Source organism: Bos indicus, chromosome 21 (assembly GCF_029378745.1).
Source record: "Bos indicus isolate NIAB-ARS_2022 breed Sahiwal x Tharparkar chromosome 21, NIAB-ARS_B.indTharparkar_mat_pri_1.0, whole genome shotgun sequence".
NCBI classification, from domain to species: Eukaryota; Metazoa; Chordata; class Mammalia; order Artiodactyla; family Bovidae; genus Bos; species Bos indicus.
The window spans coordinates 69,032,787-69,104,643 of NC_091780.1; the positions used below are offsets into that span (position 1 = coordinate 69,032,787).

The 71,857-nt window shown below is 54.4% G+C and overlaps 2 long non-coding RNA genes across 2 annotated transcripts; both read right to left on the minus strand.

The window, feature by feature from the left end:
• Nucleotides 1-4,938: 4,938 nt before the first annotated feature.
• LOC139178363 (uncharacterized) lies at nt 4,939-12,965 on the minus strand. Its single transcript, XR_011562781.1, has 3 exons — nt 11,909-12,965; nt 5,980-6,081; nt 4,939-5,481 (listed from the first exon to the last, which is right to left on the minus strand). It is a non-coding gene; the product is annotated as an uncharacterized lncRNA (long non-coding RNA).
• Nucleotides 12,966-35,316: 22,351 nt separating this feature from the next.
• LOC139178364 (uncharacterized) lies at nt 35,317-43,703 on the minus strand. The gene is made up of 4 exons (XR_011562782.1): nt 43,097-43,703; nt 41,309-42,345; nt 36,568-36,667; nt 35,317-35,907 (listed from the first exon to the last, which is right to left on the minus strand). It is a non-coding gene; the product is annotated as an uncharacterized lncRNA (long non-coding RNA).
• Nucleotides 43,704-71,857: the final 28,154 nt, after the last annotated feature.

Consider the following 71,857-nt stretch of genomic DNA (forward strand, 5'->3'; position numbering starts at 1 on the left):
TTAAAAGTAAATACGAATCCATGGCATCAGGAGGGAAATTGTAGCCCACCCTCGTTTTCTCTAACACGCACAGATGGGTGACTCTTCACAACAGCTGGCTGAGCCACTGGCTTGTGGGAAGGATGTGGTCTGGGGGTGGGGCACTGCCTCTCGGAGGTGCCATGCGGAAAAGAGAGGCTCACAGGCCCGCATCCGGAAGCCCTGGGCCCACATCTCGCCTCTGCTCACCAGCCAGCCCATCCCCACTCGGACCCTCAGACTCTTCATCTGTGAAATGGAGGTGAGCCTCACACCCACCCCTCGTTGTCCATGGAGATGAGAGGACATGAGAATGTGGAAGCACACCTCTGCCAGGCCTTCCGGGGGCTCAGTGGTGAAGGAGCCACCTGCCAGTGCAGGATAGACAAGAGACTTGGGTTCAACCTCTGGGTCGGGAAGATCCCCTGGAGAAGGAAATGGCCACCCATTCGTTTTCTTGCCTGGGAAATTCTGTGGACAGAGGAGCTTGGCAGGCTATAGTCCATGGGGTTGCAAAGAGTCGGACGTGACTGAGCACGCACACATGCATGGTCATGTACCCCCGGGCTCCACGTCTTTTAGGGCAATGGAGACCTGCGAGGCCTTGAAAAGACCACCTCTCAGGCCACTCTCAGAGATCTTGCTCAGGAGGCTGATGAGGGGCTGGGGAGGCCGTATTGAAGGTGCATCCGGGCAGTGGAGCTCGAAGGCACCTCTGACCTGCCTGGGGAGGCCAGAGCCTGGCACTCCCAGACCAAGAGCCAGGCCAGAGCCCTCCCGGGCATGTGGGGGGGCTCCCTGCCCACCGCTCGCTGCCCCGGCTCCTGGTCCCCAGTCTGCTCCCAGACCTCTAGGCTGTGTTTAGGTCTGAGCCACTCAGCTTCCACTCCTCCGTCTACTGCCCCAACAGCCCAGCATTTGGGCCCAGTGACCCCTGAACCCAGGACTTCTGGTTCTGCATCCGGAACAAGGTGGGGGGGTGGGTGAGCACCGGCCACTCTCGGCCCAGGAAGGCCTCACTCCCACGAGGAGAGGTGGGCAGTGTCGCAGGGCCAGACCTGCAGGGACCCCCAGCCATGCAGAGGACAGGCTCCGCATCCAGAAAGGAGCCTTGGTGACGGGGAATCATGGTTCCTGGAATGAGGGCCTCTGGCAGCTTCTTGCGCACATATTCCTCGATTTGACCAGAAGTGTTCACTGTCTTGGAGGAGCCAGAGTATTGACACAAAAATACAGGGAAGGAGTTGATACTCTGCTTTCAATGTTCTGAAGGGGTTACAGGGAGGCAAGGCTCTTGAAAACTAAAACTGTACTTACTCACATCGGGCCCAGCAGCCTCAGATCACAGGCAGAGGTCCCTGGCACGGTGCACAGCTTGTACACTGCGCAACTTGGGAGAGTCTGCAGAGCAGCCTGTGGGCAGTCGTGACAGCTGGTCTTGGTGCTGGGCCCTGAGACACAGCCCAGGAGGGGGCAGCGAGGACACCATCAGGAGAGCATGTGCCAGAGTGAGGAAGTGGGAATCCCTCATGGTGAGGACACGGTCAGTGCCGGGGGACATGGTCACTGCAGCGGGGACACGGTCAGTGCCGGGGGATATGGTCAGTGCCGGGGGATATGGTCAGTGCCGGGGGATATGGTCAGTGCCAGGGGGACACGGTCAGTGCCAGGAGACTCAGGGAGGGGAGCCCCAGAAGCCCAGATGCAGCAGAGCAGGGGTCAGGGTGCTGAGGAAGGTTCGACCTCCCCTAGCCCCACTGCTCTCAGGTCCCATCTGTGCCCCAAGGCTCATGGGCACCCAGTGTACCCAGGCAGTACCAGCTGCTGACCAGCCACAGCCTGATGGCCGGGGTGGGGGGTGGGGTGCTGTCCTGCAGCAGAGGCCGCCCCAAGCAACTGCGGGCCCCCGAGATGGACTGGCACCCCCGCGATGAGAAGCTGGCTCCTCAGCTGCCCCAGGCCCCCCAGGGTGGGGTGGCTGGGAGGGGAGCTGGCAAGCAATGCCAGGTTCCCCGGGTTGGAAAGAGGGAGTGGGTGGGTTGGCGCAGCATGAGCCAGAGACGAGGGCCCTGGAGTGTCTGAGCCTCCCGCCCGTGACTCTGCTTCCTCATCTGTAAGTTGCCCAGCGACGCCTCGGTGGCCTGGGGGCCTGGGGAAGGCTCCCGACCACGGCCTGGTCCCAGTGGCGTCCTATGTCCCCTGGTTTACCTGAGCATGAACACGTCCCCAGGTGCAGAGGCTGACCCAGGCCCTCCCTGCGCAGGCCACCCTGACCTGCAAGGTCAGCTGGGAGCCGCTGAGCCGGCCAGGCCTTCTGGGTGCAGCTCAGTCCCGGCCTCTCCCTCGGTCTGTGGCCCAGAGCACACCTACCACCCGCACTCCCGCCAGACTGGCACCAGGATGACCCGCGGACCTCAGACGGCAGGGAGGCCCGGCGTGCTGCAACCCACAAGGCCAAAAAGAGTCAGACGCCGCTGAGTGACAGAACAACAACCGACTGCTGTCATGATTCCGAGACATTCTGTCCCATTTAATGAGCCACAAAATTAAATGGTGTTTATTCCTTGGAAGAAAAGCTATGACAAATCCAGAGAGCGTATTAAAAAGCAGAGACAGCATTTTGCTGATAAAGGTCCGTATAATCAAAGTTATGGTTTTTCCAGTAGTCATCTACGGATGTGAGAGCTGGACCATAAAGAAGGCTGAGTGCCGAAGAATTGATGTTTTCAAATTGTGGTGATCCCCTGGACAGCAGGGAGATCAAACCAGTCAATCCTAAAGGAAATCAATACTGAATATTCACTGGAAGGACCAATGCTGAAGCTGAAGCTCCAATATTTTGACCAGGCTGATGTGAAGAGCCGACTCAGTGGAAGAGACCCTGATGGTGGGAACAATTGAAGGCAGGAGGAGGAGGGGACAACAGAGGGTGGGAGGGTTGGGTGACATCACCGACTCGATGGACGTGAGTTTGAGCAAACTCCGGGAGACGGTGAAGGACAGGGAGGCCTGGCGTGCTGCAGTCCATGGGGTTGCAGAGTCGGACACGATTTAACGACTGAACAACAATAGGCTCATTTGTTAAACGTATGAGCGGGTGGGTCTCACCCGTGTGTCTCAGGAGCAGCCCTCGTCTGTGTCCCCTCCTTGTCACCTGCCCCTCCATGTGGCCTCACCCTGCCTCTGAGAGTCTGCCCTGCCAGGCCCATGGCACCCGCTGACCCCGTCCGCCTCCTGCCCACACTGGGGCAACCTCTGGTGTCTAACTGGCCACCACGTTTCTGCGGCCCCCAAATTGAAAGACCAACAAGCGCAGGGAGCCCCAGATGCGGCCGCCCAGCCACTCTGCTCATCCACAGGCAGGCAAAATGGCCAGCTGCCATTTCGAGTGGCCCTTTGAAGTGGAACAATCCTCCAAGGGGAAATTATGCTTGGGAAGAGTCGGGAAGGCTCCAGCTCTTTGGGGCAATAACGTGACCGTGCTGTCAAGACACTCGTCAGAACCCAGTGTGATCACTTAATGCCTCTGAGCCGGAGAGCGCGGGGTGACGGCGGGGTGGGGGGCCACTCCTGCGCCTGCCAAACGCCAGTGTCCTGGGCAGCCAGGCGGGGAGGAGGGGCCGCGCTTCCAGGAGCGTGGAGACCTGTCCTCTGAGATCCTCTCAAGGACTCTGGAACTCCGTAAAATTTTATTGAGGGAGCTGGCAGAGTTTGGCTGGAGCAAGGGGCAGCTAGGGTGGGGGGGCGGGGCGGGGACACCGTGGCCGTCTCCCTAGCGCCCAAGTTCCGATAGAAGGCGCCCGGGCAGACCTGCTGCTCTAGGACGAACTTCACCTTGGCCTTGTGCAGTGTGCGGTGAGGCGGCAGGGCCAGTGCAGCCTTGCTGGGTGTGCGTGGTGGGGGGGACCTGTGTGGGGACGGCCAGGCCCATCACCTCCTGCCTTTGTCACTGACCTGGGGACTCCGGCTGCCGAGCTCCACATGCAGCTCACTAGCAAAGCCGGGTCCACCCACCCCCCCAAACCCCGGATTCAGAGCGTCCATGGGTTGGCAGGCTCTGCCCTCAGAGCCAAGGGGCAGGCAGGTGTGTGGACCTAAGCGGGGTCAGCGCCTGCCCTGCTCTGAAGGGCAGGCTGGGAACCCCGAGCCCAGGGCCCACGCAGCCCCCAGGGGCTGGCCGCAGCACTGGCCACAGCGTCCTGCTCTGCCCTAGAGCTGCTGTAGGGAGAGCGCAGGGTGGCTCTGGACTGGCCAGACGTGCTGCCCATCCCCTCGTCGTCCTGGGGCCCGCAGCTCTGAGCTCCTCCCCCTGACCGTCCCCGGCCTCCGGTCCCCAGGGAAAAGCCACGGCACTGTGGGCCCCTCGCCCGAGGAGTCAGCGCATGGCCACCCTGCCGTGGATGCCACGTGACACGCACCCCGGAGGGTGATAAGCAAACCTCCCTCCTCGGAGCCCAGGCTCCTTCCCCCGCCTTGGTCCTCCCGTGACAGGCCTGGCAGGGCGGTCCAGACTTCAGCGTCTTTCCAAATGATGCTCATTGCGTCCGTTTATGAACGGCCTTAAAAGGAAGGCAGCAGTCCATGGAGGGCAGGGCCCGGGCATTTCACAGGGCACATCCGCTGGGATCAAAGCAGCAAGGCCTCGCCCCCCTCCCCCCGCCGTTTCCCCCTCCTCCTCCTCCCTCTCCCCCTCCTCCTCCTCCCTCTCCCCCTCCTCCTCCTCCCTCTCCCCCTCCTCCTCCTCCCTCTCCCCCTCCTCCCTCTCCCCCTCCTCCACCCCCCTCCTCCCTCCTGTTCCTCCCCCCTCCTCCTTCTCTGACCCCCAGGCTCCAGGCGAGGACGGGGCCTCCCTGTGTGAGGAAGCCTGCTCTGCCTGTCCCTGTCCCACCCCTGGCCTGCCCACCCAGGCCTCTCCCCTCACCTGCTGGGTCACAGCCCACCCTACACAGATGGCCTGCAGTCTCCAGCAGCTTCCCTGCCCAGGTCATTCTCTGACCCCTGTCCACTGAACCCACGGCCCCTCCTTGCCAGACCCGGCCTGCTGTTGCCTGACACCTGAGGACAGGCTCTGAACTCGCCTCTCAGGCTCCAACATGGAAATGGGGTTGAGGTGCACAGCCTGGACCCAGCACACCGGGGCCTGGGGGTGCGAGCGGGAGGCCACGAGCTCAGGAAGGCGCTCTCAGGGTGGGGGCTGGGGGAGGGGAGAGCTGAGCCCTGCCTTTCCTCACGCCCAGCCCCCACTCCCTCCTCCTCCAGGAAGCCTTCTCGGTTTTCCCAGGTCTCCCTTCCCAGATGCATCAAGGGAGCCCAGCCAGACAGACGACAAGGCCCACCCTGGGAGCTCAGGTCAGGTGTGTAGTGGGGACGCGGGTGCATACGGAGGGGGTCTCGGATGACCGTGGGAGGACCCCAGTGCTGACAGCCTTCCTGGAGTGACTCTCCTGGCCTCGGCTTCCTCACCTGTGAACGTGGGGAGTTGTAGGTTGTATCTGCCTTGGGGATTCGCAAAGCCAGAGATGGAGGTGGGAGCTGAGACGCCCGCCCTGCCCACTCTGACACCCGCTGGACCACAAGCAGCGCCTCCCGCCACCACAGGTGCCATGCTTCCCCCGTGCCCGCTGCACAGAGGAGGGGCCAGGCTGGGTGCCCCCCAACACACACAGCGCTCCAGAGATCTCCAGACACCTGCAGGAGAACAGGAATCACCTTTTACAAGCACCTCTGGGGAAATTCCAGAGAGACAGTGGAGTTGCCCAAGGCTTCCGGCCCAGGGGATGGGGAATGAAGCTTCCACAGCTCTGCCCGCCCTGAAATGGCAGACTGCCCTCCTGCTGCGCCCCAGGGCAGCCCTGGGCGGGGAGGAGTATTCTTGGTCAGAGGGGGCGGCCCACTCAGGCGGGGGTCCCAGACTCCTCCCGTCAGTTTTCTCCCCCCAGGAGGGGCCCAGAGGGGGCTCACCTAGGTCGGGGGGCACCGTGGATGCAGCAGCTCCCAGCACGGCTGCAGAGCTGGCCTCACGGTGCAGACAGTCTTGATGGGATCAGCTGTGGACAGGGCTCCCTGCCAAGACACCCTGGTGTCGCCAGAGGCCCCCTTGGGCCATCCTGGGGGAGGGCTCCGCCTAGGTGGGGGTCCCGCACATGCAGGCACAGAGACAGTCCCAGGACCGGCCCTGGCCTGAGGAGGGACAAGCTGGGCAACGGTGGGAGGTGTTTGGGCCACATGGTGTCGGAGCTGCAGCCAGGGACGGTGGGTCCCATGCCGCCTGGGACAAACATCTGTCCGCCCCATGATGCCGGGCTGGGCGGGCTTCGATGCCATGCGGGCTCCAGCCCTTTGGGGCACCGAGGAGGGGAGCAGGTTCTGCTTGGGGTCCCCCAGCAGCCAAGAGGCCAGAGACTGGCCGCGGGACAGAGCCAAGATTCCTTGGAGCCAAAGGGCACTGAAGGCCAGCCCCTCACCCACAGCTAGAGGCAGGCCCGGGGAGGGCTGGGTTTGCCCACGATGCTGAGACTGACACAGCTGCTCAGAAGCCCTGCCCTGGGGGGTAGGGGACTGGAGGGGGCCACAGGAGGGTCTCCCAGAGGCTGGCAGGCCTCCCGCCTGCCTGTCTGTTGGGCAACGTCACCCTGACCCGTCCCATCCCAAAGGGCCCCAGCCCCAGATGGCGCGCCCAGGCCCCGGGCAGCTCTGGGCACCCCTCCCTGCCATGTTTACAGCAGCTGCCTCTGCAGGGCGGCTCTGCACAGGCAGGCCCCACACGGCTCTTCCCACCGGGGCCTGGAGCCTGGCACCTACATCCTGCCTGCCCGGGGTCCCAGGCCCGGCCCAGCCCCGCCTGCCTGCCCACAGTGACGCCGACTCCCAGGAAGGCTGAGCTCAGCATCTGGCTTCCAGCAAAAAGCGCCGCTCTGATGACCCAGATTCGGGGCCTGTGGAAGGACGTCTGGGCCCAAACAAAAGAGAATCTCAGATTAGGACGCCGAGCATCTGCCCATCTGCTTGTGGAGGGAGGGACCCGGGGTCAGATGTCAGAAAACGACTTGCCCGGCCACAGAGCACCCCTGCCCCGATGTGGCCGCCCCTGCGGGTGGGCGGCCCCTGGGTCGTCAGCACAGTCCTGGCCCCACCATGTCCCTTTGCCTCTGACCTCAGTTCTCGCCCACCCCGACTCAGTCTGCCCTGAGCCTCCTAAGGGCGGTGACTGCAGGGGTCCCCTTGGGTGGGGCCTCCCTCTTGGGTGACAGCACTGAGACTTCTTTAGGGTGACATCCCAGCCCCCCGACACGCCTGGTGACTGTGCCACCTCCAGCGGCACCCACCGTGGAGCTGGGACCTCGGCAGGGGAGCAGTGACGTGGAAGCCCCCGGGGTGATGAGCCCCGCGGGCCCTGTGAGGGGACGGGGTGAGGGGCAGGGCAGGCCCATCCCAGGTGGGACTTCTCCAACCCAAACAGGCCTTGCTTCTTATAAAAACGCATCATTTCTCTTGTCCTGCCTGCCCTGTGCCCCCAAGAGGGCCTGGGTGAGTAGGTGGGGGGGTCGGGGGTGCCCAGCCAGGGGCCAGACTCCAGGTCCTGGAAAGCCAGGTGGTCAGGCTGACAGGGTAGGGCTGTGCCCTCGACGGTGCAAGCGCCTTTCACAGAGGATGGACAGACAGACAGCCCTTGTGTCCTTCTGTCCTTTCGAGGAAGCAGCCTATGGCCAGAGGAATAAGCAGGAGGCGCAGTGATCTCATCATGGGGCGCGGGGGGGCGAGGTGGGGGTGCTGGGTGGGCCTGGGCTGCAGAGGGCATGAGCCCCTGGGGTCCTGACGAGCCCCTGGGTCCTGATGAGCCCCTGGGTCCCGGCGGCCTGCACTGTGCCCCCGGACCCCTTGCTCAGCTGGGTTCTGTCCCCCCGGAGCCCCCTCCCAGCCCTGCCACCGCTGGAGGGAAGGAGGGAGGCCCTGAGCCAGCATGCCTGAGATGAGAAGAGGGGTACTTGGGACAGTGGCCGCTCCGGAGGGCGGTGCCGTGGTCCCTGAGGCTCTCGTGGGGTCTTACTGCCCCCAGGTAAGCCCTGAGATGAGGCTTCTCCTTTGGGCCACACCGTGGAGACTGGGGCTCGTGGGGCGGGGCGGAGCTGACCATCCGAGTTCCCTTTCCGCTCTCCACGCATCTGCCCACCTCCCCAGCTGGACACTTCGCTGTCCGAGGCTGCCTGATGTCCTCCCCGACCCACCCCAGGGCCGGGCCCGGGAGGCCCGGATACGCCTGAAAGCAGTGAGGACAGAGCCCAGTGGTCAGGCCGGGACGAGGCACGGCTCCCACCTTCCGCAGCCGCTCCCACAGCCGGGCGTCCGAGTGCCCAGGAAGGGGTCTCCCTGCCCACCTGTGCCAGAGGGGCCCGTGAGACTCTGAGTGGGGTTGAGGGGGTCCTTCCTTCCCGACACATGGACCTTGTCTGAGTGTGAGAGACCCCTGACGACACTGCCTGCCCGGCGGGGGCCGCCTCCGTCAGCCCGGCCCCTCCCTCCACGCACCACATGGTCCCGGGGCCGTGTCCCTCCACACGGGAGGCGGGGGCCCTGCCCAGCTTGCCAGGAGGTGCCAAGTGCCCGTGGCTGCCTGGGATGGACGGAGCGGGTTCAGGGGCCGAGCGACAAGGGCCAGTGGTTCCGGGTGTTGCAGGTTGAAATGAGACGCCTCCTAAAATTCAGACGTTCGAGGTCTAAGCCCAGCACCTCCAAATGTGAGCGTATTTGGGGAAGGGGCTCTTGCAGATGTAGTGTGTTAAGATGGGGGCAGACTGCAGTGAGGGCCTCCACATCCCCTCTGATGGGCCTTCTAAAACGGGAGCTTTGACGCAAGGACTCACTCAGGGACATTGAGGGTGGGGTCCTTCTACAAGCCCAGGAAGGACGAAGCCAAGAGAATGAAGCCACCCCACCCATCTGGACCTCGAACTTCCGGCCTCCGGGACTGTGCTACTGGTTGCACGGCCGGAGCACACTCACGCCCAGACCTGGGAAGTGGGCAGCCGGCCTTCAAGCAGCAAGTGGGAGGTTTGCAGCACTAACCCACCCGCCATCTGAATGCGCCAGCTTCGGGGACAGATGGGGAACGGAGGCGCTGGGCTGGGAACGGATCCGCCCACAAGGCCCGCAAGACCATGGTGGACCTGGGCCCGAATACCAGCCCGTGAGTCCCTGCCCGACCCCCAGCTTTCTTTCCAGCTGCATCGGGAGGGCCCGTCCCACCGTCCCACCGTCCAGCGGAGGGACACTGGGGGCCAGGGCAGAGGGAGAGGCAGCCGGACTTCTAGGGGGTCAGGGGGGACGCCCTAGACCCTGGGCCAGCGAGGCTCTGGGGCAGTGTGCAGACGCCTGGCGGACGGAGCGCCCAGGAGGGCTTCCTGGCAGAGGGCGAGCCACTTGGGCTGGAGGATGGGCAGGGCTGGCAGCATCTCTGAGCAAGTGGGCTGGGGCGGGCAGGCTAAGGTGGGGTGGGGGGAGTGGGCAGAACAGCCATGGGCCCGAGATGCTGGCCAAGGCCCTCCCCGTGCGTGACTGGCCCCACAGCTCCTGCCGCCCTGAGTGCCCGGGGCCCCTCAATCCACGTGTTTAATCACAGAACAGAGAGCGCGTTATGAACAACCTGTTTCACATGAAAAAGCGAGGCCATTTGCAGCCGCCCAGCCGGCCCCCCGGGACCCGGTCAGCCTCTCCCCGCCCCAGGCAGACGGAGCACCCCTGCGCCGGACGGAGGGGGTGTCCTCGAGGCGGAACTCCAACGTCCTGCTGCTCTCGGCCTTCCCTGAGAGCGGAGGCTTTATCGGACGCGAAGTGGATCCTGCGGACGCTCGCTGTCTGGCTGAGGCGGACAGCCGTGAGCCCCCTCCCCGCCTCCTCATCCCCCGCCCACCCGCACGGAAACCCAGGAGCGAGCCCTGTCTGCCAGCCCCATGTGCGGCCGCCCCACAAGGCCCTGGGGAGGCCGGACCCACGGCCCCTCCACGACCCTCCAGGCCAACTTCTCCAGCATCTCCAGGGACCCCCGGGGAGCCCAGCGCCCTGAGAGCTGCCACCCACCCCGGGAGTCCCCCTCCCCTACCCGGCACACGGGCCACGTGAGATGAGGTCAGGCCAGGCTGGGGAACGTCCTGGGAGCGGAGATGAGCACAGACCCCCGGCTTGGGGAGGGAGGCCCCCCGGGACCTCTGCTTCCTCCTCTGTAAGCCAGGCCTCAGAGGCCTGGGGGTCGGAATCAGCGCTGCTGGTGCTGCTCCGGAAGCGGAGGAGGAGGGCAAAGGCTGATGGATGAGGGCCTGCCCTGTCCCGCCCTACGGGGCTCCCTCCCGCCCCTCTAGGGAGGACAGGACAGCCAGGGGCCGGGAGGGGGGGGGGGTCTGGGAAAGGACCGGAAGGAGGGCCCTGCAGCCAGGGCCCGCGGAGCGCCTGGCACAGAGAAGCGACGGGAGCAGCAATGGGAGAAGTGATGATGGGAGCAGCGCTGATGGGCTGGGTGAGGGGTCGTGAGCGGCTCCAGGCGCCCCGTCCGCTGGGTCTGCACACGGCGCTTTGCAGCAGAGGATGTCAGCTGGGGCCCCGGGGCCAGCCTGACGCTGTCACCTGTCTGTCGCCCCCAGCAGGACCCCCGCCCCCACCCAGCACTGCCATTCTGCGGCCTTCAGAGCAGGGAAGCTGGGGGTGCCTCTCAGATGACGGGGGACCCTCCCACCCCAGCGTCAGCGCCCACTCTCAGGAGGGTCTGTGAGATGCCTGCTGGGACCCCCTGCTGAAAGCCGGGGGGTGCTGAGGCCTGGCCCCAGCGCCCCCCACCCCGCAGCATGTTAGAGGGGAGCCCAGGTGGGAACCTGCGTGTCCTGACCCCACTCTGGGACAGTCTCCAACCTATCCCCAAAGGGTCCTCAGGGGCAGAGCTCAGCCCCAGCCCCCACTCAGGACCTCCTGCCCTCGGATCCCTGGGAATCGCTTCCCCCAAGCAGGCCTGGCCCCTGTCCTCAGGGGTCTGGCCCCTTCCGGCTGCAGCAGCCAGGCTTGGGGTGTGGTTCGAGCTGAGAGCCCTTGAGCTCAGCTCACCCTTGCCTGATGGCCCCCAGCCTCTGCGGTCCTCTCGGGCTGAAACCCTTGCTCCCCAGCCCTGCGCCCCGTCTCCCCCACCCTGACTCCCCACCCCATTTGCTCTGTCCTTCCTGATTGGCTCAGAGCCCTCCAACCTCTCAGGTCTCAGGGCCTCCGCAAAGGCTGTCCCTCCCGCTCCAAGCCACCGCTCCACCTTCAAGCCCCTGCGTGAAGAGGCCTGGCTGCCCCAGGTGACAACCCTCTGGCTCGCCAGCCTGGCTCCCCTCTGCTGCGGCAACCCCCCTGGGTGTGGGGGGCACTTTGTTCTGACCCCAGCACTCCTGTGAGCTCTGGGAGGCTTGGTTCAGAGTGAGCTCACTGTTGCTAAAGGGATGTGTGAGAATGCCCACCCCAAGCATGGGGCGGGGGGGCTCCAGACGCCTTACTTCTAGGGTCTGGGGTACAAGGTTGGTCCCAGAGTTTCAGTGGGGCTGGGGGGTCCCAGCAGGTCAAGTGGCTGCAGGGGCAGGAGCCAGCTTGGCCCCGGTCTCCGTGGCGCCTGGGGAAGAACCAAGGGGTGGTGGTGGGTCAGGCACGTCCCAGAGAGGCTGGTAAAGGGCAGGCCAGCGATGGGCCAGCTCACCTGGACTTCTGGTCTTTGGTCTGGGTCTCTGCAGCCCATGAGCCCTGACCTCGGGTGTCCACACAGGACGAACCACGGGATCACTCGGACCACGCGCTGTTTTGGAGTTGAGAAAGCATTCCCTCCCTCCCTCCCTCATTCCTGCCACAGGTACTGCAGGTAGGCATGTGCCCCTCTCACCTGTAGAGCGCCAGCCAGGCTGGTCGATGGACAGAGAGGTGAGCAGGGACAGAGAAAGAATCACTCCAGCGCTAGAGGAGCCTGGTTCCTTCAGGGGGCTGGCGGCCTGCAGACCCCCTCTTCCCGCTGCAGAGAGCCAGGCCTGCGGCCCGGCCTCCCCCAACGGAGCCAGGAAATGTCTTCATAAAATATTGATTGGTTTGCACAAGCCTTGGGTTGACAGGAAGGGATGGGGCTGCTTTTGCATGTAAATGAGATTTGTTCAGGGTTTCCTTAACCCTTTCCTGCTTGGCACCTCAGACACCTCCTGGGGTTCTTCAGGGAGTGGGCAGGGGGCCTGGGTGGGCTCCGGACCGCCCAGGGGACCTGGGAGCCGGCGTGGCCAGCATCTCTTCTCGGGTACAGCCGTGAGGTCTTCCCGGGCTGTGCTCTGCCGCCCTGTTCACTGGGCCATCTGGTCTCTCTTCTGCTGGACCCAGAGATGAAGCCATGTCAGTCCCCTGCGGTCGTACAGGGCGAGGCTCCATCTCAGGGCGGACACAGACCCCAGCAGCTCTTCCGGGCCTGGCCTTGGCTCCACGTCACCTGGAAAGGAGCTTGGCTCAGGCTGGTGAGAGCTTCCGTCTTGACTCTTAAATGTCATAATCCCGCCTTGCTGATCACGCTGGATCAAAGGAGGCAGCGTTGGATCTCATCCCAGCAGCCAGGGCTCTGGGCACTGGGGAGGGGGCACGGAACGCAGAGGGTGGTGAGACGATGGGGAAACTGTCTTGCCCTTTAAGGCTCTGCTCAGGGTGAAGCAGCCTCGTGTGGCTAGCAGGATGCCCAGCAGGGACAGGGAACAGCCTCTCTCCTTACAGTGTTCGGACGGAGGGAGGAGGGAGTGAGCGAGCGGACCAGCATCCTGCAGGGCCTCAGATGGCCTGTGGGGTCTGACCTTGCTCCCTCAGAAGCCCTCGACCGCCACGAAGCCTGCGTCCACCGGCAGCCCTGGCTCATCCGGGCTGTCCTCAGCTGCTGGCTCGGCGGCCCTGCGGGCTCCGCCTCCTGTCCAGCCCCTGGGTCCCCTCCCTGCTCCTGGCCCTGCCTCTGCCCTGCTGCTCCTGCGGGTCTAAACCTCTCGCGAGTCACACACCTTTCTCAGGGACCCTCCCCCTCCCCACCACTCCCCAACCCCAGGTCCTCAGGAGGGTTCTGTCCCTCTGACCCCTCTGATACCCATTCCAATGTCAGGAGGGTTCCAGGCTGCTTCCAGGGATGGGGTCCCCCTCCCTGCTCAGTGGCCTAGAGACCAACAGTAACCCAGGAAGTAGGCAGTGCCCTGGCTTTAAAAGTCCAGACCCAGCCTGGCCTGCCGCCCCTGTGTGGCCACGGGGACCCCAAGTAGCCACAGCTGAGGAGTCCTCCAAGCTGTCTGTCCACCCACTCATCTGTCCACCTACACCCAACTGTCCGTCTTTCACCCACCCAGCCATCCAGCCAGCCAGCCAGCCATCCATCTAGCCATCCATCCATCCACCCACACAGCCATCCACCCACCCATCCACCCAGCCATCCACCCACCCAGCCATCCATCCACCCAGCCATCCATCCATCTAGCCATTCATCCATCCAGCCAGCCAGCCAGCCATCCATCCATCCACCCACCCAGCCATCCACCCACCCATCCACCTAGCCCTCACTCCTGTCTACTCAACAAACCCCAAAAGGAGTGCTTTGTGCCTCAATTCCCTCAGGTAACTTGGACTTAACTGACTTTGGAATCCTTTGGAGGACCTTTTTCACTTTTCTGGCCTTGATGCTGTAACTGGCTGGAATTTCCCATCATGCCGCAGGACCCGGGTTTACTCTACACATGAGCAAGGACGGGGCCCTGTTAGGACACAGTCACAGTCCAGGACAAGAGTGATGTCAGACCGCGCCCGCCCCGCCCATCATTAATCTCTCTGGCGGGTTAGTGTCCTTCCATCTGGAGTAAGGGCAAAGCTCTGGAGGCACTTTTGAATCTCTGGGGGGCTTTGCCACTCCTCTGTGTGTGACTTTGGCCAAGTTTTTGGCTCTGGGTTTCCAGATGGAAAACCAAAGAGTTGGACCCAACAGTGTCTCCCAGCCCTACAGGCCCAACGCCAAGACGCCGTGCTGGCTGGCTGGCCTGAGACTGCGGGGGACAGGGGAGGGACACCGGCACCGCAGGAAGCAGTCAGGCGAGCAAGCAAGAGATGCCGGGCAGCACAGGACAGCCTCGGGAGCGGCACGGGCAGGCCCCTGGTGATGAAGGGGGTCACTTCCTTTGTGTTCCCTGAAACCCACCTCTGTCCACCTGGCCCCCACTCTTTCACTCCCTCCATTCTACAGGTGCTGTGCTCCTGGAATAAAGGAGGTCAGCCCTACCCTAAGGGGTCAACCCCCAAATATGGAAGCTTCTTCCTAGGTAATTAATCGTTTTTTTAGTTCTCCAAGGAAGTGGTAAACAAGTAGCCCAGGAGTCTATTTCCTGATTTATTAATTTTGAACTGAAAAATATTATTTCCTCCTGTGTAGGATGAAAAACTAGAATGCCCTATGGCACTCCCCAGCAGGTCCCACGTCGGCTCAGGTCCCGGGATCTGCCACCTATACGCCCACATTTACATTGCTGAGGGTTTCGGTGTCCACTTCAGTATGAAATTATAAAGAAATCTTATGTACTTTGTCCTTTGCTGATTTTTAAAACTGAAAACCAATATATAGCATTTCAATACAAAGTAAATGTCACGCACATTTCTGTTCCAGCTATAATGCAGTTAACAAGGACTGAACTTACCCTCCCATTTTAAACAACTTAAGAAAAGATGAAATATCAAACAATAGTTTTGAGGCATTTGAAACACAGGCAGAGGAAGAGTATGGTTTCTGAGAGCTAGGAAGCAAAAGGAGAGGCTCCCAGCTCACTGCCGGGAGGCGCACCCAGGCCTCGCCCAGAGCCCGGGGCTCTCAGAGCTGAGGATTCAGGGGGGACGAGGTGACTGGAATTTGCTGAGCAGAGGATCTGAGGGGAGAGGAATGCTTGGTTAGGAGAGATGCGTGAGGGGACGGCGGGCTCCGGGCTCTGCACAGACTCCCCCAGAGCCTTCACAATGCAGTGATCAGGCTTGCGTGTGACGGGAGTACAGGAAATTAGTGAAGGCAAAGACGACTTGCACAAGGAGTGCTTCAGCCGTCCCGACTATGGGTGTTCACAGACCGCTTCACCCAACACTAGCAGAATGCACGACTTTCAGAGCGCACACAGAACATTTACCCAGGTTAACCGCAGTTCACATCGTAAAACAAGTGACAGTGCATGGGAAGGAATTCAGACGATGCGGGTCGTGTTAGGGGCCAAATAGAAGTAAATTAAAAATCAACAACCTAAAGATATCTGGAAAAGTCTCAAATATTTGACTGAACAGCACAAACTTCTAAATAACCAATGATTCAAAGAAGATGTCAAAATGGAAATTGGAAAGATTTTCGAACTGAGTGAAAATAAAAACCTGGCGTATCAACACCAGGGGAATGTAGCTAATGCAGAGGAAATTTCAGCACTAAGCCCCCACATTGTCACAAAAAGGAAGGATGGCAAGCCAATGACCAAAGCTTCCAACTTAAGAACTGGAAAAAAAAACAAAGTAACCCTAAGTAAGCACAAGAATGAAAATAAAGAGTAAAAATCAGTAAAAGAAAAGGGGGGAAATATAAAGAAAACCAATATAAGTAAAACTGATTGTTTTAAAAGATCAAAACTGATAAACCTCAATCCCAACTGAACAAGACAGGACTGGAAAAGGTCAGTTTTCATTCCAATCCCAAAGAAAGGCAATGCCAAAGAATGCTCAAACTACTGCACAATTGCACTCATCTCACGCTAGGACACGCTAGGACATAACTGAAGTGACTTAACAGCAGCAGCAGCAGCACACTAGTAAAGTAATGCTTAAAATACTCCAAGCCAGGCTTCAGCAATACGTGAACCATGAACTTTCAGATATTCAAGCTACTTTTAGAAAACACAGAGGAACAAGGGATCAAATTGCCAACATCCGCTGGATCATCGAAAAAGCAAGAGAGTTCCAGAAAAACATCTACTTCTGCTTTACTGACTATGCCAAAGCCATTGACTGTGTGGATCACAACAAACTGTGGAAAATTCTGAAAGAGATGGGAAAACCAGCCTCCTGAGAAAACTGTATGCAGGTCAGGAAGCAACAGTTAGAACTGGACATGGAACAACAGACTGGTTCCAAATCCGGTTCCAAATCTGGAAAGGAGTCCGTCAAGGCTATATATTGTCACCCTGCTTATTTAACTTATAGGCAGATTACATCATGCAAAATGCCAGGCTGATTGTAGCACAAGCTGGAATCAAGATTGCCGGGAGAAATATCAATAACCTCAGATATGCAAATGACACCACCCTTATGGCAGAAAGTGAAGAGGAACTCAAGAGCCTCTTGATGAAAGTGAAAGAGGAGAGTGAAAAAGTTGGCTTAAAGCTCAACATTCGGAAAACTAAGATCATGGCATCCAGTCCCATCACTTCATGGCAAATAGATGGGGAAACAGTGGAAACAGTGGCCGACTTTATTTTTCTGGGCTCCAAAGTCACTGCAGATGGTGATTGCAGCCATGAAATTAAAAGATGCTTACTCCTTGGAAGAAAGTTATGACAAACCTAGATAGCATATTCAAAAGCAGAGATGTTACTTTGCCAACAAAGGTTCGTCTAGTCAAGGCTATGATTTTTCCTGTGGTCATGTATGGATGTGAGAGTTGGACTGTGAAGAAGGCTGAGCACCGAAGAATTGATGCTTTTGAACTGTGGTGTTGGAGAAGACTCTTGAGAGTCCCTTGGACTGCAAGGAGATCCAACGAGTCCATCCTAAAGGAGATCAGTCCTGGGTGTTCATTGGAAGGACTGATGTTGAAGCTGAAACTTCAATACTTTGGCTACCTGATGCGAGGAGCTGACTCCTTTGAAAAGACCCTGATGCTGGGAAAGATTGAGGGCAGGAGGAGAAGGGGATGACAGAGGATGAAATGTCTGGATGGCATCACCGACTCGATGGACATGGGTTTGGGTGGACTCCGGGAGTTGGTGATGGACAGGGAGGCCTGGCGTGCTGCGGTTCATGGGGTTACAAAGAGTTGGACATGACTGAGCAACTGAACTGAACTGAAAGATGATCAATATCAGGAATGAGAGTGAACATCACCTAATATTCCAGTTATTATGAGGAAAAAATTGAACATTATGAAAAACTCTTCCCCAATAAATTTGACAATTTCTTTAAAGATATAAACTATCAAAATTAACTTAAGGAAAGATAGTGTGAACAGTTCTGTATCTGATAAATTGAGTTTGTAACTAAAGTCCTTAGAACAAGGAGTGCTACAGGTCCAAACAGTTTCAAGGGTGAAGTCTACCCGTATACAAAGAAGAAATAACACCAATTTTACTAACTCTTCCAGATAATAGAAGAGGTGGGGTCATCCCCATTATCATTCGATGAAGCCAGTCTTACTGTGATATTTAATCATAGGCATCGTAAAAAAAGATACCAACAAACAACATTTCTCACAAACAAGGATGCAGAAATTCCTACCAGAGTTTTGGTAGGAATATATACATACATTTATGATGTTATCAGAGAAGACAATAGCACCCCACTCCAGTATACTCTTGCCTGGAAAATCCCACGGACGGAGGAGCCTGGTAGGCTGCAGTCCATGGGGTCGCTAAGAGTTGGACACGACTGAACAACTTCACTTTCACTGTTCACTCTCATGCATTGGAGAAGGAAATGGCAACCCACTCCAGTGTTCTCGCCTGGAGAATCCCAGGGACGGGGGAGCCTGGTGGGCTGCCGTCTATGGGGTCACAGAGTCGGACACGACTGAAGTGACTTAGCAGCATGATGCTATATCGTGACAATTGAGGTTTATCCCAGCAAGGCAAAGTTGACTTCATGTCAAAAATCCATCAATAAATTTCACCATGTTAATGTACTAAAAAGGAAAAACATGTATGCTCACCTCGATGGACATGAATTTGAGCAAACTCCAGGACATAATGAAGGACAGGGAAGCCTGATGTGCTACAGTCCACGAGGTTGCCAAGAGTTAGTGATTGAATAACAATGATCATCTCAATAGAAGAAGCACTTAATGAAATGTAATATTAATTCATGGTAAAACTCAAAAAATAGGAATAAAATGAAATTTCTGCATCTGATAAAGGCCACCTACCCAAAACTTATATCTTCCTAAGATTGAGAACAAGATAAAGATACCTGTTCTCATCTTTGATTTTCTTATTGCTTTTTTTTTTTTAATTTTATTTTTAAACTTTACAATATAGTATTGGTTCTGCCATATATCGAAATGAATCCGCCACAGGCATACACGTGTTCCCCACCCTGAACCCTCCTCCCTCCTCCCTCCCCATCCCCTCCCTCTGGGTCGTCCCAGTGCACCAGCCTCAAGCATCCAGTATCGTGCATCGAACCTGGACTGGCAACTCGTTTCATATATGATATTATACATGTTTCAATGCCATTCTCCCAAATCATCCCACCCTCTCCGTCTCCCTCAGAGTCCAAAAGACTGTTCTATACATCAGTGTCTCTTTTGCTGTCTCATATACAGGGTTATCGTTACCATCTTTCTAAATTCCATATATATGCGTTAGTATACTGTATTGGTGTTTTTCTTTCTGGCTTACTTCACTCTGTATAATAGGCTCCAGTTTCATCCACCTCATTAGAACTGATTCAAATGTATTCTTTTTAATGGCTGAGTAATACTCCATTGTGTATATGTACCACAGCTTTCTTATCCATTCATCTGCTGATGGACATCTAGGTTGCTTCCATGTCCTGGCTATTATAAACAGTGCTGCGATGAACATTGGGGTACACGTGTCTCTTTCAATTCTGGTTTCCTCAGTGTGTATGCCCAGCAGTGGGATTGCTGGATCATAAGGCAGTTCTATTTCCAGTTTTTTAAGGAATCTCCACCCTGTTCTCCATAGTGGCTGTACTAGTTTGCATTCCCACCAACAGTGTAAGAGGGTTCCCTTTTCTCCACACCCTCTCCAGCATTTATTACTTGTAGCCTTTTGGTAACCCTAACCCTAACCCTGAAGTTCCTTTCCTTTTTTTAATAAAAAGTCGTTAATTAATTTATTTGCTGCATCAGGTCTTGGCTGAGGCACGTGGGGCCGTCCTCGAGGCACGCAGGGTCTTCCGCTGCAGTGTGTGGGCTCAGTAGTTGTGGTGGTGGGCTTAGCTGCCCTGCAGCGTGTGGGATCTTGGTTCCTCACCCAGGGCTTGAATCCATAGTCCTTGCTTTGGAAGGCAGACTCTTAACCGCTGGACCGCCAGGGAAGTCCCTGGAGTTCGTATCTAGTACAATAAGGCAAGAAAAAAAGACATGCAGATTAGAAAGAAATAAACTTTCTATAGAAACTATTCTGTGGGGTCCACAAAATAAAAGCTACTAGACTAATAAAGAGCTAGCAAAGTGGCAGGGTTCAAGGTCAACATACAGACCCAGCTGAATGTCTACATTGGCTTCCCTAGGGGCTCAGATGGTAAAGACTCTGCCTGCAATGCAGGACACCCGGGTTCAGTCCCTGGGTCCGAAAGACCCCCTGGAGAAGGACATGGCAACCCACGCCAGTATTCTTGCCCGGAGAATTCTGTGCACAGAGGAGCCTGCGGGGCCACAGTCCATGGGGTCACAGCAAGTCAGACACCACTGAGGGACTAACACTTTACAGTTACTTGCTGTGAGTGTATTTACACACTCACAGAAAATAATCAGAACTTGGCATTTTAAAAACTATAACCTGTAAAACACCACTAACAAATATGGAATACTTGGGCATAAATTTGACAAAAGATATGTGAGACTTCTACATCGAAAACCACAAACGTTGAAATTAAACAAGGTCAGACTAAATGGAGATGTATACCGTGTTCATGGATAAGAAAACTCAAAGTTATTAAATGTGAGTTCTCTTCATGTTGATCTATAGGTCAATGGAATCTCAATCAAAATTCCAGTAGGTTTTTCCTGTAGAAATTGACAAATGGAAACTAAAATTCACATGGAAATGAAAAGGGCCTAGAATAGTTGAAACAACTTGGGAAAAAAAATAAGGTTGGAGGACTTTATCTGATTTTAAAACTAATTTTAAAGTTACATTAATCGAACAGTGTGGTGCTGGTGTAAAGACAGAACACAAGGCCCTCCAAACAGCCAGATACACACAGTCAGTTGACTTTTGGCAAAACTGCAAAAACAATCCAATGCAGAAATAATGGTCTTTTCAATGTAACACTGGATTAAAAAAAAAAGACAAAACTTTGATCCCAAACTTACAACATATACAAAAAAATTTTTTAAATTAATCATAGACCTTAAATTAGAAAACTTCTAGAAGAAAATAGGAGATCTTTGTAACTTGGATTAGACAGAGGATTTTTTAGACATGACATCAGAGCACAATCCACAAAAGAACAAATTGATAGAAGGCACTGCATCAAAACCAGAACTTCCGTTCTGTGAAGTACATCCCTGAGAGAACGGAAGGGCAGCGGCAGACTGGGAGACCAGACTTTCAACCTGCGCATCTGTACAGGAAGTCTGTCCAGAATATACAAAAGCTCTCAAATCTCTACAAAAGGAAAACCAAGTACCCAGTGAAAAGTGTGACAAAAACCGGGACAGATGCTTCAGGAGAACTATGGGTGGCAAAGAAGATCATGAAAATGACACCATTAGTCATCAAAGAGACGCAAACGAAAGCCAGAAGGTACCACGATGTGCCTACAAGAACAACTGAAATGAAGAAGACCTACCTGCTAAGTGTCGGTGGGTGGCTGGAACCCGCCATGCACTCCAGTTGGGAAAGCGAAGTGTGCAGTCACAAGGAAAACAGTTTAACGGTTCACTGAAGAAACAAATACCCTACTGTATGAGTCAGCCGCTTCACTCCCAGAGAAACAAAGCTCATGTTTACATAAAGACTTGTGCACCAGTGTTCATGGACAGTTTGTTTGTAAGAGCTTCAAATGGGAGACAACCCAAATGTTCTCCAAGTGTAAGTGCACACAGGAACTGTGTACACGCATGCACACAGGAACTGTGTGCACGCATGCACACAGGAACTGTTCAGCCATGAAAAGAAGTGAAACTGTTGATGCTGGCAGCAGCGTGAGTGAGCCGTAAAACAATTTTGCTAAGAGGGAAAATGAGAATGCATTCTATGCTCTCCTTTATATAAAAAATCACAGAAAATGCAAACTAAACTGACCAATCCCTAAGAAAGGCAATGCCAAAGAATGTTCAAACTACCACACAATTGCACTCATCTCGCATACTAGCAAAGTAATGTTCAAAATTCCCCAAGCAAGGTTTCAACAGTACATAAACAGTGAACTTCTAGATGTTCAAGCTGGATTTAGAAAAGGCAGAGGAACCAGAGTTCAAATTGTCAACATCTGTTAGATCATCAAAAAAGCAAGAGAGTTCCAGAAAAACATCTACTTCTGATTTACTGACTACGCCAAAGCCATTGACTGTTTGGATCACGACAAACTGTGGAAAATTCTGAAAGAGATGGGAAAACCAGCCTCCTGAGAAAACTGTATGCAGGTCAGGAAGCAACAGTTAGAACTGGACATGGAACAACAGACTGGTTCCAAATATGGAAAGGAGTCCGTCAAGGCTGTATATTGTCACCTTGCTTATTTAACTTATATGCAGAGTACATCATGAGAAACGCTGGGCTGGAAGAAGCACAAGCTGGGATCAAGATTGCTGGGAGAAATATCAATGACCTCAGATATGCAGATGACACCACCCTTATGGCAGAAAGTGAAGAACTAAAGAGCTTCTTGAGGAAAGTGAAAGAGGAGAATGAAAAAGTTGGCTTAAAACTCAACATTCGGAAAACTAAGATCATAGCATCTGGTTCCATCACTTCATGGCAAATAGATGGGGAAACAATGGAAACAGTGATAGTCTTTATTTTCTTGGGCTTCAAAATCAGTGCAGATGGTGACTGCAGCTAAGAAATTGAAAGACACTTGCTTCTTGGAAGAAAAGCTATGACCAATGTAAACAGTATACTAAAAAGCAGAGACATGACTTTGCAGACAAAGGTTTGTCTAAGTCAAAGCTATGGTTTTTCCTGTAGTCATGTATAGATGTGAGAGTTGGACTATAAAGAAAGCTGAGCACTGAAGAATTGATGCTTTTGAACTGCGGTGTTGGAGAAGACTCTTGAGAGTCCCTTGGACTGCAAGGAGATCCAATCAGTCCATCCTAAAGGAAATCAGTCCTGAATTTTCATTGGAAGGACTGATTGCTGAAGCTGAAGCTCCGATAATCTGGCCACCTGATGTGAAGAACTGACTGATTGGAAAAGACCCTGATGCTGGTAAAGATTGAAGGCAGAAGGAGAAGGGGATGACAGAGGATGAGATGGTTGGATGGCATCACCGACTCAATGGACATGAGTTTGAGTAAGCTCCGTGAGCTGGTGATGGAGAGGGAAGCCTGGCGTGCTGCAGCCCATGGGGTCACAAACAGTTGGACACGATTGAGCGATTGAACTGAACTGAACAAATGGAGTATAACCTTTACAAATATGAATTATTATGTAGTACACATAAAATGTGGGCTTCCTATGTGGCTCAGTCAGTATAGAATCTGCCTGCAATGCAGAAGATGCAGGTTCGATCCCTGGGTCAGGAAGATCCCCCAGAGAAGGAAATGGCAACCCACTCCAGTATTCTTGCCAGGGAAATCCCATGGACAGAGGAGCCTGGTAGCCTATAGTTCATGGGGTTGCAATGGATTAAACATGACTTAGTGACTAAACCACCAGCAGCACACCTAAAATATATTAACATATAATATTACAAACCAACTATAACTCAATTTTTTTAAAGGAAAGAAAAAATACTGTTGAACCAAATATTAGAGAAGACACACTAATTCATGATTTGAGGGGGACAAAAACCTTCTAGTAATCTAAGAACTGGAGAGAACTTCCTTTAGTGTTAGAAATGATCAGATCCCATAGCACGTGTTATCCTGATGGTGGAATTCAGCACCACTGACCTTTCAGACAGAGAAGGCAAAGGCACCCCACTCCAGTACTCTTGCCTGGAAAATCCCATGGACGGAGGAGCCTGGTAGGCTGCAGTCCATGGGGTCGCTGAGGGTCGGACACGACTGAGCGACTTCGCTTTCAATTTTCACTTTCATGCATTGGAGAAGGAAATGGCAACCCACTCCAGTGTTCTTGCCTGGAGAATCCCAGGGACAGGGGAGCCTGGTGGGCTGCCGTCTATGGGGTCGCACAGAGTCAGACATGACTGATACAACTTAGCAGCAGCAGCAGCAACAGCCCTTTCAGAGCAGTTCCACTTTTCTGCCTCACAATGGTAGAGCGCTTAGAAGCACATTGTCCAAGAAAAAGCAATATCGAGTCTAGAAAGGGGGAAAAGCCAGAAACTGTCATTATTTGCAGGTTGTTTTTAAAGAAAAAATTCAAGGTGATCTGTAGACAACTATGGAAGTTAATAGGGAATTCAATGAATTGCAGAATATAAATTCAATTACATAAGAATTACTTGCAAAGATTCAGCCAGTCAGTTCAATTGCTCAGTCATGTCTGACTCTTTGCATCCCCATGGACTGCAGCACACCAGGCTTCCCTCTCTATCACCAAATCATGGAGCTGACTCAAACTCATGTCCATTGAGTCAGTGATGCCATCCAACCATCTCATCCTCTGTCATCCCCTTCTCCTCCCACCTTCAATCTTTCCCAGCATCAGGGTATTTTCCAATGACTCAGCTCTTTGCATCAGGTGGCCAGAGTACTGGAGCTTTAGCATCAGTCCTTCCAATGAATATCCAGGGTTGATTTCCTTAAGGATTGACTGGTTTGATCTCCTTGCTGTCCAAGGGACTCTCAAGAATCTTCAATGGCAGCACAGTTCCAGAGTGTCAGTTCTCAGCTTTCTTTATGGTCCAACTTTCACATCCATACATGACTACTGGAAAAACTACAGCTTTGACTAGATGGACCTTTGTCGGTAAAGTAATGTCTCTGCTTTTTAATATGCTGTCTAGGTTGGTCATAACTTTTCTTCCAAGGAGCAAGCGTCTTTTAATTTCATGGCTGCATTCACCATCTGCAGTGATTTTGGAGCCCAAGAAAATAAAGTCTGTCAGTGTTTCCATTGTTTCCCCATCCATTTGCCATGAAGTGATGGGACTGGATGCCACGGTCTTTGTTTTTTGTAGGTAAAGTAATATCATAAGACGCCATTAATAGTCCCCAAACAAAAGATTTCTAGGAGTATATGTGCAAAATAACGTGTGCAAGCTTTCTTGTAGGAACTTTGCTGATTGGACTTTACTGAAGTCATGAAAGACCTAAAAACGAGAGATGAACCGTATTCGTAAACAAGAAGATTCAAAGATGATGAAAATTCCCTGGATTTCCAATATATATCCAATAAGAGTTTCTCAAGTTGACTTACACAATCAACATATAAGAGCAAAGAGTAAAAATAGCCAAGACACACCTGAAGACACAGGTCAGAGGCTTTCCTCAGAGTAGACTCAGGTTGTAAAGCTACGTGCTTCAGGGATGGACACACCTGAAGACACAGGTCAGAGGCCTTCCTCAGACTAGACTCAGGTGGTAAAGCTACGTGCTTCAGGGATGGACGAGTGAAACAATGAAACTGGAGAAGCAGTTGGGACCAGGCCCACGGCGTGCGTGAACCTGGCCTGGGATAGCAGAGACTTCTTCCTCCACCGGGGAAGAGTGGGCCACAGCCACGCTCCCAGCACGACAGAAAAAAGGGGCTTCACGTCGGGTGGGTCGGAACCTGTGTGTAAAAACGCAAAACCGCCGTGGAAGTGCAGCTCTCTCACCAGTCTCACAAGGCATGAGGGGACGTTCGGTGAATCGGGCACATTAAAATTTAAAATTCTGTTCAGCAAAAGATACCATCAATAAGGCAAGAAATACAGGCCTCAGTCTGGGAGGATATATTTGCAACCAACACAACCAATAAAGTATCACTAGCCAGATACATAAATAATTCCTGAAAATCAATAAGAAAAAGGCAAACGACCCAATAGAAAAAGGAGCAGATGATAGGAAACTATAAATATCAGAGAAAACAAAGTGCAATAAATATGTGAAAAGACGCCCAACTTCACTGCTAACACTGAGAAACACAAATTAAAACAACGAGATGCCATTTTTCAACATTAGAGTGTAAAAAATTAGTAAGTCTGACACCACTGAGTGTTGCCACGAATTCGTGGAAACGGGAGCTCCAGCCATCGCTGGCGGGAGTGTAAATTGGTGTAGAAGCTTCGGACAGCAATTTGTCAATACTTGATAATGATGATGGTGGTTAGCACTTAGAGCGTGCCAGGCACAGTTAAAGTATCCCACGTAGGGCTTCACGGAAAGCCGAAGAGGCACACCCCACAAGTCTGAAATGCTAGCCCCAGCGGAGAGCCTCCGCTCGCAGGCCCCTGCAGATGCCCCTGGTGGGATGGCTGTCTGTGCGCGTGGAAAACCAGAAAGGCTCAGAGACTTCCTTAGTGGGGAGGGACCCGTCTGTCCAGTCTTATTCCCACCTACCGCAGTCAGAAGCAGCACAGGGCCTCCCGCACTAGGGTTACATCCATCGACATGAATGTGTTTCAGAAACTTGATGCGAGTGGAACAGGCAAGTTGCAAGAATTTCTCACTCTTTTCCTGTTGATGTAAACTTTAAAACACAGCAACGACTGTTGCGAGTGTGTGCATGCGATTAAAAAGTGTAACTGTGTAAGTGGGAATGATATGCCCCAACAGCCCAGTGCTCCTCCCTTGCATGCCTCCTGGAGCTGTCTGTCTGTCTGTCTGTCTGCAGGAGCTGAAGCCTCTGGAACACGCTCAGGAACCCAGGACTGGCTCCAGGGTTTGGAAACTGCAGGAAGTTCCTTCTGTCGCCTCCAGGACATTTAACATTTGAAATCTACGAATGTGACTCGTTGGAATTAAGGAAAGCAGAAGGAACACAGACAGAGTGTTTGTTAAGATCCCGCCTCCATTCAGGATGGGAATCCTTCTCGTGGTGGAAACAGGGGAGATCTCATGCTCGGTGAAGCAGCAAAGACTCCGGGTAAAATCTGGGGCAAGCTGAGGCTGTCAGCCTCGCACTTCTGCTCCACGGGCAGGCCCAACCGGAACAGCGTGCTTTCTGAGAGCCATGAGGTCCAGAAAGGAAGAGGCACAATCTGTGACTTGCTAACAGTGTCATCCGGGGAAGAAAAACAGCAACAGCAAATAATAATAATGAGAGTTTAGTAAGACAGAGGCAAGACCAACATCCGAAAAGCCATAGCTTCACTGCGTACAGCAGGAATAACCGCTTAAAAGAAGCATTCGTCCTCATTTGCCAACAGCCAGAAACACTGGAAAACATCTTGGGGGAAAAGAGCTAAGAGAAATGCAGACTAACCTATTCGAGGAAAAGATGAACTTGACCACACACACGACAGAAAATCTGAGCAAGTGGGGGAGAGCTCTTCTCACGGGAGAATCCTGACCCATGCTCGCACAGCGGGACCTCTGCTGCGCTTTGGTTCAGTTCAGTCGCTCAGTCGTGTCTGACTCCCGCGACCCCATGGACTGCAGCACGCCAGGCTCCCCTGTCACCACCAGCTCTCGGATGGAGTTTGTCCAAACTCATGTCCACCGAGTGGGTGATGCCTACCGTGCTGCACCTGCAGAAAAGAAAACACCCAGGCGGAGCAAAGCCAAACCCGAAAAAGCGCAGTGAGCACTGGACTCGCAGACGAGGCACAGAGTGTCCAGGACAGGCCCGTGCGCTGTCCAACGCGCATCCCACCTGGGGCAGGACGGGGGCCACGGATGTGTCTGGAACAGGCTGCCCGGGGGCACAAAGTACAAGTACATTCCTAAGTCATGAACACAGGTAAAGTCTGCAGATTAAAGACGTAGCTGTAAGGACACACGCAAAGATAAATAATGCTCGATTTCACTGGTAATCAGAGCCCAGAAGGAAATGAGATACTATTTTTTACCCATAAAATTGGGGGAAAGATAAAGGATTAATACTTTCTAACGACGACAAAACTGTAAGAAAAACAGCCCCTCTCCTGTGCATGATTTTTTTATAGTCTTTTCAGAAAGCAATTTAGAATATCCATCAAAAACATCCACGTGTCCCCTCTCCCCACAGTCAAGCTCGCCCTCTGAGATCTCTGCTCCCGGAGACAGGGACACACAGGACGGTGAAGAGTCATGGGCAGGGAGTGCTGGGGTAGAAGAAAATAATTAGAATAGAAGGAAAAAGAAGTCTTCAGTTCTTCATCAGCAGAGGCGAGTGTGTTGCACAGAACATCATCCGCAGGACTAAGAAGTCAAAATATAAACAGAAAATAAAACAAGGTCAGGCTGTGAGTGCCAGCTCGAAATCTCCCCAGGACGTTGTGTTAGATATAAAAAAGGAGTCGCAGACAAGCCATGAAATATGTATGATTCCATTTGTGCAACGGCGAGATCGCCAGACGCAAGTGTGTGTGTTATCTGGTATGTACACGTGCACGCGCCCGCAGACAGTGCGTCCAGGCGCCTCCCGGCCGCCCAGGCAGAGGGGAGGGAGCCGGCTTTGTGCTCAGGTCTCGGCCACGTGCACACACGGTCCCCAGACACGCGTCCCTGTGTGACTCATGCAATTCAAACAAACGCCTGTGACGATGAAAGGAAATTAGCACAGGCAGCTCCGCGCACGGGCCTGGAGCTGAAAAAAGAAAGACATGCGAGAAATAAAGGACACGTGAGAAAAAGGAGTGGGGCTTGAGGTGTCAGGGGACAGACACCCCTGGAGCCCTGGGCAGGGAGACGTCCGGGAAGCGGAGGGGATGGCCAGGATGATCTTGGGGCGTGAGCCGGCCAGGGGGAGCTGCTGGGTGACCCAGGAGGGACAGGCACTGTGGGGGTGGTCAGGAGAAGACCTGGGCCTCGAGAAGGGTGCGGCAGCTCAAGAGACGAGCCCCAGACTCAGCAGGAACCTTGGAGAAAGGGAGCCAGCAGGGTGGGTGCGGGGAGCTGGGGAGGGCCGGCTCGGTGGGCTGGGCTGGTTGACGTCTTCCTCTTTTTTTTTTTCTCTCATTATTTTGCTGTCTTCTGGCACCTAGTATTACTGATGATAGCTCTTGTGACAATATGCTTTTGGATTTTTGGCCACACTGCCTGGCGTGTGGACCTTAGTCCACCCACCAGGGATGGAGCCCCGCGTTAGGAGATGGGGTCGTAACCTCTGGGTCACCAGCGAAGTCCACGCCTGTGCCTTTGTGAAGACGGGAGCCGTGAGAACTCCCCGGGCCTGGGGCGGGGAGAGAAGGGGGTGTGGGGGGTCTCAGGGGCCTGTCCCCCATCTTTCTGGCATTGGAGGCAGGGCTCGGCGAGATTGGGGGTTGGGGACAGAAGGGAGGAGGCTTGGCGGATGGTGGGCCACACGCCCTTAACAGGTGGGATTGCTAAGCAGGGTCTGGGGTCCTTGGGGTCAGGCCCACATGACTCTGGAGACGCCACCAACCCAGCATGAACGTTCTTGGGGGCCTGGACGGTGGGGTCGTCCGTGGTGGGTCCTCCCCGTGGCTGTGAGCAAGGGTCAGGGGCCACAGGAAGGGGGGCGGTACAGGGCAGTGAAGGAACCCAGGGCTGGGGGGCTGGGGGCCAGAGAGGAATGGAGCCCTGGGGGTCGGGAAGGGTGTGGGGGTCTCGGGGGCCCCGACGGGGCCGGAGAGCCCGCTATCGGGCCCCCGGGCCAGGGCTGGAGGCACAGAGGCGGTGCCCCAGGGGGATGCAGGTCCACACTCGGTGCCCACCTGGATGCCTCCCGGGCCTCGAGCGGGGCCAGCACCTCACTGCCGCACGGATGTCAGCGCCCGTGTGCCCCGATCTGGACTGCGGAAGGTGGGACACCCGGGGGCGAGCCTGCAGGACAGAGGGGCTGTGACCACCCTGATCCTGTACCCGGACCCCTGAGCCCGGCGCTCAGAGGGCAGCGTCAAGAGACAGGACACCCGGCCACCTAGCCCCCGAGAAGCTCCGTGAACAGATCCCCCAGCAGCCCGCACGTGGGGTCAGAACCAGACCCATGGCTTCAGGCCTCCGGGACAGGGGTAGCACCAGCAGGGGCCGCCCACCCTGCCCGCAAGCGTGGTCCCCCAGGGAGGGTGAGCAGGGCAGGGCAGTCTGGGGCTCGGCGGGTATCCCCGTGGGTGTGAGAGTCGGGGAGCTGCTCGTGGTGATGGAGAAAGTGGACCCCATATCCTACCTCCTCAGCAATCTGCGTTCAGGAAGAACACTCCCGGGGCAAGACGTGAAGATTCAAGTCTGCTTTGGGGAGGAAAGTGGCTTTCGGGTTAATGATAAGCCAATGCTTTTTTCCACGCTTGGGTGTGTCTGTTGAGTTTGGGTTCAACCTGGTCATTCAGGGAATGGCTGGAAATGCTGGATTTCTGAAGCCTGGGGACCGCTTTGGGGGTGAGGGAGGGTCGTCTCCAGCAGCAAGGCCCCAGCCCGAGTTCCAGGAGGGAAGATGACGCCACGCAGCGTCCACCGACCCTGGGACGGGACTTTCCCTGCTTTTACACGCGCGCCGGTCCCATCAGGAAGGCACAGACAAAATCGTCCTAACTCATTCCTCACCAAGAAAAGTGATTATGATGCAAAGTCAGCTCCTTACAGTGCATATGACTTCAATATCAGTAAACTCCCCTTAAATATTAGATGCCGTGAGGAAATATTAGTTAAATTATCACAGACTAATATGATCAGTTTCCTCTAGGATAAAATGTGATAAATGGGTTTTAATAAACTAAGGAGAATTATACGCGTCATATTCGTGGTTCCTGTCAATTTTATTTAGAGTGAAATGCCATTGCGATAATTAGTTGGGTTTTACTGTGTTCATTAAAAGCTTTTCTAATGACCGCTTGGAGGAATAAGTGAAATTAATTTCCTTCTAGAACATCAGAGAAATTCATCAAACAAACAAAAAGCAAACCCTGGGGCATGTGTGAGGCAGGGTGGGGGCCCGTGGTCTGTGTGCCCGGCCCTGGGGGTGGTGCCTTCCTGTCCCGGGCATCGGGACCACCCAGGGGAAGGATGCAGGTCCCCGGTGGAGGCTCTCCCTCTCAGATGCCACTGAGCTGTGACTTACACGCCTCCTCCTCCAGGCAGGATTCCTTGACTCTTCCAACCTCAGGGCCCTCTCCTGGTCTGACTCCCAGACCACGGCTCCTGCAGCTCCAGAGGCTGAAAGCAGCTACCCGGGCCCAGCCCAGGGACACGTCTCCGAAGGGCTCAGGGGCCAGAAACCAGGATCTGCTGGCATCTGTCCCCTGGCCACCTCCTTCCAGCCCCGCTGGGAGCCCGCGTGGCCTCCAGGCAGCGGGTGTGGGCAGAGGGGCTGCCTGGGGAGCCTCATGGGGGGACCTCGTTGGTCACCTGATTGAGGCTGCTCGGCAGTGAACGGGGAGCTCAGACCAGGACGCCGTCCATCTGGTGCCGGACGCCATGATCCTTCCCACACACCCGTGCGCGGAGGGCGGGGGCCTCAGGTCAGGTGGCACGACCTGAGACGCTCACTGTGAGCCCCAGCACACAGGCTCACACCACACGCTCACACCACACACTCACACCACAAACAATCATACCACACACACACACAACACACACACTTACACCACACACATACTTATACCACAAACACACAGCACACACACTCACACCACACACACACCACACACACACCACACACACACACACCATACACACACCACACACTCACACACCACACACACTCATACACCACACACACACACACCACACACACTCACACACCACACACACACACCATACACACACCACACACTCACACACCACACACACTCATACACCACACACACACACCACACACATTCATACACCACACACACACCACACACTCACATCCCACACACTTATACCACACACACACACAACACACACACTCTCACCACACACACCACACACACACTCACACACCACACACACACACACACCACACACACACCACACACGCTCACACCACACACACACACACACACCACACACACACCACACACGCTCACACCACACACACACACACCACACACAATACACACCCTCACACTATACACACTCACACCATACACATACACTCACATCACACAACACACCACACACACACCACACACACTTACACTACACACATACTTACACCACAAACACACAGCACACACACTCACACCACACACACACCACACACTCACATACCACACACACTCATACACCACACACCACACACACCACACACACATACCACACACACACCACACAGACACCACACACACACACACCACACACACACACTCACACACCAACACACACCACACACCACACACACGACACACACACAACACACACTTATAAACCACACACACACACACACACACCACACACTCACACCACACATACTCATACCACACTCACACACCACACACACACACTCATACCACACACATACACACACCACACATACTCACATACCACCCACACTCACACACCACACACACACACAGCACACATGCTCACACACACACACACACCACACACACACACTCACACACCACACACACATACCTCACACACACTCATACACCACACATACATACACCACACACCACACACACTCACACACCACACACACCACACACACATTACACACCACACACACACCACACACACACACCACACACACTCACACACCATACACACTCACACACACTCACATACCACACACATTCACTCACCACACACACACCTCACACACACACACCACACACACACACACACCACACACACACCACACACGCTCACACCACACACACTCACACACCACACACACTCACATACCACACACATTCACTCACCACACACACCTCACACACACACCACACACACTCATACACCACACACACACACCATACACAGTCACACACCACACACTCACACACCACACACACTCACATACCACACGCATTCACTCACCACACACACACACCACACACACGCTCACACACACACACACACCACACACACACACACTCACACACCACACACACATACCACACACACACTCATACACCACACATACATACACCACACACCACACACACCACACACTCACACACCACACACACACACCATACACACTCACACACCACACACACTCACACACCAAACACACACCACACACACCACACACATTACACACCACACACACACACACACCACACACACACCACACACACACCACACACACACACACACCACACACTCACACACCACACACACACACACACACTATACACAGTCACACACCACACACAGTCACACACCACACACATTCACTCACCACACACACCTCACACACACACCACACACACTCATACACCACACACACACACCATACACACTCACACACCACACACACTCACATACCACACGCATTCACTCACCACACACACACACCACACACACGCTCACACACACACACACACACCACACACACACACTCACACACCACACACACATACCACACACACACTCATACACCACACATACATACACCACACACCACACACACTCACACACCAAACACACACCACACACACCACACACATTACACACCACACACACACACACCACACACACACCACACACACACCACACACACTCATACACCACACACACACACACACCACACACTCACACACCACACACACACACCATACACACTCACACACCACACACACTCACATACCACACACACACACACACCACACACTCACACACCACACACACACACCATACACACTCACACACCACACACGCTCACATACCACACACACACACACCACACACTCACACACCACACATACACCACACACACACACACACACCACACACTCACACACCACACACACACACCATACACACTCACACACCACACACACTCACACACACCACACACTCACATACCACACACATTCACTCACCACACACTCACACACCACACACACACACCATACACCACACACACACACACACCACACACTCACACACCACACACACACACCATACACACTCACACACCACACACACTCACATACCACACACACACACACCACACACTCACACACCACACACATACACCATACACACTCACACACCACACACTCACACACCACACACACACACCATACACACTCACACACCACACACACTCACATACCACACACACACACACACCACACACTCACACACCACACATACACCACACACACTCACACACCACACACTCACACACCACACACACACACCATACACACTCACACACCACACACACTCACACACACCACACACTCACATACCACACACATTCACTCACCACACACACACACCACACATATGCTCACACAGCACACTCATACCCACGTGCACTCACACGCCCCCCCCCCCCCCGCCGCCGCCTCCGCGGGGCCTGGGCGGCACGGCCCTCCACTCGTCACAGCAGCCCTCCTGGGGGTCCCTCCGGGCCCCGCCCGACTGTCCGGGCCCCACTGCTGCCTCTGCCTCGCCCTCCCTCGGGCACCTGAAAGCCGCCGCGGAGCCTCACTCCACTCGCTGCTGGCCTGAAGGAGAGAGGGTCCTCCTGCCGCTCGGGCGGAGGGGCACCGCACGGCCGCGAGGGGCGGCCTGGGCCTCAGCAGCGCCGGCCATCTGTGCAGGCTCGGGAAGCCGCACCGTGAATGCGGACGACGGGGGGCTTCTTTTCTGGGGTTGGACAGCCGCCGCCAGGCCGCCCCCTGGGCGCCTTCCCACTGGGGACGTGGGCCCTGCGTCGCTGCAGGTTTGGGGGCCTTTTCAGCCTGTGCTTCAGCCCCTCAGGGCCCTCAGGTGGGCTGGCAGGGGGCCCAGGGGCCACCCAGGCCTGGTCTCCGGCTCTCCAGGGCGTCCTCTCGGGGCCAGCAGGGAGGCTCTTCTCCACTGCCCGACCTGTGAGACCACCCAACTCCACCCTAGGCTCACCTACCCCCATCCAGCCGACACACACACGACTCACTCACGACCAGACCCCTCTCAAGGCTGCTCCCAGGCCTGGGGGGACAAGCCCAGCCCAGGCCAGCCAGCAGGGGCCAAACCCCCAGAAGTTTGGGGGGTCCCAGCCCCCCGACCCCCACAAGGGGGCCTCCCTTCATCCCCTGGGGCCTCCCTGGGAACTGCCCCGTCCAGCCTTGCGCTTTGCTTGTGGTGGGGAGGAGGGAGAAGCCTCTGCGGAAGCCCAGCCTGAGGCGGCTCACCCCACCGGCTGCCGCCCCGACCCTGCGAGGGGTGCTCATCACCTTCGCGGCCCCTGAGCTCTGCGGCAGCAACGCGCTCCCCACCTTGAGTCACTTCCTCAAAGCCACCCTCCCGACCAGCCTGCGTGACCGTGCAGGCCTTCCCGGGCGTCCTCGGCCGCTCCCCCCACCCCCGCAGCCCTTACCACGCCAGACAGGCCCTGCGGAGGCTCAGCCCCGAACCCCACCTTGATCCCGCCAGCCCCACGGCCCCGCCTCTGCCTGCTCTGCTCAGTGTCCGACGGCGCAACTGTTCAGAGAATCCTTGGTGAGCGAAGGTTCTGGCACACCTGCCTGATTCCCTCGCACCCACGTCCCGCTGTGTGCTGGGCCGTGTCTTGCACTTGCGATCACAACGGCGCAAAGTGGACTCTGCTAAAGAGCAGTGTTTTAGTGTGTGGGAGGGGGTCTATGCAATTTTTTTCTTTTACTTTAAAAGTAGTTTGGGGGACTTCCCTGCCGGTCCAGTGGTTAAGACTCCACACTTCCAATGCAGGGGACACAGCTTTGATCCCTGGTCAGGGAACCAAGACCCCACAAGCCTTAAGGCGTGACCCAAAGAAAAAAGGTAGTTTGGTGCTTGTTAGAAAAGTATAGCCTGTAATGGACTGAGTGTGCCCTCCCCCCAGATTCACATGTGCACGCCTAACCCCCAAGGTGATGGCATTTGAAGGCCGGTCTATGGGAGGTGACGAGGTCCTGAGAGTGGAGTTAGTGCCCTAATAAGAGACCCCCGAACTCCCCCACCAGTGAGGACACAGTGAGAAGACCTCGACACTCTCTATGAACCGGAAAACTGGTCCTCACTCAACGCTGAATGTGCTGGTGGTTTAATCTAGACTCGCCGCCGCCAGAACCGCGAGGAGTAAATGTCTTTTCATAAGCCGCCCCGTGTGCGGGGGCTCGGTCACAGCAGCCCAGACGGGCGGAGGCGAGCACGCACACGACCCCTGTCAGATGAATCTGCAGTCTTAGAAGGAGAGCTCCTAGCTGAACAGGGAGAGCTCTGACGGTGGGGTGTCTGCTGACGGATGGCCCCGCCGACTAGCACACAGCGGGGACTCGGACCGTAACAGGTTGGAGGCTCCTCTCAGCAACAATGTGGTACCAGACCAGGCGGAACCCTGGCTTCCCCCAGAGCCCGCCTTGGGAATGCATCTTGATTAGGGAAGCTTGGGGCTGGAAGGCAGGGAGATAGTTTTGCATTAGAAGTGTTTGCTGAGAGTGACTCTGCAGACGGGTGATTTAGCTGGTAATCATGCCAGCCGTGTTGTTTATTCCTCATTAGAAGCCGCACCTTGTGGCTGGTTAGAGCAGCGAGGGAGAGACACACTCAATTAAGCTGGGTGAGCAGCATGCACAGAGCCGGCCGGAGACCAGGTACAGCGTGAGAAGTCTCCACGCAGGCGAGTCAATCAGGGCGCCCTAATTGGAAAGTAGTCATAAAAAGTAATTGAGTTTAATACATAATTTAGATCATTACCTGTTAAGTTAATGCCTCCTGCTTAGGTGTGGGGAGAAAATTATTTATCTGGTAGACGGGAGGATTTCATTTGTTTTTATAATAGAATGTTCGCCAATTGACTTTAATAAGAGCAGTTTGTTCAATCAGATTCTGAATTGGCGCGTAGGCTGGAAGTTCATATGTTAATTTGGACACGCTCTCCCTGGCGCTTCCTCCCCCGAGCGCCTGGTGTGTTCCCGGGGGCTCTTCTGCCTTCCCAGCCCAGGTCCGCTCCACGGAAACTCGGTCCGTGTCTCTGATGTCTGAGTGGGAGGCCGTTCGGCTCCTGAGTTCGTCTTCCTCATTTTTAGATTTAGAAGAAGAGAGATTAAAGAGATTGCTGCTTTACTGGTGGGCCTTTTTCCTCTCAAAAGCAGTCCTCTGGCTGCAAACAAGCGCTTCTGTTAAATGCCGAGGAGGAGCTTAATAACCACCCCTCACTGGAGTCTCCCTGTCTGCAATTCATTGACTCATCTGTCTTTCTCAGCAATTGTGTGAAGTCAGGCGCCCTCACTAACCCCGTTCCCACAGGAGCAGGCAGAGGGGCCCGGGACAAGGGCTGGCTGTGAATGAGGGCTTACCCTACAACTGCTGGGTGGGGAAGAAGCTTGGATCCCAGCTCCTGGGTGTGCAGCCTCAGGCTGGTCGGGTCATCACCACTCCGGGCCTCAGTCTTCAGACCTGCAAAATGGGGATAAGAAGGTGAGGTGTTGTGAGGATGGAGGAGGCCATGCTGCTGACTGTCGGTCCTGGCCCGCCTACTTGAGCAAGCTTCCCTGCCCCACCCCCGGCTGTGCACAAAGCAAGAAGGCACTTGAGTGAGAGGCAGGAGACCCTCCCCTTACCCCCTGCAGCCCACGGGAAGGTGGGGTCCCTTCCTCTCTCAGCCTCGGTGTCCTGTCTACAAAGCAGATGATGACAACCCCTTCCCAGGGGCTGCAGCTGCTGTTGATCCCCCTCCCTGCCCCCATCATCACAAGTCTTGCTGACAGGCCACGGGGCTTTCCTGGGGTTCACCAAGGAGCAGCTGGCCTGAGGACCCCAAACCCCCATCACGGGGAGCTGGGCTGGGTCGCCAACCCCACACAGCTCCTTTGTCAGCCTTGAGGACAGGAGGCCCAGGGCGCACGGCCTCCACCCCAGTGAGCCTCCGGCCTCTCCAGCCCCGCGCTCTGTGTTTCCCTCTGGGTAGGGATACTGGAGCAGGCAGCCATTCCCTTCTCCAGGGGATCTTCCCCACCCAGGGATTAAACCTGTGTCTCCTGCATTGCAGGCAGATTCTTTATCAGCTGAGCCACCAGGGAAGTGCAAGAATACTGGAGTGGGTAGCCATTCCCTTCTCCAGGGGATCTTCCCCACCCAGGGATCAAACCTGGGTGTCCCGCATTGTGAGCAGATTCTTTACCAGCTTAGCCACCAGGGAAGCGCAAGAACACTGGAGTGAGTAGCCATTCCCTTCTCTAGGGGATCTTCCCCACCTAGGGATTGAACCCAGGTCTCTTGCATTGCAGGTGGATTCTTTACCAGCTAAGCCACCAGGGAAGCCCACGTTTCCCTGGCAGCACTTAGTAAAGGTGAGCCCCTTCTTCAGCCCACGTCACTGCCCACTTCCTGTGGGGACGGCTTCTGGAAGGCAGATATCACTGAGACCTGGGGTGTGGGGGGTCTCCACTCTGAGACACAGATGGCCCCATGCAGCCCCCGATGGAGCAGGCAGCTCGGGATCCACCCTGAAACCCACGGGAGGCGGAAGCTGGGGGTCCCGGGGAGTTACACCCACAGAATGTTGGAATCAACATGTTTAGCTGTGAAGCCCTGAGGTTATATAATATCACAAAAGAAAACAGTGGTGTAGAACAGGGTTTATAAAATCTGGGACTTTTTAAACAGGCCTGGGACTTCCCTGGTGGTCCAGTGGTTGAGACTCTGAGCTTCCAATGAAGGCATGTTCGAACATGTTCCATGTTCGATCCCTGGTCAGGGAGCTAAGATCCCACATGCCACATGGCACAGTGAAAGAAAAAAAAAATAGGCCTGAGCCCTGGAGACACCTGAGATGCAGTGAGGGGGAGGGGAGGGGGAGGGGAGGGGAGGGGGAGGGGAGGGGAGGGGCGGGGAGGGGGAGGGGAGGGGAGGGGAGGGGAGGGGGAGGGGAGGGGAGGGGGAGGGGGAGGGGAGGGGAGGGGCGGGGAGGGGGAGGGGAGGGGAGGGGAGGGGAGGGGGAGGGGCCTTTCCACTCTGGAGACTCTGCCACTGCAGAAGCTTCCAGAGGAGAAGGGGGAGGGGAGGGGAGGGGAGGGGGAGGGGAGGGGGAGGGGAGGGGGAGGGGAGGGGGAGGGGGAGGGGAGGGGGAGGGACCTTTTCACTCTGGAGACTCTGCCACTGCAGAAGCTTCCAGAATCCTTGCCTCCCGCAGCCCCTCATGGCTCCCAAAGCCCAGGTGTGTACGCCTTCTGCAAACTCCCCCCACTCCCGGTCTCCTGACACGGCCAGGCTCGGCTCTGGACTTAGGGACGAGCTGGGGTACGTCCAGAGGAGCCCCCAGCTCACCCCAGGCTGCGGCAGCGGGGAGGCCTGAGGGGACAGCCCTAGCACAGGGCCCATGGGGAGGGGAGGGGGTGACTCCAGTGTCCTCCCATCCCCCACCATCCCCCACCATCCCCCAGGTGGCAAACGGGTAGCAAACGTCCCTCACCAAGCCCTGTCTGTCCCTGAGTCCTGCTTGGTGCCGGGCCCGGGGGCAGCTGAACCACCCAAACGGTCACTCGGTGACTCAGAGACAGGGTGGGCAGGTGCCCAGTCTCGGGGTGCTGGGACCTCTGGGCCTTCCCGGCAGAACGTGGAGCCACGGAGAACAACGAAAGAGGGAAGGAGTCCCCGACGGCTGGAGAGCCGCGCCCTGCCCTCCGCCAGCACCAGCCTCAGAACATCCCCACCCGTACCGCCAGGCACAGCAGCCACCAGCCGTGCGGGCCACAGGGCACTGGGCTCAAGGCTCACCGGGACCAGCTCATCACCTTTCACGTCAGCAGGCTTGTAGGCTGGTGGCCCCGTAACTGGCGTCATACAAGGTCACAGCCGGTGTCCGCCCGGCGGACCGAGGAGGCACGGCCCTCCGCCACCGAGAGGCCCTCGGCCGTGGCCACCGCTCCGGAACAAAAGGAAGAGCTTGTTTACAAATTGTCCGCTGAAATTTAAGTTGCCAACATTGGCATCAGGCCTCGCCTGCCAGGCCACCCGGATTGGAGGGTAATTTATGAAGATTGCTTTACCTGCGGCCGCGCTGGTCTGTGCCGGCAAGTAATTCACACCAGGCTCATTTCGGATGCAGTCAGAGACCCCCGTATTTCACCATGACAATGTAATCACAGAGCCACATTAAAAAGTCATTATTGTTTAGAATCCAGCTTGGTTTGAAAAACACTTACTATAAAATTCAACAGCCTTTGTAAATTACCGAAAGGTTTACTCAAGAATGCTAGGTGCCATGATTTAGACGGGGAACTTACCACGTTATTGATTCTGTGGGATTTTGTCAGTTCCTGCATTTACGGGGGATGATTAGTGAGTAATCCGAGTAATAAACCCCTCCCTGTTGGTTCGTAAATAACGAAGAATTGAACTTGCATCCTCAAATTTCCCAGGCAACCTGCTCCTGCTCTGAAGAGTCTGAGACTCCACTTTGGGCGGTATTGTGGGGAGTCTGGAACTCCATCGTCTGGAGGGCAGAGGACGGTGAGACTTTGCTTCCCGGCCCCTGGGAAGGGCTGGATGCAGTGTCCCAGGAGAGCAGCCGCTGAGCCAGGACTCTGCCAGGTGGGGTTTGCGGCTTTATGAGCAAGAAGTCCCTCATGGGCCACTGCAGAGGCTGGGCTCGGGGACTCCGTCCTGGGGAATCCTGAGAGCTGGGAGCAGCCATAGGCTAGCCTGAAACACGATGACCATGTGGGGCCTGGAGAGGCTGGGGACCCCGGAGCTGGGCCGTCAGCACAACCTCTGCCCCAGCAGACAAAGATGGGGGCCCCCCCAACGAGACCCCCATCGGTCAGCTGCAGCTGAGAACCCAGCTGCCCTGACCCCGGCCCAGGATTCGCCCTCAGCAGCCCGGGTCGCCTGGAACTAGTGGATAGTTTCTAGAACACCCTCCACGTCAGTCCCGCCTTAGGAGCTCACGGCACACACAGCACGTTGGAGACCCTGCCTTGCGGAAGGTGCTTTCCTGAGTTCTGTCGTGTTTCCTGCCGGCTCTCACACGCCTGTGACCGCAGCACACCTGCCCACACTCGTGGGGCTGCCTGGGGAGCAGTCTGGGCCTGCCTCACACTCAGCTGGTACCCTGCACATGGACACAGGGCTCGTGGCCCCCACACACTGACAGCTGCTCCCGGGGCACCTCGGGGTGGGCTGAGGCCCCACGGCGCGTCTTCCCCACAGAACCCAGCTTTGGACTGGGGCACAGGAGCCGCTAAGCAAAGTAGACGCTGACCTTGGAGACAAACTGGGCTGAACCGACGTTGACGTCGACTGAACCGAAAGTGGACGGGAAAGGAACAGAAGCCACGTGCTAACTGAGCCAAATGGAGCCCAGCTGGGAATGGATGAAAACCAAACTCCACTGGAAAGTTAGCACCGGGCGGGCGGTGGGTACCGGCCGGCCCCCGCCCACCGAGCTGGAGGAGAGGGCACAGCCAGGGAGGCACTGACTCTGCCTAGCCCTGGGGAGTGCGCGGGTCAGCACTGCTACTGGGAACGGAAAATTAAAGAAAATGCCTGCCGCTGGGTGTCCCCTAACATGCCTGACGCGGTCCACGGAGGACGTCTCCAGAAAAGCAAAGACCCAGACCTCGGAGGCCCCGGCTCATGCACGCCAGGCCCCTGAGACGCGCCTGTACCCGGCGCCTTTGCAGGGCTCAGGGCGGGGGGCACGCGGTGCACGCTAAGAGCAGTCCACCGGGAGGGACGGCTCTGAGTCCCGGGGCCTGGCTCCCGACGGGTGTTCAATTATCATCTGTTGAAGATGAGCGTCCTTGAGACGCTCTCAGCCGCCTCCTCCAAGCGCATATCTGGGACAGTTCTTCTCCTCTTTCATTTCCACCCTGAGCTCTTTCCATTTCCACTCTCTCACTTTCCACCCTGTTATCCTATTCTGCCACCTTAGCAGCTCCTGTTTTCTCCTATTTCTTCTTCGTCCCTGCGCTCCTCCCCCACCCCACCCTGACTCCCCGGGGATCTCTGGTCTCTATCCCAGTGTTTTATCACAGGATAGTTGGAACATTCCAAACAAATTACACAGGACGGTTTGTACTCACCACCCGGACCTACCAGACGTTAGCGTCCGGCTGTTTGCTTCGGGTGATGTTTTCAGAAGTGCTGCGTTGAAACGGAGGGGGCCCCGGGCAGCACCCACCCATCTGATCTCCCTCTCTTCTCTCGGCAGCCTCACTGGTCACGTCTTGCTATCTTTACCACAATATAGCGTGTTGTTTTGTAAAGATACTTGTATTTTAAAGCTTTGCACAAACGATATCAGACCCTGTGTGTAATTGCGCATCTTTTTTGTTTGTTTCTCCTTGGCTGTGCTGGGTCTTAGTTGCTGCGTGTGGACTTGGTCTGGTTGTGGTGAGCAGGACTTACTCTGTGGTTACGGCGCTCGGGCTTCTCTTGTCACGACCGCGAGCTCCAGGCACGCGGCCTTCAGTAGCTGTAGCAGTAGTTCCGGCTTCCAGGCCCTAGGGCACAGTAGCTGTGGCGCGTGGGCTCAGCTGCCCCACGGCATGGGGGGTCTTCCCGAACCAGGGGTGGAGCCCGCGTTCCCTGCATCGGCAGCTGGACCACCAGGGAAGTCCTCTTGTCTCCTCCTTCACGCCGCATCAGGTCCAGGGTGGCCCGCGCCCGCGCATCCTCCATCTTAAGGACCGACCTGTCCCCGCCTGACGCCTTCCCCTGTTCCGATGGGCCATCCTAGAGGGGCCGCCCACTTCCGGTTCCTGTGCAAAATGCAACCATGTCCCCAGAAGGAGAGAGGGACTTGCTGGGAGAAGGGTCTACCCAGCTGCAGGAGTGGGCAAATCTCTCTTCAAAGGGTGTGGTCAGTGCACCTCCCTGGCTTTGCCCTGCAGCCTGCTCACCGTGGCCCCTCTGTTACCGCGACCCTTAACCTCTGTTACCCCGGTGACTGTAACGCCGCTGCTCTAGTTTGCATCTCCCAGTTTCCGGGGGAGAAGGCACTGGCCGTTCAGTCACCTCTCTTGTCAATCGTGTGGTCACATCTTTGCCCTGTTTTAATCGATTCTTTTTTCCTGGCTTTTCATTTTATGCTTCATTATTGGAGTATAATTATTTCACAGCGTTGCTAGTTTCTGCTGTACAATAAAGTGCATCAGCTATTTGTATTCACATATCCCCTCCCTCCTGAACCTCCCCTCCTCTTCCCGATTCATCAGCTATTTGTATACACATATCCCCTCCCTCCTGAACCTCCCCTCCTCTTCCCGATTCATCAGCTATTTGTATACACATATCCCCTCCCTCCTGAACCTCCCCTCCTCTTCCCGATTCTCTGCTCTTGTTGTCTCACTGATTACTGTGAGATCTTTATATATGCTGGATAATCATTGTTCGGCTGTGTTTATAGAAAATAATTCCTCTTGGTCTGTGGCTAATTTTTTTTAACTTCTAACTTTGTTAATGGTGCTTTTTGTTATCAGATAGTCAAACTGATCAACTGCAGTTTTATGATTTGTGCCTGCATGTCTTGCTTAACAAATTGTACTGTACCTGACATCATAAAGCCATTCTCCTACAGTTTTTTCCTAACTGTTCTAAAATTCAACATTTCAGATGTTAAGACTTTAACCCACATGAAGTTTATTCTCTGTACAGAATTAGTTCATGACCTGAACTATTTTGCTTTCCTGTTGGTGACAGGTGACTACCTGCTGATCTGTAGCTGCCTTTGAGGCACCCCAGTTTCAGGGGTGTGCAGGTCTGGCTGGGGCCCTGCTCTCATCCAATGGCTTGTCTGTTCATGCAGTCTATCATAGCCCTGGCCCGACCCTTGATATTCGCTGGGACAAACCCTTCAATGTTCCATGCAGAGCAGAAACTCACCTGAGCAGGTGCCGTGAGGGGTGCCATTAGAATTTCAAATGAAATTACATTCAGTTTACAGATTATTTTAAAAGAGAACCAAACACTTAAAGCTGAGTTTCTCTGCTCGCGCGCTGTCTCGCCCCCAGTTAAATCTCCCTCTCCATCCTGTGGTAAGATCTCACTGTCTCCTCCCTGGAGGTGGTGCATGTCTTTCTCTACTGCTGAGCAATACTTCAACTGCTATTGCAGGGGCGTGTTTTTTCTTTGCACTTTGCAGTTAGTGATGGCTGTTGCATAGAAATGCCTTGGGTTTTTATACCTCCTTATATCAAACCTGATTAATTCTAACTGCAAAATTTTTTGAAAATTTCTTTATGCAGAAAGGTACGTTGTCTACGTAAATGCTGCCTCGTGTCTGCGTTCCTGTCCTCATCCGCTTTTCTTCCTGTCCTGTATCGCTGGTTGGACCATCAGTGCTGTAGAGAGTAACAGCCATGAGAGACATCAGCTCTCCCAGTCCCAACCTCCACGGGCTGCATCTGAAGTTTTAACCGAAGCCGGCGGTCTGCTGTGTTGGTAGCCGTTGCCCTTCACCTGTTAAGGTCACCTTCCTATCTCTAATCATCTGAGAGTTTCCACCGAGAAGGGGTGGACTTAAACCCAGTCTGCATCCTCTAAGATGACAGTAAGCTTACCTCCGACCACCTACTGATGATGTGAATTACATGAGATTTCCTGGCACCATTCTACGCTTATGTTCCTGGGGCAAAATCTCCTCGGTCACAAGGCAAAATCTCCTCCTTCCTGCTTATGTGACCGGTCAGGACGGCCGTGAGCCCACCTTCTGGGGCCTGCTGGCAGCCCCCTCAAACCCTGTGACTCTGGTTATCCCTGCCCTGCCCGCACCCAGGACGCTTACTGGACAAACTCTCGGAGGAGAAGGGAGCCCTTATCCAAGGATTTATCACTGATGATGCTCCTATACTGAAAAAATAGTGCCTGGTCCAGTGAAGAGGCAGACTCATTCTTTCCGGAGCAAACAGTTGGTGGAAACATGTCTGTCCCACCAGAGGAGAAGCTGTGTTACTGCTGGGCTCAGAGCCCAGGGGTCCCAGGCCCTCTGGGTTCTCCGACTGCCCTCCTTCCGCCTGCCCCAGGGCCTCAGAGTGCCCCTCCTTAGCACTGCCAGCGTCCACCCATCTCTAGGAGGACGTGTCCACCCCACAGCCCCTGATGGGCTCATGTTCCCCAGACAACAGGACACAAAGGGCGTAGCATAGCAACAGGCTGGGGTGCGGCCAGGCTTCTGGGACCTCCCACCATGAAGCTCTTTGTGCTCAGGGCCTCCCCGCAAAGGGAGAGGTGAGGTCCAGGGTGGAGGATGTGAGCCGAAGGGGGCACAGTGGAGAGGTGGTCAGAGGCATCCACGGGCCCACAGCTCATGAGACAGACCTGGGAGCTGTGAGCACGAGGCCACGCAGGGACGTCTAACTGGCTTACAGGCCAAGGGTGAGCTGACGGAGGGAGGGAGGGAGGAGCCAGGCAATCAATCGGTTCTTTTCAGCCCTGACGGTGCTGTGATTAACAGGTGGTTCCCTGAGCCACCACACATCTCTTCCTGACACCATGGACTCGCCATCGAGGGTGCGGACCATGTTCCGGGACGCGGCTCCAAGTGCCCCTAGATTCCTCCTTGAGCCTTTCCCGTTGCTCTGCTCCAGTGGTCCCTGGCAGCTCACTGCAGTGGGAGAGAAACACCGTCCCTTTATGTCACTTTGTTGCAGAATTTGTGACTCGCAAACCATTAACTGGCTGATGTTTGGAACACGTCATCCTTGGGCTCGGAGACGTGCTTTCCCTCGGAAAGTTGCAGAGAAGTGGCTTTGGCCTTGGTCCTCGTGGGGACGACCTGGTCTCTTTATCTCTTTCAGGGGCATAGAGTTGGGGTGTCCAATGTGATTTTTCCAGGATAAACAGTGGGAAGAAGATTCTGGAGGCATAGGTTGGTCTGCTCTGCTCTCAGATCGATCTGGCCACCCCCCCTGAAATGGGTGCCGGCTCCCAGGTGGCCCTGGGATGGCTGGAGAGACAGAAAGTGGAATCGGCAGCTTAGGAGACACACGGGGCTGGCCACGCGCCTCTTTCTACATCATCAGCCTCAACAGAGTCCACCACCTGCCGAACCGCTACGTGCAGGGAACACAGTAACCGCTTCTGAGCCCCAGGGAGCCAAGAAAGAAAACACCCCAAACAGGGAGGGTGCGGAAGGGCAACCACCAGAGACAAAAGAGCAGGCGGAGCCAAAAGCATCCACGTTGCTGATGGAGGAGACGGGCAAGTGGAGTGAGTGAGGGCAGAAAGACGCAGAAGTGGCTTCAAGGACGGTGCAGGCTTGTCGCCGGAGTTAACAAGCAGCCTTTCAGGAGCCAGACTGAAGGATAGCTGGTCGTCGTTCAGACCCAAGTCAGTGGCCCGGAAGACAGGGCATAAAAATTATGAGCGGGGGTCAGGAAGAGTATGGACTCTGGAGTGTGAGCGTGCAACTCTTGGAATTAAACTCCATCTCGTTTTATTGGCATGAGAGGCCCCAGGAGGACACTTCCGGAGGCCTGACTGCCCAGGGCCAGTAACAAGTTTGGGCTCACCCTGGCTCCAGCCGGAGGACAGCGGAGGCTCTGGGAGGTCTGTGTGAGGATGGCCGGCTCTGAGGAGGCTCTGACCCAGCACAGTGATGGCAGCCTTCAGAGTGGCGCTGTCGGGCAGCCCTGTGCCCGGGTGTGGCGGGCACGGAGCACAGCCCACGGGTCATTGGCACTGCCCCCTCGAGGGGGCCACACTGTGCTGCCTTTGGGGGTTGAAGGCTGAAGTGTATGCGTACCTGTCCGCCGTCCGTGCCTGGCCTTCCGTCGGTGCCAGACACCGGGGGCCGGGGAGACCAGTGCACTAGGGAGCCGCAGCCCCCCACCGGCCATCTCACCAGCCACGCCGCCTCCCGACCCCTGTAGGAGGCAGTAGCTGCCTCGCCTGGGCATTCTGCTTCCTGGCAGACCAGCAGGATCTACAGTGGACCTTCCCTGGTCACAGGTTTGGTGCAGGGCCTCGGGCAGCGCCACGAGCCAGGAGGTGAGACCCCCAGTGAGACCGGGTAAGGGAGAGCAGTGAGGACCCCCTGATGGAATGGATGAGGGTCCGAGCTGTGAGACCCCCGGTGAGACCAGGAGAGGCCAGGTGAGGACCCCCTGATGGAACGGATGAGGGTCTGAGTGTGAGACCCCCGGTGAGACCCGGGAGAGGCCAGGTGAGGACCCCCTGACAGAACAGATGAGGGTCTGAGCTGTGAGACCTGGGAGAGGCCAAGTGAGGACCCCCTGATGGAATGGATGAGGGTCCGAGTGTGAGACCCCCGGTGAGACCAGGAGAGGTCAGGTGAGGACCCCCTGATGGAACGGATGAGGGTCTGAGCTCCTGAGGAGGGCTGGGGGCCCTGTGAGTCGCTGGCATGACTGAGTTGCTGGCGAGAACAGGAAACAGTCCCCACCCCCCTTCTTGAAGCAAACCTAGGGTGATTCTTCATTTATCAAGGGTCCCCGGCTCTCCTCCCAGGAACAGCACAGGATACCAGCTGCTCCAGTGATCCGAGGACCCTGGAGTATAAAACTGCTTCAAGAATGGTCATCATGGTGGTATCTAAACAGTATGTTGAAAACCCTCTAAATGCTTATCAAGGACAAGAAAAATTCATTATAAAAATTAATTAAATACTACACTTTCATTAACTAATCCAATTAAAGAACACTAGCATGGGAAAAGAATCAATTGCTAAGCAGAAATGAGATTCATGTTATTTAATAGTTTGTATTGCCATAGCAATATTATTAAAAACGAAAACAAACTAAAACTATATACATAAATAATGTCCAGAAAGTCATACACCCAAATGCTGATATTATTTAATAGTAAGATCAAAATCACTACAGATGGTGACTGCAGCCATGAAATTAAAAGACGCTTACTCCTTGGAAGGAAAGTTATGACCAACCTAGATAGCATATTCAAAAGCAGAGACATTACTTTGCCAACAAAGGTCCGTCTAGTCAAGGCTATGGTTTTTCCAATAGTCATGTATGGATGTGAGAATTGGACTGTGAAGAAAGCTGAGCCCCGAAGAATTGATGCTTTTGAACTGTGGTGTTGGAGAAGACTCTTGAGAGTCCCTTGGACTGCAAGGAGATCCAACCAGTCCATTCTAAAGGAGATCAGTCCTGGGTGTTCTTTGGAAGGAATGATGCTAAAGCTGAAACTCCAGTACTTTGGCCACCTCATGCGAAGAGTTGACTCATTGGAAAAGACTCTGATGCTGGGAGGGATTGGGGGCAGGAGGAGAAGGGGACAGAGGATAAGATGGCTGGATGGCATCACTGACTCGATGGACGTGAGTCTGAGTGAACTCCAGGAGTTGGTGATGGACAGGGAGGCCTGGCGTGCTGCGATTCGTGGGGTCGAAAAGAGTTGGACACGACTGAGCGACTGAACTGAACTGAAGATCAAACTAATAAATATGTGATTGTTTTTCTCATCATTAAAAAAAATGAGAAAAGAGCAAACATATAGGGAGAAAGAAATAATGGTAAAACTGATAAAGAACTTTGAAAATAAATTTAGGAGCCCAAACATGAGAAAAGTTAGAGGTATCTTAAAGAATGACCATCAGATGAAATTTGTCTGGTGTTTTTCTCATGATTAGACTGGGGCTCTGGGTTTGGGAAAGGCAGAGAGCCATCCTCATCACATCATACTAAGGGTACACGCTGCCAACATGATCTATCGTTCCTAATGCTGACCGGACATGGGACAAGTGTCAGGTTCAGCACCGGGAAAGGAGTTCAACACGGCTGTACATTGTCACCCTGCTCACTTAACTTCTATGCAGGGTACCTCGTGCAAAATGCCAGGCTGGATGAAGCACAAGCTGGAATCAATATTGCCAGGAGAAATGTCACAACCTCAGATACGCAGATGTTGCTACTCTTAAGGCAGAAAGTAAAGAGGAATCTGACTCAGTAAAGAATCTGCCTGCAGTGCAGGAGATCCAGGTCTGATCCCTGGGGTGGGAAGATCCCCTGGAGGAGGACATGGCAACCCACTCCAGTATTCTTGCCTGAGGATATCCCATGGACAGAGGAGCCTGGCGGGCAGCAGTCCAGGGGCCACAGAGACTCAGACACGACTGAGCACACAGCACGCATAGAGAGCCTGCTGATGGAGGTGCAGAGGAGAGAGGAGGGAACGGCTTAAAACGCAGCACTCGGGGGACTCGCCTGGTGAGCCAGTGGCTAAGACTCGGAGCTCCCAGTGCAGGCGCCCCGGGTTCAATCCCTGGTCAGGGAACTAGATCCCACCTGCAGCGTCTAACAGTTTACATGACTCAACTGAAGATCCCACAGGCAGCGACTAAGACCTGACTCCGCTAAATAAATAATTACTTAAAAAAAAATAACCTCAACACTCAAAAAACTAAGATCATGACATCTGGAGCCATCACTTCATGGGAAATAGATGGGGAAAAAGTAGAAACAGTGACAGATTTTATTTTCTTGGGCTCCAAAATCACTGTGGATGGTGACTGTAGCCATGACACGACGCTTGGTCCTTGGAAGAAAAGCTATGAAAAGCCTAGACAGCGTATTTAAAAGCGGAGACATCACTTTGCTAACAAAGGTCCATACAATCAAAACTATGGTTTTTCCAGTAGTCATGTATGGATGTGAGAGCTGGACCATAAAAGAGGCTAAATACCGAAGAATTGATGCTTTTGAACTGTGGTGTTGGAGCAGACTCTTGAGAGTCCCTTGGACTGCAAGGAGATCAAACCAGTCCATCCTAAAGGAGATCAACTCTGAATATTCTTTGGAAGGACTGATGCTGAAGCTGAAGCTCTAATACTTTGGCCACCTGATTCGAAAAGCTGACTTATTAAAAAAGACCCTGATGCTGGAGAAGACTGAGGGCAAGAGGAGAAGGGGGAGACAGAGGATGAGATGGTTAGATGGCATCACTGACTCAATGGACATGAATCTGAGCAAACTCCGGGAGATGGTGAAGGACAGGGAGGCCTGGTGTGCTGCAGTCCATGGTGTCACAAAAAGTTGGACACAACTAAGCAACTGAACAGCAACAGCAACTGACATAAAAACAGACACATGGATCAATGGAACAAAATAGAGAGCCCAGAAATAAACCCGCCTGCAATGCGGGAGACCTGGGTTCGATCCCTGGCTTGGGAAGATCCCCTGGAGAAGGGAATGGCTACCCACTCCAGTATTGTGGCCTGGAGAATTCCATGAACAGAGGAGACTGGCAGGCTACCGTCGCAAAGAGTCAGACGCAACTGACTGACTTGCACTATAAGAGCAATTAATCTACAACAAGGAAGGCAAGAATATGCAATAAGGAAAAGGCAGTATCTCAATAAATAGTGTTGGGAAAACTGGACCGCTACATGCAAAAGAGTCAAGCTGGACTACTCTCTCATGCCATACACAAAAATAAACTCAAAATGGATTAAAGGCAAATCCAAGTCCTAAATGCACACAGCACAATCAGGAAATGCCTTGGCTTGACTGACAAGCTCATGTAGGTCAAGGGCTTTGTTTCAGAGTAAAAGGAAGCAGCATTTCATAAATGGGGCCAGAGCAGCTCGCTACCTCCCGAAGATCATGAACGCACAGCCACTCTCACCTCTTAATCGAGAGAAAACTCTAAGCAGATTAAGGACTCAAATGTAAAATAAAGTGAGATGAAATAAAAGCACTGCAGGAAAATTGGGAGACTGTGCAATGCTGGAGTAAGGAGTCCTTACTAAACACTGAAAACTCTGAAGGAATTACATTATAAACGTGCGGCTGTACAACAGCGTAAAGCGCATCTACAGATTGACGCCCGAAACAAAGTCAACGGACAAACGATGAGTTTGGAGAAACAATAAGCTCTCTACAATGAGAATGACAATCTGAAGCTACTGTCTATGAGATGTGGAGTGCTTACAAATTGATAGGAGAAAAACAAACAATCCAATAAAAAAAAAATGGGCCAAGAGTGTGAATTCACTAAAGAGTAAATTCGAATGGGAAACGGCATATAAAAAGTGCTCAAAATCACTAGTAGTCAGGGAAATATAAATTAAAGTATCAGTGATCGATCACTTAAAACTCAGAACCCAAGCTACCCATTTGCTAAGCAGAGAGCGGGTCCTCTGGGGCCTCGGGAGGCAGCAGGACAGCTAAGAGCACGTGTGGAAAGTCCACTAGGGACGTTGTTAGGGGAACACACACTGAGACTGCCTGCCCTGGCCCCTCACATGAGTGGCTAGGATCAGGAGGCTCTTAGATCAGGAGGCTCTGGGAAGGACCTCGGAACTAGCAAGCCACCACCAACTGGAAGAACTTGGGAAAGGTCGAAAGGAGAGATGAGACGCCAGTGCACACGTTCTGCCTTACCTCCCAGAATCTCCCTCGCTGGATCCGTCGTGGCTGAGAGACATACTCCCCACCGGGAAGGGCCCTGAGTCAGAATGATTGGCCAGAGACGACCTGGAGACGAATCCCATCGCCCTAAAACCCGAGACTGTGAGCCACGTGGCAGAGCAGTTCTCCTGGGCTCCCTTACCCTCGCGCTCTCCGCCCAGCGCCCCTTCCCAATAAGGCCTCTTGCTTTGCCAGCACGTGTGTCTCCTTGGACACTTCATTTCTGAGTGTTAGACAGGAGCCCACTCTTGAGCCCTGAAAGCAGTCCCCATACCTGCAGCAGATCAGCGAAAAGAACCGTCGGCTGGTTCTCTTTTACCCCAAGTCTCAGTCACTACTGGTTTGCTGGGATGGCCATCACGAAGTGTCACAGGCGTCTGAGCAGCCGACGTTTATTGTCTCCCTGGACAAGAAGTCCAGTGTGGGTGTTGGTACGACTGGTCTCCCCTGAGGCCTCTCTCCTGGGCTTGCAGACCCCGTCCTCTCCCAGATCCTCCCACGGACGCCCTCCCGCACGTGCCTGTGTCCCAAGCCCCTGATAAAGACACCGGCTGTGTCGCATTAGGCCCACCTTAACGTCTGTCTGTTGTTACTGTTCAGTCACTAAGCCGTATCCGACTGCGACCCCATGAACTGCAGCGCAACAGGCTTCCGTGCTCTTCACCGTCTCCCAGAGCGTGCTCAAATTCATGTCCATTGAGTCAGTAATGCCATCCAACCTTCTGATACTCTGCCAACCCACTCTCCTCCTGCCTTCAATCTTGCACGGCATCAGAGTCTTTTCCAGTGAGTCAGCTCTTCACATCAAGTGGCAAAATACTGAAGCTTCAGCTTCCGCATCAGTCATTCTGGTGAATATTCACGGTTGATTTCCTTTAGGGATGACTGGTTTGTTCTTGCAGTCCAAGGGATTCTCAAGAGTCTTCTCCAGCACCACAGTCCAAAGCATCAATTCTTCAGCGCTCAGCTTTCTTTATGGTCCAGCTCACATCCATACATGACCACTGGAAAAACCATAGCTTTGAGTCTACAGACCTTTGTCTCCAGATGCAGTCCCGTTCTGCACTGTCCTGGGGGTTAGGACTCCAGCATATGAATGGGGGACAAGATTCAGCCCACAACACAGATACTTGTGTATTAAAATAGAAGAGCAAGGATGGTTCCACTCGTGACACTGTCCACAAAGGCAGCAAGAGTAACTCTGAAGCTGAAAACAAGGGGAGCCCACGGAGAGGCAGCCTCCCAAATGAGTAAGGTGAGGTGTACGCGGACCTCCGTTATTAAAGAGCCTGAGGGCCTGGCCAGGCCGCCTGGAGGGCTTCCCTTCCTTGCTTTTTCTCTCAGCTTGATTGACATACAACTGACATACAACATATGAAAATTTAAACTGTAGAATGGGTGATTTGATACACGTATGTGTGTTGCTAGGGCTTCCCAGATGGCGCTACTGGTGAGGAGCCTGTCTGCCAGTGCAGGAGATGTGAGACCCGCAGACGTGACCCCTGGGTTGGGAAGACCCCCTGGGGGAGGGCACGGCAACCCACTCCAGTACTCTTGCCTGGAGAATCCCACGGACACAGAAGCCTGGTGAGAAATAGTTTGTGGGGTCGCAAAGAGTTGGACAGGACTGAAGTGACTTAGAACACGAATATGTATTGCAAAATCTTTACCACAAGAAGATCAGTCAACACATCCATCATCTCACATAATTACCGTTTGAGGTTGTTGAGGAAAAAATTAGGGTTTCCCTTTCATAGCTACAAGTTTGTATAAAATACAATATTACCAGGCTTCGCTGGTGGTTCAGTGGTTAAGAACCTGCCTTGCAGTGCAGGGGACATAGGTCTGATCCCTGATCTGGGAAGATGCCACAGGGCAACTAAGCCCGTGGGCCACAGCTGCTGAGCCTGTGCGCTACCACAGCTGAAGCCCGAACGCCTAGAGCCTGGCTCCACAGCGAGAGAAGGCACCGCGACGAGAAGCCCACGCCCCACAACTGGAGAAAAGCCTGCTCGCAGGAACGAAGCCCCAGCACGGCCAAAAATTAAACACAGACTTTAAAAAAAATTCATCATTATTAACTAGAGTCACCTCGGTGCACATTCTATCCTCAGAATGCACCCATCTTATAGCTGAAAGTGAACCGATATGCCAGCATCGCCCCACTGCCCCACCCCCAGCCTCCGGCAACCACCAGCCGCTCTGCGTGAGTCAGGGTGTTTAGATTCCACACAGAGGTGAGATCATACAGCGTTCGTCTTTCTCTGACTTCTCTCACTTAGCATGATATACCCTCAAGATCCATCCCTGTTGTTGCAAACGGCAAGATTTCCTTCTTTTGTGGTTGAATAATATTCCACTGTAGGTACATCGCACATCTTCTTTACCATCATCAGTGGGCACGTAGGTTGCTTTCGTTACTGGCTGTTGTTAATGGTGCTGCTTCGAACATAGGGGTGCAGGCATCTCTTCCAAATTGTGACTTTATCTCCTTCAAATATACACTCGGGGGAAGGAGGTGGGAGGGGAGTTCAGGATGGGAAACACATATGCACCCGTGGCTGATTCATGTCAACGTATGGAAAAACCAGTACAATATTGTAAAGTAACTAGCCTCCAATTAAATGAATTAATTAAAAATAAACACACTTGGAAACTAGTTATAGTAAATTAAACCAAATTATGTCTTTTATAAAATATGTTGTCTTGACTGATGCTCTTGCATTACTTTGAAAAGTTATTAAACTTCAAGAGACTGTATTAAAAATATATATATACACTCGGAGGTGGGCTTGCTGGACGATCCAGTAACTATTTTTAGTTTTTTCAGTGAGCTCCATCCTGTTTTCCAGCAGTGGCTGCACCAACTTACATTCCCACAACAGTGCGCAGGGTCCCCTTTCCTCCACACCCCTCACCAACTCTCGTTCTCTCTTGTGTTTTGGTAACAGCCCTTCTAACAGGTGTGGGGTGAAGTGATGTCTCACTACGGTTTCATTTGCATTTCCCTGATGCTTAGTGATGTTGAGAACATTTTCATGCACCTGTTGCCCATTTGTAGGTCTTTCTTGAAAAAAAAAATGTCTGTTCAACTCCTCTGCCTGGATCGTTAACTGGATCGTTTGTGTTTTCTTGCTCTTGCATTGTAGGAGTTCCCTCTGTTTTGGATATGAACCTCTCAGCAGATGCATGGTTTGCAGACGTTTTCTCCCGTTTGATTGTGTGCCTTCCCTTCTGTTGATTGTCTCTTTTTGCAGCGCAGAGCCTTTCCTGACTCAGTCTCACTTGTTTATTTTACTTGTTGTTGTCTTATGCAGTGTCTTATCCGTAGCACGTGGGAGAGGCAGGGCAGGAGGCTTGGTGACCTTTTAGGGGTCACCAGGGGCCTCTGGCGGCCCACCTGGCCGGGTGCACTCACCCCTAGTGGGGATCCTGGTTCCCCCCAACTACCCGCTGGGCTGGGTGGGCTGCGCTGGTACGGGGAAACGTGCCCACAGGCAGCTCTGCCTCTCTGTACCCAGCGGGCTTGGCAGGAAAGAGGAGCTGGGGGTGGCTGAGTCGGGGGCCTAGCCCACCCCTCCCCATGAGTCTCCCAGTCGAGTCCCGCCCCCCAGCCTGGGTGGGCCTGGCTCTGCAGCAGCCTTCCCTGGGCCGGGCCTTCTCCGTCTGTGGCCCAGATGGGGAGACGCCCCAGGGGAAGCTTCCTCGAGCTCCTGCACCCCCACCGCCAGCTCTCCGGCTGACAGAGCACACTGGTTCCCAAAGATCCGAAACAAATCACCTGGTGGCTCAAACACAAATATGTTAGACGAATGATCTCATAGTTTCCTCGGGGTGGGAGCCCAGCTGTGGGTCAGCTGCTCATCTGCGCAGGAGCTGAGAGCCGCAGTCCCGGGGTCGGCCAGCTGCACCTCTTCCTGGAGCTCGGGCCGCCCTGCCAGCTCTCTGGGTGACGCTGGGGGATGGCGGTCTTCATCTTCCTTCTGCCCTTTGTCTGGGGACTGCACCCCACTCCCGGGGCGCCGGCCGGCAGCTCACACAGGGCTGCTGGTTTCATTTCTTCCCAGCTGCTTCTGCTTCCTCACCTTCCAGGAAGCTCCCTCTGAAGAGGTCACCCCCCTCCCCTCACCCCAGGAGGATCTGCCTGTAGACACAGGTGGCCACTCATGGCAGTGAGGTCTCCTCTCTCCCCAGGGCCCCCAGGATGTGCCCACCAGGCCATAGGGGCCTCCGAGAATCCTGCCAACCACAGGGGAAGGAGGGGTGCGGATGAAGGGAGAGAAAGAACAAAGACGGCCCCAAACAAAGAAAAGGGCAGTTAGGTGGCTCAGCCCGCAGCCCCTTCCAGCCTGAGAACCGTCTTCCTCAGCCCCGGAGGCCCCGCCGAAGGCTTTCCTGACGCACCATCCCCGGGGTGATGGGCAGCCTTGGAAGCCTGGGGCCTGGGGCCCACACCCCGCACACTGGACTCCAGCCCCTGAGAGAGGGGTTTGTCGGCAGGTCCGTGGACAAAGCCTCCGGCCAGCGGCTTGGTCCTGCTCACGCACGTGTGATGCTCACGCACGTGTGATGCTCACGCACGTGTGACGCAAGCTTTACACACACCACCCACATGCCTGCTATTTCCCCACCCTACCGCCCACAGCACTGCTTTCTGGGAAGTGCCAGCTGCCCAGCGGGAGTTCTTGCAGCCAGAGGTCACTCATCACATCCCCGTAGCCCCCAGAACATGAGTCCCATGCCTGGTCTCGGCAGCCTGGGGCAGGCCAAGGCAGGCCCCGGGACCAGCAGGATTCCACCCCCGCCAGCCACATTTCCATCCAGGCCAGCCGGCGGCCCAGGCTGTGCCTCTGCGGCCGGCCAGTGGCCATCTGAGCTGCCAGCTCCTGGGAACTGAGACCCTCACCGTCCTCTTCCAGTATAAAAGCAAGGAGGCAGGGAGGACACGTGAGTGAACCAGACCCAAGAACTGCGGAGGGTGGAAGTGTGGACACGCCTCCAGACAAGCATCTTGTTTTGTCTGGGGAGGGAGAAGGGGTCTTACAGTTCCTGGACCCCCTCACTCCCACTCTGGAGTGCTTCCTCCTGGGTCGGAGGTCAGCCCTCAGGCCAGGGCACAGGGCTCACAGCGCGGGCTCCAGTTCTGGACACCAGCTGTGTGACTGCAGGCAGGTTACTCAACCTCTCTGTGCCCTGGCTTCCTCCCGTGTGACGCCCGTCTAGCAGGACTGCAGGGTCACGCCTGGGCACAGTAGGGGCATGAGCGGCAGTCTCAGCTGAGTCAGGGGCTTTGGGCAAGAGGACTGTTGGTGCCAGAGGCTCCCTCCCTGACCGTGTGATGCTGGGTGGGTGTCTCCGCCCCCACTCTAGGGGACCCTAGGGCCTGGCGGCCTGGGCCCCCTGGTGAGGGCTCAGGGTTGGGCTTCCCCAGAGCAGCTTTGGCAGAAGAGGGGCTTGCCGAGAGTGGTCCTCACCCCCAGGGGTTTCTCAGGCCTTCACTTCCCTGGACCGCCTATACCCCGCCCTTCCCGGACACTTACCCGGCTCCAGAACCCCAGGAACACAGGCCATCTGCTCGCCTGGACCCAGGCCCCCAGGGCCGGACAAGGATCAGCTCTCCCCCCACAGCCCTGGGGACAGCACCCAGGGGAGATCCCCCGGCGCCCCACCTTGGCATCAGGCCCATGCCTCACGTTGCAAAAAGAGCTGCCGGCCATCAGGAACTGGTGGGCAATTTCCTGTTATTAGTGAAGCTGAACGAGAGGACCTGGAGGGCCTGGGCTGCCAGAAGGGCCCACACAGACACGTCCGGAAGCAATTTCCGTGAGAATCAGCCCATCGATCCCCCACCGGCTCCCCAGCACTGACGGTGTCTGCAGGTTGGTGCCGTCTGCCTCTGTGAGCGCCTGGGGTGGGGGCAGCTGTCAGATGAACGAGCAGCCGTGGGGCCACCCTGACATCCCAGCCCCACCTGTTCTGCGGAGAAAACAAACCTCGGAAGGCTGGAGAAGAGCTGGACACGGGGGACAGTGCAGGGAGCGGGGGCGGCACCTCCTCTCAGGCTGTCTCACAAACTCCTGGGCGACAGTCAACAGGGAAAAGAGAAGCGACCAACCAAACAGCGGCTGAAGGGCTAGAACAGACATTTCTCCAAGGAAGACGGTCAGATGGCCGGCAAGCCCATGGAAAGATGCTCCCCAGCATTAGTCACAGGGAAACACAAGTCAAAACCACAGTGAGACACAGCCTCACACCCACCAGGTTGGCCATTGTCAAAAAACCCAAAACCATAAAACAACCAGTGTTGGGGGGGCTGTGGCGAAATCAGAATCCTCACACACTGTGGGTGGGAACGTGGAAAGGAGTCTGGCCGTTTCTCAAAATTACACGAAGGGTGACCCATGACCCTGCAATTCCACTCCTGGGCATCGAAAACCTATGGAAACCCTGTGGAAAATGAAGCCACACGTTTGCACAAAAACTCAAACACGCGTGTTCACAGCAGCATCATTCGTAACAGCTGAAAGATGGAAACAGTCCAAATGTCCATCAGTGAGAACGGGTAAACAGAGCGTGACATGTCCTTACGACAGAAAGTCATTTGATAAAGGGAATGAAGTGCTGGTACGGCCTGGAACACGGATGGAAACGCAGTGCTTCGTGAAGGCAGCCAGTCGTCAGGGCCACGCGGTAATCCCTTTACGCGAAGCGTGGGGACGAGCAAATCTGCAGAGACAGAAGGGACATCAGCGGCCACTGGAAACGGGACGAGGTGATGCAGTGATTCCTAACGGTGTGAGGTTTCTTTAGAGGGCAGGCTGACGGAACTGCTCTAAGATTAGATTATGACCATGGCTTAATTACCATTAACTGGGGCTTCCCTGGTGGCTCAGACCGTAAAGAATCTGCCTGCAATGTGGGAGACTTGGGTTCAATCCCTGAATCAGGAAGGTCCCTTGGAGAAGGGAATGACTACCCCCTCCAGTATTCTTGTCTGGAGAATTCCATAGACAGAGGAGCCTGGTGGGCTACAATCCATGGAATCACAAAGAGCTGGACATGACTGAGTAACTAACAACAACAAAAATAATGGTTAATTGCACTACTCTATTAATACACTACTAAAAGCTATGAATGCTACAGTTGACAAAATACAACATTCTAGGCAGCATGGAATCATGGAATCCCCATTTTACAGACGAGGAAACTGAGGCTCAGTGAAGTTAAGTAAAAGCTGTCCTGCCCTCTATGTGAGCTGAGCCCCCATACCCAGGGTCCTGCACAAGGCCAGGAAGCACAGGGCACAGGCTCAGGGCATGTCGAGAGCTCAGCCAGAACCCTGCTTCCTGGGTGGGAGCGTTGTGCTGGGTGACACAGGCAGGGGCAAGCCTGGGCATCCTGGACCAACCCAGGGCATCACCACCTTGCCCCAGGGATTTTTCATCTGCTCTTTGTGAAAGTGCCCCCCTCCCCACTCCATCCAGAGAAGGCAATGGCACCCCACTCCAGTGCTCTTGCCTGGAAAATCCCATGGGCGGAGGAGCCTGGTAGGCTGCAGTCCACGGGGTTGCGAAGAGTCGAACACGACTGAGCAACTTCACTTTCACTTTTCACTTTCATGCATTGAAAGAGAAGGAAATGGCAGCCCACTCCAGAGTTCTTGCCTGGAGAATCCCAGGGACGGAGGAGCGTGGTGGGCTTCTGTCTCTGGGGTCGCACAGAGTCGGACGCGACTGAAGCGAGGCAGCAGCAGCCCCACTCCGTCGTGGGCTTCCCAGTGGCTCTAGCGGTAAAGAATCTGCCTGCTAATGAGGATGATGTAAGAGACACAGTTTTGATCCCTGGGTTGGGAAGATATCCTGGAGGAGAAAATGGCACCCCACTCCAGTATTCTTGCCAAGAGAATCCCATGGACAGAGGAGCCTAGTGGGCTACAGTCCATGGGGGTCACAAAGAGTCAGACTTAACTTGAGTACCTGAGCATGGAGCGCTGAGCACTGAACCATCTTACCATGAAATCAGAACCCTTTCCAGGCACTGGGGTGCTGCCCCATGAGAAGAATCCCCTAAAGTGAGCTGGAATCACTGCAGACACTTCCTGCTTAGGGGCTTGATTGTTTTCAGTTTTAGGCAAATTGGAAAAGATTTCACAGTGGTCCTGCATGAATCGCCAGGATGTCTAGGCGGGGTGGGGGGTGCTGTCCCCTGGAGGCGGGGGCTCACCTTGCCATGGCAGAAACTCAAGCCCAGCAGGGCAGAAGCTTAGCAGTTCTTGCCTCACTGAAGCCATGGGGATGAGATGCTGATTGCTCCCAGTTCAGGTAATTGAGCATCCTCCAAGTGGGACGTGCCAACGATACAATTTCTAGGATGATCAAATCTAGCCAGAGCCTGAGCAAAGCTACTGAGTCATGGGATTGGAAGGACTGAGTCCTGCGTGCGGGAAGATTGCTCCCCGAGAGGCCCCAGGGCGGGCTGTCTGCACGGGGAGAGAGACAGAACATCCCACTCCTGTTCCCCTGGAGACAGACGCAGGCAGCGCTTTCCTGCTATCGATCGGAATGTAGGTCCTGCGTCCGGCTCCCTTCCTGGACTCACCTGTAGGTGCAACGGGCCGGCTAGATGCTCCTCAGACTCTGAGTGTGTCCTCCACCTGCGGGTGTGGCACGCCGGCCCCGAGTCTGCATCAGAGCCCTGCCCTCTGCAGCTAAGTCAGCAGCGTGTGCTGGGCGTCATCACCCACGGGCGTCCATGCAGCACAGCCTGTCAGACCAGGGTTCCCGGGGAGACTTGCCCAAGCCCGGACATCCACCATTCCAGCCCCCAAAGGGATCAGAGAAACGAGGCCCTGTGCAGCCGGATGAATCTCACCTGAAAGGTCACGGCCAGCCGGACACATCCTGGGCCCCCAGGTGGGGGTTGGGAAGTAACTGGGGCTCTCCTGGGCCTTCCCGTCACCCCGTGTGGATTTTGAAGAGACCACAGCTCAAGAGAGGGAAGCCTGGGATGGGGAAGAATCTAGGGGCGGGAGCACAGATGTGGCAGGAGCGGCAGGGCCCGTGGCCAAGGCTGGCCTCATAGGCGGGGCAAAGGGGCTGCACTCGACCCTCTGGGCGCCAGCAACAAGCACGTCCAGGATTCTTCTCTCTAGGGCTCCGGGGCCTCTGTCTGCCTCCAAGGAGCTCTCAGCCCGGTTCATGAGTCCAGTTACAGGAGGGGCTTGCTGCTGGGGTAGACAGCCTCATGTAGGGTCCCTCTGCAGGGTCCCCAGGTGGAGTCTGTGTCTGCAGAAGAGGGGCACTGGAGAGGCTCCACGTGTGTGAGCCCACCTGTCTGCCTCTTCTTGCTTCTCTGCTGCCCAACCCACCCCCACCCCAGTCTCCCACCCCTGCCTCATCATCACCCAGTTAAGTCCTGGCTGCTCGGTCCTTTGGGGGCAGGAGCGGGGAGGCTCCTGGGTTCCCTTCCTGGGGGTGCCACTGAATTTCAGGGTGACCTTGGCAAGTTACCCCTCTCTGGTCGGAGATCCTGTTTCTGTGAACGCCTTCACAGGTAGACCAGAAGTCCCCAGGACTGTGCAGTTCTCCCTGAGTTCACAAGGATGTCTTGGGGTACAGACCTGAGATACAGAGAAGCCCTTCCCACCAGTTTGGAGGCCAGTGGGCCTGCCAGCCCTGTGGGAAATGGGCTGTGTGGGTCTGGCCACCTCAGGACCCCCACCTGGGGGCCCAGGATGTGTCCGGCTGGCCGTGACCTTTCAGGTGAGATTCATCCGGCTGCACAGAGACCCCCCAGCACCCCTACGCTGTCCTCTCTGATCCAGCAGCAGAATGCCCACCACTCCGCCCAGAAAGGAGGCAGCTCTCCAGTTTCTGCTCACACGGGCGCTCCTGGGACCAGGTTGCAGCGAGCTTATGTATCAGATGTAGTTAATGATCACTGGGTTCTGTAATTAGATATTAAAAATCTCACTGTGCCATCATAAAATAACACGGGACGAATAATAAAGAATCATAGTTATAAAGTCATCAAAAGGTAATAAAATGGTGTTATTACAAAGGCTTAAAATTTAACGATGGTTTTTTAGTGTCACTTATTATACAATTAAAGTTACAAAATAAGGTGAAGTAATTAAAGTGGAGACTTGAGTCTTTGCGGGGAGCCCCGACTCCACCCCGAGTGGGGCAGGGAGAAGCATCCCAGTGTGCTGGGGGCCCAGGTCTCAGTCAGGGGTCTGGCTGGGTCCGGCCCACCTCCTGCTGCACTGGAGGTGGGGGCAGAGGCGCAGCTTTCTCGAATGAAATGACCACCTGTTCCCTCTGCACTGAGATTAGCTGTCCTTTGCAGAGACGGACACCGAGCCCTGCCCACAGTTGGGAAGGCCCTGGTCTCAGACTGAACTCAGAGTCCTGGTCTAGACGGAGCCCCAGTGCCGGGTCCAGACTGAGTCTGAATCCCAGGCTCAGACAGAGCCCGACCCAGGCCTCAGACGGAACCCTCCTCCCGGTCTCAGACTGGCCACAGCATCTGCAGACCTGTCTCCCTTCCTGTTTTCTTGGCCACCTGCACTCCCTCCCGGAGGCTTCCCTGGTGGATGGAGCAGCCGCATCTGCTCTGAGCTCTAGGATGGACGAGGGCTCTGTGCCCATCTCCCAGCGCCCTCGGCCGTGTCCCCTCCTGGCCCCCCAAACCCCCCCACCCCATCATCGTGCTTTCAGGCAGCACTTCTGCGGGTGCAGCTGGTTTAGTAGAAGAGTGGCCGGAGCCCAGGTGACCTCAGGGATGGAGGTCCCTGCAGTGTAACTCAGTCCAGGGATGGCCCACCATCGCCTACCCACTGGGGGTGGGTAGCGGGGAGAGACCTATCCCCTGGGGCTCCCAGACCCTGTGTGAACCGCGTCTTGTATTTTCCGTGTTCTGATGCTTTGACGCCTGGGGCCTTGCTGACCATGTAGGGGCCACTCAGCTCCTAGAGACAATAAACAGTTCACGCCAGCCCCGCTCCTGTAAGGACACCTTCAAACACAGACCAGCCCGTCCAGTGCCCGCCCCCCGGCCCTGCCCTGGGGCACTCACACTCTGGGCCGCATCCCAGGCCCAGGTACCCGGGGGACAGGCCTGCTCCAGAGCCCAGTGAATTCACCTAAACCAGCCAGTCCTGACCTTGCTCCCAGCCTCACCCTCCTCCCCACGGAAGCCCTCTGCCTCCCAGCTGACCCGGGTGCTTCCACAAGGCCCTACATGGCGTGGCCCGACCCCTCCTCTTGGGGCCTGTGAGTAACAAGCTGTCCTTCAGTGGCCGTCATCTCCTGATGTATTAGCCTCACCATCCTTGAAGTGACGGGTGTAAAACAGACCCCACCCCTGCATTGCTGATTGTCACAAAATTCTTCTGCAGGGAAGCCCACACCTGCCTGGGTCGCCTCGGGCTCAGCCTCTGGGCCTGCCCAGTGCTGTCTGAGCTCCCACACAGGTAAGTTTGGAGGTGGAGGCTGAGTGCCCTCGGTCTTCCTGAGGTCCCACCAGCTGCCCCCAGACCAGGATCCTAGGCCTCCCCCTTGCACTTCACTCCTTGCTGTGGGTTCACCTCCAGTTCTCATCTCCTCATCTCCCTCTGGGGGCGGGATCCTCAGATGGTATCGAGCTGGGAGGGGAGGCCAGCCTGCAGACGGGGGTCCCAGGACAGCACCTGCGAAGGTGCCCTCTGGGGTCCTGAGAGCCAGCACTGGCCCCGCCTGCTTCAGTCCACAATGTGGGGCGAGTGCAGGCTCCCCAGGAAGAAGGGGCCTGTTGCCTCACTATAGATCATCCTTAAAAAAGAACCCAGAGACACCCCGGGTCCCTCCCTGCGGCCCCATAAATCTGCAGAGGAGGGAGCCGTGCTCAGGGAACACAGGCTTTTGAATTTTAAACTGCCAATTTGGTCAATGAATCAATTTCACTAGGCTGAGGCAGGCACATGGATGAAAGCAGTTTTAAGACCTATTTAAAGCAGTGAGAGCCTCTTTGTTCATGCTTTTTTCATACTGTCGCCCTCTAATATTTCATCTATATTCATTTTTATGGCTTTCCAAATTATAGATGTCAGCTAAAAAACCAAGTGAAGAGGGGGCAGGGGAGGAGGCGAGCACGCTATGTTGGGAAAAAGGCCGAGTTTCCCTGGTCGGGTGTTGGTGTGAGACTCCGCTGCCCACAGCCGGCCCTGCATCCGGCCAGGATGGGGCCTCGGGGCACAGACTGGGGGAGACAACCCTGCCTGTGAGGCTCACGTTCTGGTGGAAACAGAGAACCCCAAGAGCCGGTAGGTCACAGGCGCCGGTGCTCAGCGCCCAGGGTGAGGGCCAGGGCCCCAGAGGAGCTCTGGGAGGGGGAGCAGCCACTAGCCCCACAGGACTCTCCCCACTTCCCGCCTCCCCCAAAGTGTAACCCAGGTTACGTTCCCATCCTCGGAGTTCATGTTCTACTGATTGGGAACCCCTCTGAACCATTGGCTTAAAATTAACACGTGCATTGTTTTTGAGCAACAGAGGGTTTGCTCTACAATTTATGGTGTATGGAGACCACAAGGTAAATACTTGAAATTAGGGTCAGCCAACGTTTTCTGTAAAGGGCTGCATAGTATTTCAGCCACACGATTGCTGTCACAACCATGCAGGTCCGATGTAGCAGCTCGGAAGCAGTCGTGGACAACGCAAAGCAGACAAGTCTGATCATGTGTCTGCCAAATTGTGTTTACAAAAGCAGGCAAGCTGGCCACATTCCCCCAACTCCTGCTTTCAACGCTAACGTGAACCTGCTGGTTTTCCTGTGGTGTCTGATCCCACCCCATGAAATATTCACTTCAGGATTGTATTTCATCTTTATCATGATTTCCATTTGAAATGTTTGGATCTCATTTTTCTCCTCATTGTGTTCATGTTTTCCTTTAAGTCCTTAGGCAGACGAACATATTTATAGCAAGTGTTTTGACATCCTTGCCTGTCTGTTCCATCAGCTCTGTCATTTCCGGGTCTGTTTCCACGAACTGAGTCTTCTCCTGCTCCTGGGACACAGCTTCCTGGGCCTTTGCTTTTCCCATGGTCTTGGATTGGCTGTTGAACATTATTACACGGACGTTGCACAGTGCTGAGTATGGAATTCCATCACATCCCTTTGAAGTTTGGTCCTTTGTGGGCTGGTTTTGACGCTTCTGGAACATCCCTGGTTGCTCAAGCAGTGAAACATCTGCCTGCAATGCAGAGACCCAGGCTCAGTCCCTGTGTCGGGAAGATCCCCTGGAGAAGGAAATGGAAACCCACTCCAGTGCTCTTGCCTGGAGAATCCATGGGCAGAGGAGCCTGGTGGGCTACAGTCCGTATACTCCTTGGTGTTGCAAAGAGTCAGACACGACTGAGTGACTGACACTTTCACTTTCACTTTGACGCTTCTGGGGGCAGCTGTAGGCTCCGACTTTCTCCAGGATTATCATCCCACTGAGGAGGCGGGGCTCTCATGGGGTCCACACTATGAACATCCACGTGTTTAGTATTCAGCGAGTTCTCCCCCTCCGGCCGGGGGAGGGTCAGCGAGTTCTCCCCCTCCTGCTGGGAGACGGTCAGTGAGTTCTCTCCCCTGGCTGGGAGATGGTCAGCAAGTTCTCCCCCTCTGGCCGGGGAGGGTCAGACCGCCGGCTCAGACATCACTCCCTGGAGCCCTGGTCTGTGCTGCTTCTCCGCAGTTGCTCCGGGAGCCTCGCCCCACGGATGGGACTCTGGGCCTTCAGGCAGAGACCCCTGGGGGAATCTGGGTGTGGGATTCCACAGCTCTTTTTCTGCCTTCCTCCTCCCAGGGCTCCTGTCCTGCAGATCCTAGCCACCTGGGTCTCCCAGCACTCTGAGCCCCGCCCCCTCAGTCGTCAGGACCCCGGAGCCCTGTGTGGCCCCCACCCACACCTGGCAGGAGGCAGCGCGGCAGCCGGGTCACCCCCCGTCCCCTCGATCGGGGCCCTTGGTCCCGAGCTGCCCACGGTCCAGGGTCTGTGAACGGTTGCCTCGCATCTTCTGTCCAGTCTCCTTGTTGTTTAAGGCAGGAGAGCAAGTCCGCACACTCTCCGAGAGGCCCCACCCGCTGATTTTTGACACTAAAAACGTCCTCCTCTCTATCCATTGTTGAAAAAAAGAAAGAAAGGGAAGCTTCTTGGGCAGGGAGGGTGGGGGGTGCAAATGAGCTGTGTTTGCAGGAATTTCTTCAGTTTATGAAAAAGCAACGATGGCCCAAACAGGCGGGAAAACCATCTCTGGGAAAGAGACCCCCGAGGTGGTCTCCCGCCCACTTGTCTCAGAGTATAGTTACCAGGGGCGGGGGAGGGGGCTTTTGGATGGGACTGCGGGGTCCCTGAAGAGACCACACCGGCTCACACAGGGAGGGCGAGCCCGCGTGAGAGAGGGGGCCATTGAGGGCTGCAGCCCCCAACCCTGGCTGCCCCAGCTCTGCGCCCTGGGCAGCCTGCAGGCTCTGGCCCCCTGTGGGGGTGCAGCCGTCCTCCTGGTACCCACCCTGGCTGCCCCAGCTCTGCGTCCTGGGCAGCCTGCAGGCTCTGGCCCCTCTGTGGGGGCACAGCCGTCCTCCTGGTACTCAGGCCCCAGAACTCGGAGGCGGCTTGGGCTCCCCACCACTGATGCCCCACACCCCATTGGGAGAAGGAAGCAGGCCTTCCCCAGTGCCGGCAGAATAAGGATGGTGGGCTCTGGAGGCGCCCTGGGCCCTGGGGTCCAGAGGAGCGGGGTGCGCTGAGGGCTCAGGTAAGCAGGCCCTTCCCCCACCCAGCCCTGGCACCACCCCGGCCGGGCGCTCTCTGTGCCAACCCCCACCCCCAAGAGCAGGCAGGAGATTCTTCCCTCACAAGGCCCAGGCCGCCCTGGGGTTCTGACCAGTGCACCCCTTGCACCCCCAGGGCAGACGGAACACCCCAGCCCACTGCGCCCCAGGCTGTGGCAGACCCTCCTGGGCCACAGCCCCTGGCCCCCAGGCCCCCGACCAGAAACCCCTGATGTCTTGCTGGTCACATGGTCCATCCCCACCCCCTCCCATCGCCATTCGGGGCAGGGTCAGCAGTCAGCGGGAAGTGGGAGTCACCCCAGGTCGTATGGGGTCCTGGTGCCAGCGGGGTGACTCCCTGTGGGAAGGAGACCACCGGCCAGTATCCTGGGCTTGGTGATGGGCTCCCTTCCAGCCCCCGCACACTCAGCACCCCCCACACACCCAAACACACACACCCGCCTCCTTGATTTCTTGCGATGTCGTAATCCAGCGTTTTGGAGAGAACAGGCCCAATAAAACCAGCAAAGTGATCCTCTGATGGCCGTTAATGAGGTCCATTCTATCTCCCCGGTGAAGCGGCAGACTGTAACCCCACGTACGAGGTCAAACCGAATGCCTCGCGGCCCCCAGCAGGCTGGGGGCATCACCATGGTGCTCTGCTAATCTGCTCCTGCATCCGACAGCAGTGATCAGAAGATACCTCACAGGAAATTATTTCCCCTCCTTGTAACCATAACAACAGATGAGAACTGAGTCTTGTTCAACTTTCTGAGTGTCTTTGTCAACCTGTAACCAAACCCCGAGGGCAAAAGTGGAGACTGGGGCTGGATGCTGGGGCCTCTCAGTGACGCCAGGTTTGGAGCATCAGGGACCACTTTCTTCCCTTTCCTCCTCCAACGAAGGATAACTTAGAACGTTCCAAGGCTGGGCTGGGGCTGGGGCGGGAGGAGGGCAGCCCCCGTGGAGATGTGTGCATCCGAGCACCACCAAGAGCTTTTCCTTTTCCAGAGTTTTGGCACGTCCAGCTCAGTTTTAGAATCAATCTACAAACTTCTATCAAAAAAGCCTGTTGGGGTTCTGATGAAGATCACATGAGTCTATGGGTCAGTTCGAAGAGGCTGAACCGCATCCGCCCGGAACAGAAGCCGAGGATCTGCCTCTGCTCAGGGCCTCCCTGGACCAGGGTCGGGGGCATCTGGTCCTGGCCTTGCAGCCTGATTACAGCCCACACGGCCCCCTAACCCTGACACAGGCAGGTCCGATCCAGAGACACTGGTGAGAGAAATAGAAGAAAAGCCTTCACGGGGGACGGACGGGTCGGACGTCTGCTGCTGCTGTGAGACGTCCAGACCCCTCAGGCGGGTCCGCAGACCCAGCGCCGTCCCCCTCAGAATCCCGCAGGCTTTCTGCAGACATGCGCAGATGTCTAGCTGACATTCTAGCACGTATCTGGAAGTGCCAAGGATCCGGAAATAGAAAACCCATCTTGGAAAAGACAGAGTTGAATCCACACCACCCAATTTCAGGATGTGCTACAAAACCACCAAAATCGAAGCGGTGAGACACCAGCGAAGGGCTGGATGTACACGAAGGAAGCAGACAGACTCCAACGCCAGACCCACAAGTTCGTGACCCACTGATTGTTTTAAAGATTTAGTCATCTGTGCTGTGCTGGGTCTTCGTTGCTGTGTGTGGGCTTTCTCTAGTTGTGGCGAGCGGGGGCTCCTCACCCAGTGGCTTCTCTTACTGTGGAGCACGGACTCCAGGGCACTCACGCCTCAGTAGCCGCGGCTCCCGGGCTCTGGAGCACAGGCTCAACAGTTGTGGCGCGCGGGCTTACTTGGTCTGCAGCATGTGGGATCTTCTGGATCAGGGATTGAACCTGTGTCCCCTGCATTGGCAGACAGATTCTCAGCCACTGGACCACGAGGGAAGCCCGCCCATCGATTTTTGACAAAGGCTCCAAGACAATTCAACGCTCAAAGGAAAGTCGTCTCAACAGCAGGATAAACGTATGGGAAATAGACCCTTTCCTCACACCGTATATAACAATTAATTCAACAAGGGTCACAGATCTAAATATGAGAGACAGAGTAGGAGACATCTCGAAGGACTCGGGAAGAAACCTTTGCAACCTTGCAGTAAATAAGGTGTCCTTGGAGAGGATATAAAGGCACTGGAAGAGAAAAGGAAATGACTGACGATTTCATCAAGACGTAAGACTCAACGCATCCAAGACGGCGTTGAGAAAAGCAGAAGGCGATCAGATCGTCACAGGGACCCTTGACAGTAACATTATGTCACATGTCAACTAAAGCTCAGTTTAGAAAAGAAAGAAACATCCAGCCCATCTACACCACTGTGGCCGTTTACGGCAAAGTGTAAGACCACAGGGAGTCGCTGGCCTGTTGCTTCCAGACTCGAGAGCCTGCCCCTTCACCCTCAGCGTCCTGCCTGCTCTTGCGTGTCTGCTGTAACAAGGCCCTAGTAACTCCTCAAGCAGCCACTTCTAATCACAAGAGAAGAAAAGACCTCAGCCCAACAACCTGGAGACGTAGGACCACTGCCAACAGCTCTTGGTGTTCAGTCGCTCACTCACGTCCAGCTCTTTGTAACTCCGTGGACAGCAGCACGCCAGGCCTCGCTGTCCCTCACCATCTCCCGGAGCTTGCTCAAACTCATGTCCATTGAGTCGGTGACGCCATCCAACCATCTCATCCTCTGTCATCCCCTTCTCCTCCCACCTTCAGTCTTTCCCAGCATCAGGGTCTTTTCCAATTAGTTCTTCACATTAGGTGGCCAAAGTATTGGAGTTTCAGCTTCACCATCAGTCCTTCCAATGAATATTCAGGGCTGATTTCCTTTAGGATTTACTGGTTTGATCTCCTTGCTATTCAACAGACTCTTAACAGTCTTCCCCAACACCACAGTTCGAAAGCGTCAGTTCTTCAACACTCAGCCTTCTTTATGGTTCAGCTCTCACATCCACACATGACTACTAGAAAATCCCTATCTTTGACTTATACAGACCTTTGTCAGCAAAGTGATGTCTCTGCTTTTTAATAAGCTGTCTAGGTTTGTCATGGTTTTCCTTTCAAGGAATAAGAGCCTTTTAATTTAGTAGCTGCAGTCACCATCGGCAGTGATTTTGGAGCCCAAGGAAATAAAATCTGTCACTGCCAACAACTGACCAGTTCCTAAACTTGCTGCTCTGTAAGGAAAAGAGACTTGCATGCATGCTAAGTTGCTTCAGTCATGTCTGCTTCTGTGTGACCCTATGGATCATAGCCCGCCAGGCTCCTCGGTCCATGGGATTCTACAGGCAAGAATACTGGAGTGGGTTGCCTTGCCCTCCACATTGTTTAAATGCCATTTTGCTGAGTTTCCATCACTTGCAAAGGAATGAATCTACCTGACGCGCCAACTTTCAAAATCCAGCCCTAACCCAGCTCCTCTGAGGACTCTGCTCAATGGCCCCACTAAGCTTTGAGTGCCCAGAACACAGGTTAACATTTCCCCTACGTTGGTTTGGATTGCCCGTCCCTTTCCCAGGAGTTTCACGTGTGTAAATCATGTCCCCCCCATCACTCATTCAAACAGCAGAAGAGTTCCTTTGGTCTTAAGAGAAAAGAAAAGGGGAAAAAAACAAAAAAGAAGGGAAGGGGAGAAAGAGAAAAGAGAAAGAAAGCAAAGAGGAACAGAGTCAGGGGGGTGTGATATCCACATACACACATCCTATGTCCAGAATGTGCACATTATTATCATTACAAAGAACAAATAAGACAGGCAGAAGGTGATCAGAAGGTACGAACTCCCAGTTACAAGTGGTGGAGACACAGCATCCAGCACGGGACCACAGTTAGCCCGGCCATGGGGAGTACTGAACTCGCTAAGAGAATCGGTCCTGAAAGCTCTCATCACAGAGAAAAAACCATTTTTTATAACTATATGAGAAGATGGATTTTTACTAATTGCCATGGTAACGATTTCATGATATATGTAAGTCTGCACACCTTAAACTCACCGCTGCATATAAGTCAAATCTCGATAAAACTGAAAGAAAAAAAAATTCAATGAAAACCTGCAAAAGACGTGAACAGATGTTTCACAAAGAAAGACAAACGGCTGAAAGCAGGTGAGAGGATGGCCACCATCATTATCCATCAGAGAAACATAGATTAGAGAGGAGCTAGGGCTTCTGCCCCTTGACTAGACAAAACTTTGTTGGCAAAGTAACGTCTCTGCTTTTGAATAAGCTATCTAGGTTGGTCATAACTTTCCTTCCAAGGAGTAAGCGTCTTTTAATTTCATGGCTGCAATCACCATCTGCAGTGATTTTGGAGCCTAGAAAAATAAAGTCAGCCACTGTTTCCACTGTTTCCCCATCTATTTCCCATGAAGTGATGGGACCAGATGCCATGATCTTCGTTTTCTGAATGTTGAGCTTTAAGCCAACTTTTTCACTCTCCACTTTCACTTTCATCAAGAGGCTTTTGAGTTCCTCTTCACTTTCTGCCATAAGGGTGGTGTCATCTGCATATCTGAGGTTATTGATATTTCTCCCGGCAATCTTGATTCCAGCTTGTGTTTCTTCCAGTCCAGCGTTTCTCATAATGTACTCTGCATATAAGTTAAATAAACAGGGTGACAAGATACAGCCTTGACGAACTCCTTTTCCTATCTGGAACCAGCCTGTTGTTCCATGTCCAGTTCTAACTGTTGCTTCCTGACCTGCGTACAAATTTCTCAAGAGGCAGATCAGGTGGTCTGGTATTCCCATCTCCTTCAGAATTTTCCACAGTTTCTTGTGATCCACACAAAGGCTTTGGCATAGTCAATAAAGCAGAAATAGATGTCTTTCTGGAACTCTCTTGCTTTTTCCATGATCCAGTAGATGTTGGCAATTTGATCTCTGGTTCCTCTGCGTTTTCTAAAACCAGCTTGAACATCAGGAAGTTCACGGTTCACATATTGCTGAAGCCTGGCTTGGAGAATTTTGAGCGTTACTTTACTAGCGTGTGAGATGAGTGCAATTGTGAGGTAGTTTGAGCATTCTTTGGTATTGCCTTTCTTTGGGATTGGAATGAAAACTAACCTCTTCCAGTCCGGTGGCCACTGCTGAGTTTTACAAATTTGCTGGCATATTGAGTGCAGCACTTTCACAGCATCATCTTTCAGGATTTGAAATAGCTCAACTGGAATTCCATCACCTCCACTAGCTTTGTTTGTAGTGATGCTTTCTAAGGCCCACTTGACTTCACATTCCAGGATGTCTGGCTCTAGGTCAGTGATCACACCATCGTGATTATCTGTGTCGTGAAGCTCTTTTTTGTACAGTTCTTCTGTGTATTCTTGCCACCTCTTTTTAATATCTTCTGCTTATGTTAGGTCCATACCATTTCTGTCCTTTATCGAGCTCATCTTTGCATGAAATGTTCCTTTGGTATCTCTGATTTTCTTGAAGAGATCCCTAGTTATCGAGCTCATCTTTGCATGAAATGTTCCTTTGGTATCTCTGATTTTCTTGAAGAGATCCCTAGTCTTTCCCATTCTGTTGTTTTCCTCTATTTTTTTGCATTGATCACTGAAGAAGGCTTTCTTATCTCTTCTTGCTATTCTTTGGAACTCTACATTCAGATGTTTATATCTTTCCTTTTCTCCTTTGCTTTTCGCTTCTCTTCTTTTCACAGCTATTTGTAAGGCCTCCCCAGACAGCCATTTTGCTTTTTTGCATTTCTTTTCCATGGGGATGTTCTTGATCCCTGTCTCCTGTACAATGTCATGAACCTCTTTCCATAGTTCATCAGGCACTCTATCTATCAGATGTAAGCCCTTAAATCTATTTGTCACTTCCACTGTATAATCATAAGGGATTTGATTTAGGTCATACCTGAATGGTCTAGTGGTTTTCCCTACTTTCTTCAATTTAAGTCTGAATTTGGCAATAAGGAGTTCATGGTCTGAGCCACAGTCAGCTCCTGGTCTTGTTTTTGTTGACTGTATAGAGCTTCTCCATCTTTGGCTGCAAAGAATATAATCAATCTGATTTTGGTGTTGACCATCTGGTGATGTCCATGTGCAGAGTCTTCTCTTGTGTTGTTGGAAGAGGGTGTTTGTTATGACCAGTGCATTTTCTTGGCAAAACTCTATTAGTGTTTGCCCTGCTTCATTCCGTATTCCAAGGCCAAATTTGCCTGTTACTCCAGGTGTTTCTTGACTTCCTACTTTTGCATTCCAGTCCCCTATAATGAAAAGGACATCTTTTTTGGGTGTTAGTTCTAAAAGGTCTTGTAGGTCTTCATAGAACCATTCAACTTCAGCTTCTTCAGCGTTACTGGTTGGGGCATAGACTTGGATTACTGTGATATTGAATGGTTTGCCTTGGAAACGAACAGAGATCATTCTGTCATTTTTGAGATTGCATCCAAGTACTGCATTTCGGACTCTTTTGTTGACC